The following is a 72,089-nucleotide window of genomic DNA, read 5'->3' on the forward strand; positions in this document are numbered from 1 at the left end:
ATGTTACCTTAGAATTAAAGAATGATGAGATAATGGAAAAAAGAAAATTTGTCTTGCTGTTAGAATTAGACCATATTTCATTTTTTATTCGGATGTATTTTTTTATCAATATTCCTTTCCAAAAATTGAGCATAATTGTTTTTCATACTTTATTTTAGTGAAATGCAAATTAGAAGTGTTATAGCTAATCAATGCCACTAAAATAGTTCTTTTAAATAACCAGGACATGAACTCTTTAACAAGATTCAGTCAGTTCTATTTATAGTTCCCCCAAGCTATGAACTATTTGTACACCCATGTTTCTGCATAATGACTTTTCAATGTGGTTTCAGTAATCATTCCAGAAGGCACAATCTCAAAATATCTATATGCATAAAGAATATATTTAAAATAAAGGCTAAATTGGCTGGCCATGCATTAAACCGTTTGCCTGTGAAATCATTTTGTGAAATATCTCCAAACAGGAGATGTTCCAGCTGAGTGTAGGACATAGCAAACATTTTTTTGCTTACCATATTATATCACCATAACTTCTTTTGGAAACACTTCTTATTCTAAGTGTCCTCTTAAACACTTCTTTCTTTAAGATGGCAAGCCATTTTGAGAATTTGGACTTTATTTAGCCCACACAGGATTAGGAGAAGAGACAGATTCATTCTCAAATGACTTGCCTTTAAATACTTAATAGCTGAAATAAAGGCACTGGTGCTTTTGTGATGAAAGTATGTTAGCACCAGACTCCCCCAATTTAGGAGACGAAGGGAGCAAGGAATGAATAATATAGGCTTCCTTGGAAGAGTACTTGTCTTCTCTGTTTCTGAATGAGAAGCTGTTCTCTTTTTTCTTAAGGCTTTGGAAAGACATTTATGAGAGCCATATTTTTTAGTTTCAAAACAAAAATAATTCATTTCTTTTGAGTTTTCCTTTAATCAAGTACATGCACAAAATATCTTCACGAAAATGAAGTTTTTGTAGTTAACCTTGTCATTTAGAAGACAATGTCAAAATAATTACATTATATTGCTAACTCCTATGTTTCTATCTTAATGTCTGAAGAGAAACATCAGATATGGACTTCACTCATGATTCCAGACCTCAAATAACAGAAAAATATTTCTGCATTAAGTCCTTAATTTTATTTTATTTATTTATTTATTTATTTTTGTGTGTGTTTTTTTTGGCCGGGGCTGGGTTTGAACCCACCACCTCCAGCATATGGGACCGGCGCCCTACTCCTTGAGCCACAGGTGCCACCCTAAGTCCTTAATTTTAAATTTGCTCTTTTCTTTATAGCCAAGTAATGACACTTTCTCAGATTGTTACAGTCAGATCTACTGTGCTTATTGCATTATACTTTTTCTAAATATTAGGGCAAAGAGCTTTCTAGTTAACTTCTAGTCAATGTTTACCAATGGAAATGATGATTTAGTAAATTACTTATAATTACTTCTCAAGGTAATTTTTATTTACTAATTTCTGCTGTTAATGTGGCTTTAGTAAATAGAAATGTAATTCTATAAACTTGGCTGTTTTCTGAGGTCATTGTTTTTTAAACCATGGACTGAGGATCTTAGTCATCTATAGAACGGGAATCTTAATTCAAATACGGAGTACCAGAATGTAAGTGAATATACATTCACAATTTTGTGTTTGGTAATGTCTCTTGCTGCCATGAAATAATTTTTGTATGTCTGTTCCTACCTCTTTTATCTATACGGACTTACATATTTTTAAGTAGTATCTGAGGATAAAAATTTTAAGGGTGTTGAAAAACATAATTTATTTTTGGATGTGGCATATTTACAGCCTTTAAAGGAAGATACCTGCACGCTGTCTCCCCTAGATAAAAAGTGTTATATATATATACTCTGCCATCCAATAAGTACACCTATTTTCCTTATATAAGTACATGACATCATCGTTTAAACCTAACTGATTTCTAAGCACCACAGCTGTTACTAGTTATTTAGAAGTCTAATTTGAGCAGAATGTGTCACGCCAACTTTGCACACACGCGCTCGCACAGGCAGTGTTCACATTAAAACTTTCACCTCTATTAAATAGCAACAGTTCTTCAAAAATTCCAACACTCCACTCTTAACAACTAAATAAAATATGTGTCTTTGAGGAGTAATGTGCCTATTTTATTTTTATTCCTTGAGGCAAATCTTGTATTGAGTGGTGCGGTTTTGTTACCCTGCTGTTACTTTAATCGGTTCTCAAAGATACATGTGACACTGGGTGGGTTTAGCCCTCCAAACTCATTGTTTTACTCCTCTTGAATAAAGACAAAAAATCTCTGTGACTTTGTTTTCAATGGAGGTCACAAAGATATAGCCATCAATATTGAAATAGCATTTTCTCTTGCAAACAGAAGGTTTAATAGCCTCTACAAGGGTTTGTTCCTTAGGGAGACTAAATTCAAAATGGCACAAGCCATCTGTTGTGGTGGGATTTTTTAAGTTTCTATATGAAGTATCTCTCTTTAGAAATCAATCTCTTTCTCTCTCTCTTTCTCATTTTTTGGTTGTTTATGTGACAGCTTTATAATCCATTCTTAAATTTCAGGTTGACTAACTCATAAAAATATAACAGGTTCACAAACATTTGTAGCCAGGCACACTGAATGACCATAGCAACTGAAAAAATTAAATTTGCAATATTGAATCCAATAGTCAATTCAGCATCTACCGAGGAAACTCCTTATGGCTCCAGCCATTGAGCGCTTTGGGTGATGGAGAAAGCTGTGGGTGGGCCCAGGCAGGTGACTCTCCTAGGTACACACCTGTACATGCTAATTTCAGAAGTCTTTTTGTTGAGTTGGAATTGATATTAATATTTTTTTTTAAATAAAGAAGAATGTTCTTTGGGTTAAATTTGGATATTTTCCAGAAATTTGGGGGGCAGAATTTGTAAATGAGATGTTTAAATACTCAAATCCAGATTGCACTATTACCCTTACAAAAGTTAAAAAAAATATAATTTAGCACCTCGTGTCATTAACAGATTGTAAGCTTAATGCAAGCAGGCACTAGCTCATTCATTCTACAGTTGTAGTCTCAAGCAGGTACCTGGAACATACTAAGTGCTTAGTCAATATTTGTGAAAGGAAGAAATGAAAGAAGGAAGGAAGAAATAAAAGGAGGAAGGAAAGAATTATAAAAATAAAATTTACAGGCTGGGCATGGTGGCTCATGCCTATAATCCCAGCAAGTCTGGGAGGCTGAGGTGGGCAGATTGCTTGAGCTTAGGAGTTCAAGACCAGCCCAAGCCAGAATAAGACCCCATCTCTAAAAATAGCTGGAACTTGTGGTGGGCACCTGTAGTCTCAGATGCTTGGGGGGCTGAGGCAAAAGACTTTGAGTCCAAGAGTTTGAGGTTGCTGTGAGCTATGACATCATGGCAATCTACTCAGGGTGATAAAGTGAGACTCTATCTCCCATCTCCGCCCCCGCAAAATTTACAATGAATAGTGAAAATCTCCAAGCTCTTTGAAAGCATTGAAACTTATACATTACCAACTCTAAATCTAAACAAAAACACTGAAAAAACGGTATACAAATAAAATCTGAAAATTATGGAAATGTTTATAAAAGCTCAATATCAACACTACAATAAATTATACTAGGTAACATACAGATTTGACATTCTTATTGTAAGTCTAGAATTGGTTTCATTTTTAAATAATTTATAACCTCAGCTGGTCTATGAAGATCATGCCCACAATAGGACTGGAGATGATCGTGTTCTGGACAATAGTATAATTCTTTTTATTTTAAGAACTTTTACACCAGGATAAGAGATCCTCGGGTTACCTATAGCTCTTAAACTTTTCTCAAGAATGGATGATGGACTATGTCCAATTAATTTTCTAGACTTTGGTGTCTTATTCAAATTAACTTGTAGTGCTAAGATTTGTAGGATCATAGCAAAGTATGTTAAGTAAGACCATTTGGACAATGGTATGTGTTTTTGTGCAAAGGCAGAATTTCCTCTGGGATACATGCCTTAATTTCCTCTGTTTTGTTTTTCTAGGTGGACATGTAACCTAGAAATCATGGAATATCAGCAATACAGGATGTAAAAAAGGAGCTTTTCAAGGTAACCATTAAAAGACAGGCAAAGGCCAATATGCAGGTGTTTCTCTTTGTGGCTCCTTAATCAGTATTCTGCAGTCTATTTTATTTTCATTTTGTTTAAGTTGGACTAGCAATCAAGACTCATCCTACCCCTTCTCATGTTACTCCATTTCTCTGGACTAAAATATTATTCATCTTGAAAGAATGAGAGAAAACAATAGGGAATAGTAGTAGAGCCTAGAACTTAGACCTCCAGACTCCCAGGCCGGTAATCTTAGACATAGGGATACCGTTTCTTGTCACACCGTCATCTTTAACTCTAATTTTCTCATAAGGAAAATAGAATGTAGGACCAAAAGAAAGTGTAGGACCAAACTGCACCCACTGTCACTTTATGCTTTCTAGAGCTAGAATAAGAAATAAAATTGATGGATGTGTTTTCTAGTAGAAACAACAGTTTTCACTCAATATTGACTAGAAAATAATTACACAGTAATTCCTGGAGATACTAATATTACATGGGGCTATTTAATGGAAATATGCAGGCATTGCTTACATGGAACACTCCCATTCATTATTTGAACTCCATTCACAAAAAGTTAGGTGGATCCACTTGACTTTTTGTTTCAAATTATTTCCCTCTAGGTATCCCAACTCATCCACCAAAGCTATTCTCATCCCCCTTCTTTTCTTAACATATTTGACTGGGCATATGACTTCCCTACCATAAACTATATTTCTTAACGTTTATTGTAGCAAGATAGAGAGCCAAGGGAATGTTAACTAAAGTTATGTGTATTACTACCACATCACTTATTTAAAAGGAAACTGCTTGCATTCATTTCATTTTTTTATTCCATCTTATGGGCTGGAATAAAGATTTGACCAGGATCTAGTCTCAGCAGGTGACCACACCACCCTGGAACATCCACACCACCCTGGAGCCGAGTTCTGAATAATCTCCCACAGCAGCACTGTGCCACCAGTCAGAACTTTCCATCTCCTTCTAGACTGATACTTGAGAGAGAAATAAAATTCCATCTTTCTCAATTCACTATTTGGGATTCATTTGTTGCAGAGGCTTAGCCTGTAACCTGGCTAATGGTGTATGCCTCCTGCAGGAGCAGGATGCTCTCACTGTAGCTACACACAGAACATTGATGTCTGAGAGAGGCAGTGACTCCACCACCCGCCCGTAGCTGGTGTGCCCAAAGCAGCACTCCTAATCAAAAACCCAGTTCCTAAAAACCATGCATTGGTCATTGGAATGCCTCCTAAAGACTATGCATTTTGGGCATTGATGAAGCCCAAAAGAAAGGTATAGGGTAGGTCCTGAATTAAACAGAACAAAACCAAATAAACAAATTAAAAAATCCAGGCATTATAGGGCAGTCAGCTGTGTGGAATTAAAGCAATGAGAATTATGCCAAGATATAAATGGTGCATAAAATATCCCTTAGTCACACTAGTTTAGGGTTATTATCTATTTCTTGATGAGGAGAAACCTGAGAAGCCCAAACTTCTGCATATCCAGTTCCTTAGATATGGATATACAGATAAACTGTATGTATTTGCATTACCAATTGAATTGACTCATTCTTAATAATTTCTTTGTTAATATTTAAAGATTCAATTCTTTAAAGAACTCATTAAAAAATAGCAATATATAGATACCAATCCAACTGGACTCCATCTGATTTGAAGACTTGATAGCCCACAATCCAGATTGGGTAAAACTAATTAGCATGTGGTTTTTTTTCCCTAGGAGTGCTAGGCTCAAATTTTATGGGAGGTGGTAACCACACACTCACTCTAGTGGGAGAATTAAATCAATATTCACTAATTTATTTACACAAAGAATGCTTTTTTATTGAATGCCTATCATTTATCCTGCCAGCAGTGTCATGGATAGTAAGGATTCAGTCATAGTCCTCACGGTTTAGGAAAGGAGCTGGTAACATTCTTTGATTTGCCATAATATATCTGTACTCTTTTTATGCTAGTTATTTCTTTTCCTTTACCTGTTTTATTCCATTCACTTCAGCAGTGTCCTTTCCAAGTACTTAATAAGTATTATGTTAAAAGTGATGATCATTCTTGACTCATTATCCAAGTGTTCTTATTTTTTGTATGTAAAGTAGATTGATGTTATAGCAGTATTGTGTTGACACACAGCAGTAGAGTACAATGATATCAGTTACATATTGATATTACACGTATTTGTTTTGTTGTGTTTATATTGATAGTATGGATTTAAGTAGGATCTCCATTGGCATCCCCATATATTAGTAGCTGATTGTGAGCAGTGGTCATCTTGGGAAATATTTACATTTTTCAAATATTACGGTTTACGTATATGTGTATATAATATTCATGTCATATTTTAATGATTAAATAAAGAATGCAAGGGTAAATATAGAAAATCACATTGTCTTTGTAATGCCTCAAGCTAATATGTTACATTCCACTTTCTGGATTGCACAGAGAAGGTAAATTAGGTACACTAGAATTCAGGTCATTTGGCTATACGCTATCACTAGCTGGTAGTTTGGGGAAAGTAGGGTAATTTCTCAAGGTAGGTTTTCCTTAACAGCATGTTGTGGGTGCCCCACATGCAATTGTTAGTTAATACCTAACAATTTATATTGGCTGAGTTCCTTCTTCCATGTGATAGCTCAACTGAAGCTTGATGTTTATGGTGGAAATTGTCTTGATTTCTTTAGATGAGATGAGCATCCAAGGAGTTTGAAAATGTGTTTTAATTAAGATTCTGCTAAATTTTACCAGACACCTACTCGGAAAACAAAGCAACTGAATAATTAACTGTGATGAGAGCAGATGCTGGTCTAATGACAACCTGTTACTGCTCAAGTGCGCCATTAGTTGCTTTACTGTGCTCCTTTAATATGTCCAGAGCTCTCCTCTGTTAATGAATGCATTGGTAGCTGTGTACTTAAAATAGTTCTTCATTCTGGACTGTTATGAAAGATATTTGTAGCATCTACAAATTCCTTCATTTAAATAATTTGGTCCCCGCCCACAACCCTCCTCCCTTCATCTATAATATTTGGCATTTGCTTGGAACCAAACACTTCCTTAGTTCTCCTTGTGGGATTATTTTAGCCATACATCAAGTGGAGCTCACAAATTGATGAGAATCTAATGATGCATTTATTTACAGATGTGCATTTCATTTCCCTGTTATTTGGTTGAAGGGTAGAAAGAGTGTAAAGACTTCCCCTCCCCGTCTCAGCCCCATCAACATTCTGTTTACTAGCCATGCATTTGACAAAATAAGAAATAGGAATAGTCTTGTATTTGATTTTATGTATAGTTGTCAAATATGAATTGGTACAAATTCTGTTTAAGTGCATGGTTAAGCTTACAAAGTAGCAAAGAAGCAAGTTATTTCCCTTTAATGATGCCGTAACATTCTACTGTGGTTTTTCTACAAGGGCATGTATTATTTGTGTGTTAAAATCTCAGACTTACAGTTTAAACCTTAGGCACAGCACCAAACAACCTGACCCAAAACATCAGCTTTAAAATAAATGCCAACTAAGCGAATATGGAATCTAATCTAGATTCCTAGATTCCATATTCAGAACCACAACATGTATATCCTCATCTAGAAAAATTTAAATGTAAATTTATGAACAGGTGAAAGATGAGCATGAGAAGAGTATCTTTTTGATGACTTGAAATCATTCTAATTAAACCAAAGGCAAGAGCCACAGAAATATTTGTGAAGGGGGAAAACAACAATCACCACATAGTGTACTATGCATCCTTTAAGTTTGTCATATCCAGTTCAGGGCTTCCACGATAATACATTAGGGCCTTTGGACTTTCTCCACATCCTCATTCCTACTTCCAAAATCCAACTTCCTTCATCCAATAGAAATTCATTTTAATGTTCTTGAAATATTTATTTTCTTAAATAAATAAAACTATACATAAAATGGTTAAAATGCTATACTTCCTAAGAAAATGCCAGAAAGGCTATGTTAACCAGTGTGATGAAAAGGAATCAAATGGTCTACAAAACCAGTGTATGGTGCCCCATGATGGGATTAATGTACACAGATATGATTTAATAAAAAAAACTTATAAAAAATGCTGTACTTCATCAAATTATATATAAAATATGGCTATCTTACTGCAGTGAGTAAGGTTTCAAAATAATTTCTTCTGTGTCTATTGTGAAGGGCAGAAGGTATGAAGCATGACAGTAATTCATTTTGTGAAGCATCTTTCAGGATGGTTTTACCAACTCACAGTGATATACGACTCCATTTTACTCATTAAAAATTCTGGTTGATAGCCAAAAACATTTTAATATAGATGGTATAGAGAAAACGTGTTTCTGTTTTTGCCTTTAATCTATCCCAAACCCATCCGTGTTCAGAATCCAACATTAACGTGGTCTCAGAAAAGCTGTGCTTCCTTCTTGTCAAACAGTAGTCACTTCACTGCTAGAAATGGACACAGCATGGAACAGAGGCCTGCTGTTCACTTCTCCTCACAGTAGAGAGGAACGTGATGCATCGCAAGCTCCAATTTCATCCTTTTATACTTTGGGTTCCATTGTTAACTTTTTTCTAATAAGATCTTCCAACAGGTACCTGGACTATGTACAGTGCTTATAGCTTTACATAAGCAATCAGAGATCCAGGGAATGCTATAGAACTGGTAATAATTCCTTAGCCTCAGATAAGGATGCAAATATAGAGGAAAGCATAAGACACCGAAGGAATTCCCTTATAGATTTAAAAGAAACACAACACAGAACATTGTGACGCTTATATGAATAAATCGTTGTCCTTCCCCTTGACAAATATTCCTGTGCCCTTGGTGCCCCTCGCCTATTGTTTGGTTAGAATGTTATTTGAGGTAATCTAAGATACCCTTCGCATCTGTCATTCCCTCATGAATGAATAAATGTGAACTTCTGTGTTTGCTTTTAGATTAGTTATTCAAATCCATTATTTGGGTGGGGGACTTTACTCCTTTTTCTCCTACTCTCACCCTCTACACACCCAGGAAGTTGGGTTCTTAGCAACAAAATGCAGTTGTAGCTCATAAAACATCAGCTTACTTACTGTCTAGGTTCTAGCAGACTGAATAATCTCAGGCAGTTTTCCTGATCTGCTCAGAGCTTTCCTCGTACAATGTTCTCTGCAGAAAGAACTCATGAAATACTCCCTTGAAACTGAGGTGGAATGCAAAACAAGGAAGACCCAGGTTTGAATCTTAATCCTGTGACCTTGCTCTCTTGCTCACACTCTCCCTGTCTGTACATTAGAGCATTAACCCTACCTGCTAGTGTGAGCAGAAGGGGCTGTGTGCAGACGTCACTCTGCCAGGGGTCTTCATACAATGGCACTAGGGAGTTACTTTTGTCTTCCAACTTTTCAAAGAATGAATGATGTGTTCACTGCCACAGTTACCTAACTTCCATTCTATTCTATGTGGTTTAGTTTGCACTTCATCCTGTTTCAGAAAGTTTTTACTCTTTCCCCTTTTGGGATATGGGGGTATTATATAAGGACTGGAAGCTAAAATCTTTCAGATTGCAGAAATTCTGTGTCTTTGGGGTATTTTGAGGCATCAGTGTGATCCCATGAAGCACCAAGCACAGAGAAGGTGCCTATGGATGTACTTCAGCCACCCAGCCTGCCGCTTGGTGTATGGGCTCCTCTAATTCTTGAAAGTTCAGAAGGTGAAGGGGAGCACACATCTAGCACTCAGAGGCATCGGATCTTTTTAACAGCCAATCTCTTGGAAAATCATGGAGTGAGAACTCACTCATTACTGCCAGGATGGTACCAAACCATTCACGAAGGCTCTGCCCCCATGATGCAAACAATTGCCATTTGGCCCTCACCTCTAATATTTGGGATCAAATTTCAACACAGGATTTGAAGGGGTCAAAGAGGCCATATCCAAACGATAGCACTAAAAGTATTCTTATATCAGTCACATAAATTTCAGATTTGTTGCATCTGGCATTTTTCAACTGTGTATAGATGTCTTAGTGAAAGGACTCTTTTAGGATAAATTTTGCTAAGGCAATACCCCAAAAGGCATTTCTGAGAGCCACTGGCCTGCCTTATGATCTTATCTCAGTGGGGAAGCCTCAAAGAAGATTTAGAAACAGGGGTGTCCAACTTTTTCATTTTCTACTGCACATTGGAAGAATAAGAGTTGTCTTGGGCCACACATTAAACAAAAAACACTGATGAAAACTGATGAGCATAAACAAAGATCTGTGCATACTTTTCACGATATCTACCATCACAGATGTCATGTGCAAAACAGTCTTCTAATCATCTGCATGTGGCCCACGGGCCACAGGTTGGACATCCCTAGAAGATGAGTGAAGAGGGACAGGAGTGATAAATGAAAGAATGCAATTTGCTGCCCCATAGAAGTCATCCCATAGTATGCTTAATGGCAATTAAATCAAATTTCTTCTTTAGTACGTTCTTCTCTACTCATTCGCATGCAATCTGGTGGACAGTCTTGGATGACACTCAGTAGGGCAGGCCTACGGGTATGTGACCAGTACGGTAACAAAGGACTCTTGCTTAGGAGGGCCCACTACTTGGGGTTTAATGTTATGTGGGTCTATCTTGAAATTCTTAATAATTTTATCTTGGAATTTGTGTTTTATAAGTGAAGTCAAATAGGACAATGGAGTCTTGCTGGGGTTGGGACCCTGAGCCAAGGTGTGATCCAGTCTTGACTCTCAGTCCATACACACTCCCTGTCCCATCCTAAACAGGTTCTCAGCTGCCTGCTCCCTGCCCCTGGGGCTTAAGGCCCTGCCAGACAACCCTTCATACCTGTGCCCTACAACCTCTGCAACCCTCCAGAAGGGATGGGTGTGGGTTGCATGAGATTTGAGTAGGATGGAGGAATCTGCATTCTGCCTCCACTCCCTGTCCTGAGGGATCCTGGACATGAGAGAGGCTGGGGTGCCCTGTGGTATCCTGGCCATCATGATGCATTTGGTGGGACACCTAGGGAGGCCCCTTGCTTACTCTGAATCTAGGTGCCAAGTGTAATCCAGCACAGAGACTGCAGTTCCTCAGGGTCTCCATCCACTGTAGATGGGGGCAGTGGCCTGTGGGAAGTGGAGATTGACTTTCCAGTTGGCTGGGGCACAGTTTTAGTTTGCATTGGGTACAGGTAATTATGTAGCTGGCTTGGCCATTTAGCAGTTTCTGAGACAAGATCTAAACTCCTCAAAAACAGTCAGTTATGAAATGGTCACATTGTATATGAGTTGCCAACTAAGTATATATAAACCCTAAGTGCATAATGGTTCCTACACATTCAAGAGAGCTTATGCCGGAAAGATCACACTGGAATTTCTTAACTACCCTTTCCATTTTCTGGTAAATGTTGCTTGGTCTGAATTGAATACACTAAGGAGACCTGGGAGTGGGGAAGTATAGAAGTCCTTTTTTCTTTTTGTAGAAGAATCACCATTGGCAACAACAATAAAACAGAAAAAATACATTAAAAACATCCACTTTTGCCTGACAGTGTTTGCTCTGCTTTGGAGGGCAAGACCATAGTGCCAGGATTATAAACAAGTAAGCACTTTCTTACTTTCACACTGGTTTGGGATGGGGAAAGGTTAGTGGAGCATTGTTTAACATCTCATAACTCAATTTTCTACGTGAAAACGGGGAGATAAAAACCTAATGGGAGTTGTGAGGATAAAAAAAGGATGTACAGAAGGTACTTAATCCTGTGCTCAGCACAGGGTAAACACTTAATACGAAAGTTAATTATTGGTGAAATATATCACCATCACTCTCTTCATTCATATCTTTTTACTGAAAAGAAAGCCATCAAGAGAAAGGCCAAGTGTCCACTTAGACTCTGGCTAAATTTTAAGTGATCTAGAGTTCGTATGCCTCCTGTATGTACTAAGAAAATAAACACAATTACTAGCAATTCAATCAAAAATTATTAAATACTGTTGATAATTTTTAATATACATATCTCCCAGTGGATTTGCAATAGATTGGAACTTTTGGGAACCTTAAAGATCGGTTCAGTATGTGCAATTTATAGAGAAGGAGAGAGGAGAGGGTCTTACGTCTGATCACATAGCCCCTTAATTGCAGAGAAGTACTAAACACGTCAGGTGCCTAATGTTGCGAGGCCTCCTTTAGTCAGTGTGCAATGTGCATGTAGGACCTGAAGCGTTAGTGAACTGTTTTAAATTTTTCAGTGACTCATGATTGTTGTATTTTTACTGTATAGCCTATTTTTTGCACAGCTATGATTTACTCAATGTGATCTTTGCTTATTGCTCCTTTCCTCTGCAAAATCATCATCTACTTTATGATATTTGTTTTATGACAGCTCCCAGAAATCCCTTAGAAGCAAAAACGGGGACAGCGTGTATCATCAAATCACAGAGAAAATAGTTACCATTTCTGCAATTGATTGTTCTCCTAGTACACATAGGAGGCTACTAATATGCCTGCCTGTAAGTCTGATGCTGTGTGTTAGGGTGGCCCTTAAGGAACAATGTGTGATTAATGCAACATGACTCAAATCATTCTAGCTTTCATTTGGCCAGCTATACATCAAGAATCTGAAATCAGCAGTCTGATTCTCATTTCACTCCTTCCCCTTACAGATCTCTAGGTCCAGAGCTGCCATTTACTTCAAAGGGAATTTTCTACATAGAGGAGGCATCCAGGAAAGGAAGAAAAATCAGAATTAAACTCATTATTTTAAAGATGGTTAAAATAAACAAGTCAGCAATGCATGTTTTCTTTTAGACTTGTACTGCAGTTGGAATCCTTTTTGTCAAAACAGGGCTGTTTGTAAGGCTTCTATTATTTGATCCCCATGTGAAGGGGGATCAAATATATCTTTCATTTGATGAGGTTGGGTAGAAGTTGGACTGAACTGAATTACACTGATTGCTATTCCCCATAATTCCCAACAAACTCTTAAAATACATTTACCTATTATACTCCTTCATTTTCTATAGACACTAGCTGCAGAAGAAAAAAGACTTATACAGATATAAGGACTCAAAAAAAGCAAGCTAGTCACTTGTTTTTATACAGAAACCAGCAGACTGACATTTTAATGATGCTGGGATACTGCCATAGTGTGAAATTTTGTATTCAGAACATTTAGAAAAGGAGTCGGGAAAGATAAGTAGGCATCCAGTGAAATGTATTCATGAGCTTGTGTATAAGACAGGTACCACAGAACGGTGTGACTCCCTAGGTCACCTTTCCTCCTTAAAAAATAGAGGCCTTTAAAATGATGGGATGCACAGCTGAACACCGTGCCTTTTATGGAGACCTGTTTGGGTCTGATTAATTAGTAATTGGGGCGAGAGCTATGCACTTCAGTGACTCTTGCTGCCTTGATTGTAAATCGCAATCTGGTGTTAAATCTCAGCAGGTCACATTGCTGTTTTTGCTGTACCCCAGTGACACAACTGATTAAATCTGTGTAAACATTGCCATTATGAAAATATTTTTGTTATAGCATGAGGAATTAACACATTTTTATTTTGGATGAAAATTAAAATTATTTGTGGGAGCTTGGTATGTTTTCATCAATTGTCAGTCATCCCAATAGAGCTTGTAGCGAAGTAACTGTTTAAATTTTCACAATGGAAAAAAAAAGCTCTGAGACAGAGAGGGCTTTTAACACTGAGCATGATGATAATTATGTCATTCATAATACAGATAGCTACATTACAGGCAAATATCATGTCACTTAATAGTTAGTTACACAAGTAAACAGAAATAGGGGAATTAGCCCACATATTCCGCTTCAATGGAGCACTAATAGATGTCAATGCACATGTACACGCGCGCGCGCACACACACACACACACACATACTCCCAAATGCTTCCATGTCTTTGTATTCTATTAATAAATATTTCCTAAGTTAACTTTAACAGAACTTTAATTGAGTTAGTTTTCTTCTGGACAGGAGTAAGGGGCACTGAGGTCTACCTAAAGAATTTACAGACACAGGAGGGTGACTAAGGGGACCCAGGGACCAGACCAGAGTTTCAGTGGAGGGATAAAGGTGGGCCATTAAACAGCCTTGAACAGTTTGTGTAACATCGCTTATGCTTGATTTTGAAGCACACAAGTTTGATTTTTACACTGTACCTACTTTTAAGTCTATCCACTGGTACCACTGAGAAATTTCTTTTGGAAGCATAGGAAGGTTAAGCCAATGTATGATTCTCCAGGATTGTACGTTACATAAATCATAACGTTTCTTTCTTTTCATGAATGACTACTACGTCATTCTAAGCGGGCCTGACAATTGTCTTTGGTAACGCCTAACAAGGCCCGATTTCACCTCTGTTTGCTGAGGCTGGTTAAGTCAGCCCCATCAAACAGATGCTGTCCTGTTTGCTCCCTTTCACAGAGCAGTTCCTGGAAAAGGCTTAAATGAACTTTAATCAAATGTGCCTGTTAAGTTCCTGAGATAGGAGTTACTGATCAGTTACCTGCTAGTGGCTAAAGCTCAGATAAAAGAAAGGCAAGTGATTTTCTTTCTTTTTGTGAGCTCACAAAAATCACTATTGAAATATCAAGGTGAAAAAGAGGGAGGGAACAAATCGGCAAATTTGCCCTGTGCCAACTTTTAAACAAAGGATTGGCTGTACGCATTTCAAATGATTGCCTTCATGTTATCTAGGCTGATAAAAGAAAAAACAAAACTGCCTTTGAAGAGAAGAGGAAGCATTTACTCTACCCTTTAATGCTATACAGATGTTCCCCACGCTGTTGCCAAGGTGGGAGGAGCTATGTACGCAAAGAACTGGCTTCAAAATATTGACCATCAGTGGAGTATTTGGAATGATGAAATTACGTGGTATTATTTGCTTGCCTGATAAGTGAATTTGGTTAGTGTTCCCGAAGATCTTTGGGCATAGGTCACTCCAGAGAAATCTGATAAGTCCTAAGGATTCTTTACTTTTGTTTATCCCTCATTTGCCATCACAATATTTGTCCTAACTGGGGACCTTGAGGATCGGTTGGTTAAATGATTTTAGGAATCCTTTCTGTGCATCAGATATTACAGCTATCTTCCCACACACCAAAGACCAAAGGTGTTTAAAAGAATAAAAACAGAAGAGAGTGACTAGGAAAGATAAAACATTGTTGTTTTTAATTGACTTTTTAATGATTTTTTTTATCTTAGTGCAAGTGTACAGTCAAAAGTTAGAAAGAAGAGATTCAGGAGTTACAAAGTGCAAACTTGAGTTTTTCAAATGGAAGGAGGGGTAGGAAAACGTAATGAGAATTTGTTATTGAATATAAACAAAGTCAGAGTTATTACATTTTCTTGTATTTTTGCTAATTTCAACACTAGACCTTGTATGGAGTATAATTTAAGCAATGTAAATAAAATTTAACCCGTTTAAGTCTTTTGGAAATAGGATGTTGTAAAATGTGTAATGCAACTCTTAAGCAGCACCATATGCAAGGTAATTTTTACTGGTTTATTAATAAATCAGTAGTAATCTTGATTTAGAAAAGTAAAGAAAATCATCACTCTTCCCTAGTAAATATTTGCAAAGTTGTTCTTAGAATATAATACCCGCAAAAGTGAGGACACATGCTTACACATGCAGAGCTAAATGCACAGACACTATACACTGTGTATTTTCTTCTCCAGAAAAACAGCCCCGTGCCAGGGAAAAAGAAAAAGTAGTTCATTGTATTTCTTTCTAAAAGTACTATTTTCTGTAATAAGGATAATACATGTTTGCTATACAAGTATTAGGGAAAAAAGTGAAGTATAAACTAATACCACATCAATCACCCAGGGCTCCAACTCTCATGTCTATCCACTGTTAACTTCAGCTGTTTTCCGTGCATTGTGTGTGGATATGTTGGTCACATTCTATAAAAATCTTGGCACTTCTGTGCGGAACTCTCTAGTACTCAAAGTCCCTTTCATTATGGATGGATGAACTTCTTCTGACATTTCCAGATAATCCTTTACGCTTCCTCGTTTCACGAAAGACAATGTAAATAGGCAGAAATATGATCATCTTCTCAAAAGTGTTTCACGCTTCTAAATGACAAAACTGCTGTTGAAACAGAAGTTGTATGTAGGAGATTGATGTCAAGGAATAAGGAGGAACCCCTCTTGTTTATGCCCCCACTTTGCTGCAACTTCTCCCATTATTCACACAGTTCCACTCCTATCCTGACTAAAGACAACCCAGGAGGCAACTCTAAGGCTCTAATGAACACAAAGAAAATTCTGAAGCCTCTGAAATCAATTATCCACTTTGTGTTTGTGGAACTCCCAGAAATATGGATATTTACATATAACAAAATTTAGAAGTGAAGAATGAATTAGTGATTTGGGTCTAAGGTCAGGAGAGGGAAGGATATGGGAGTGAAGTGGGCATAAAAGGGTAACATGAGGGACCCTTGTGGTGGTGGGAGTTTCTGTGTCTTATCAACATTTATTAATAAATAAATCTCCCATTTTCTGTATTACAGCATAGTTTTGCTAAATGTTATGGTTGGCTAAAACTCAGTAAAAAATGAGATCCCTTTTATTTTTTATAACTACATGAGAATCTATAATGATCTCAAAATTAAATGTTTAATAAATAGTAAAATTAGAAGGAATAAAATCTAGGGTTCACTAAGTAGCAACTACAGTGCAACTAAAGCTAACAATAGTTTATTGTGCATTTCAAAATAACTAGAAGAATGGAATTAGAATGTTCCTACCACAAAGCAGTAATAAATGTGTAAAATGATGAATATCCAGAACACCCTGACTTGATCATAATGTGTTGTATGCTTGTATCAAAATATCATTACCCTTGGCTCAGTGCCTCTAGCACAGTAGTTACAACACCAGCCATATACACTGAGGCTGGCGGATTTGAACCCGGCCCAGACCAGCTAAACAATGACAACTGCAACAAAAAAAATAGCTGGGTGTTGTGGCAGGTGCCTATAGTCCCAGCTACTTGGGAGGCTGAGACAAGAAAATCACTTAAGCCCAAGAGTTTGAGGTTGCTATGAGCTGTGACGCCATGGCACACTACCAAGGGTGAGATAGTGAGCCTCTGTCTCAAAAAAAAACATATGTATTTATATCACTAACCCATAAATATGTACAACTATTATGTATCCATAAAAACTAAAAATACAAAATTTAAAAATATAGATTTTCTAGAAAACCCTGAAATACACACATATTTGCTTTTTAGGATTATACATTTTGATTTCAGCCATACTTGCTTGTGTAGAGATTGTTTATGCTTAATTTGATTTGATATTTCACTTAATTTTTAATAATATTGTATTTTTTTTAATATAGCAGTGAGAATGGTTGTTTTTGAAAGCTTGGTGGAGTGGAGACGTTAATACATTGGCATGGGAGTCAGATTGCCTGGTTTGAATCACCTCTATCATTTATAAACACTGTGAATTTGGTAAAGTTATTTAATCATTTCATGGCTCAGTTTGTTCATCTCTTACAATGATGATAACACTAGGTGTATTATAGCATTGTTGTAAAAATCAGACACATGAAAACAGATGGGGTGTCCATAAAGTTTGTGTGCAATTTTCATAAGGCGTATGACATATAAGACACATTCTGTTCATAGAATACACAGAGTAAGAACTATGTATGTATTGTCTGTGTTATGATGACCGTGATTGACAATGATGACAATACCTTATACGCTCATATGAAATTCACAAAACCCGTCATTGTACCCTGTTAGCCTCATTATGGATGGTTAAGAGGCTTAAGTGCCTTGTCCAGGGTCGCAAAGCTTATAATGTTTTAAATCACCTTTTTTTATTAGATAGTCCAGAATTTTGTTTTGTTATAATAAAGTGTTATATTTTATTTGGCACATCAACAGCTGATTTTCTAGTTAAACAATAGTGATTTAGAAATGACACTAGAAATAAACAATACCCAGATTTTCTTCCTAGATGTCCCCTATTTCTCAACTCTACGGGCCTCAAATGGCATACTTCCTTTGGTATTTTGGTCATTTAGTTGTTCTTTCTGGACAAACCCCAAGAGTGAAGAGGTGTATAAAAACAAAAGAGAGGAAGCCAACCCAAAGTTCACTTTCAAAGTTTCAGAAATGTTGAGGTTTGGGTTCAGTCCAATAAAGTGTGAAGATTCAGGTCAAATCTTATTTTATATAAAATGAGTACCTTTGTTTTGAAACAATATAGTAGTTAAAATTGTGGCAGGTTCTGGTTTTAGTTAGTCTTTGAGTAAAAATGCTGAAATTAATCTTCTGAATGAGGAAGGGACACAGCAATTTACCAAAGCTACTAAAACCAGAAACTTCCTGGGGGGAATAATTGACTGTATGTTAAACTGATTGTCACATAAAGGAAAGAGATTTTTTTTGGGGGGGCGGGGTTGTATTGTATATATGGGAGTGGATATATGTGTTTGCATGCTTGCCAATTATATGTGTATGTGAAAAATCATTGCAGATTTGGAAAATTAAAATTATTCATCATATGAAAGGTAGTATAGCATAGTTATTAAAAGTTAAAACCTTTAGTTCTTCAGTTAAAATCTTAGCTTTGCCTCCTGAAGATTCATGGCCTTGTGCCTTTGTTTCCTCATCTGTGAGAATGGTAACATAATAGTCGTCGTCTTATAAAGTGGTTTTGGAATTTAAATAATGAATATCCATTTCCTATACATACAAAGGATGCCAAAAATGTATATGCATTTTAGGAAGGGAAAAATCTGTATTATTAATATATAGTATACGCCAGGAACAAAAGATGAATACAAGTCACACTTGACTTCTGCAATTATAAGAAGTGTTCAAAGTGGTTACCGTCCGTGTCCGGAGTCTTCTAACTATGGCAAACTTCTGCTTGAGCAATATTCACAGCCTCTCAGATCTTCCCCTGTGCACCTCACACACGGTACCAGGCGTTTCAAACTTACCACAAACACGTGCTGTTGTTACGTGAGTTGGGGGTTCTGTTGCATACTCACACCTCTATCGTCACTGTACTTCTACAGTATTCTCGAATTTCAAATACCATTTCAAAACGGTCTTGCATTCCTTAAAAAAACAACCATGCTTTCACCAATTTCTTTGTCCTGCCTGATGCATGATGCTGCTAGCATTCATTTAATTAATGCCATCTTTTGAGCAAACTCCATGCTACACATTGCTACCATCATTTAATTTCATCTTTGAAAGGTAATACCTGGATAACCTTACTTATAATGTGTATATGTTTTTTGGCACCCCATGTGTTTGCGTGTGTGTGTGTGTGTCTGTGTGTATAGTGAATCAGGAATGCATTTGGCTGCAAATAAAGCAGCCTATGATTATTTCTTTCTAAGTAGGGGTATACATTTCTTATGTAGAGTTTTGGGCTAAAATGTTGCTAGTGTTAAATTACTGACTAGCACTAATATTTCTGCATCTCTCACATCATTTTTCTAATAGTTGCAAACCATCACAGTTTCCTTCAAGTCAGGAAGAAATTAGAAAGGCAGTGAGTGTATCTCTTCAGGGAAGTTTAAAGCTTTCTCAGAAGCCACACACTCTAATGCTTTTCAAGATCCATAAGATAAAAATCTAAGTAATATTTTTATTTATCTGAGTGATGTTACCACCCTTACCTGAAAGGTAATTTGGAATAGTCCGAATAGCCTGTCCCAGAATTGACATAATTGGCCTAACTCAATCATTATTTTGGGGCTGGGTATATAGTCATCATAAACAAAATCATAATTCTTTCAGAAATTATGGGAAAACCACTACTGAGTAGATGATGAATGCTGTTTCTCATTCCTGGCCTCAGGGAACACAAAAGAGAGAGTTCAAGTCACTTAGGTGAAAGGGTCAAAGAAAGAAAGTTTTAAACAAAGTGATGATTGTGGATTAGCAAACACTTCAAAGACAAGACAGAGTCAGGGAAGACCTCAAGCAAAGCCAGATAGGAAAAAGGAAGATGTGTAAAGGAAGTCAGAAGAGGAGAGAAAAAGCCCTAACAATTGAGAATGGATAAATTTGGAGACGTGTGGAGAAGTCAGTTGATGGAGAGAATAACTTATTAGTCTCCTCATTTTACCTACCTAATTGACCAACCAATAAACTGCCAAGACTTAAAAATTTCAACAGATTGGGAATATATATCATTTTTTTCAGTCATTCACAGAATATTTGCAAAAATGAAAAACCTCAATACATTTGAACAGTAAGCCATACTGTTTAACCACAATAAAAGTAAATATTAGTAATATGTATAAATATACTCCACCTTAACTATCAAACGCATACATTTACATAAATATCTTACATATAAGTAGATATAAGTATGTTAAAATGTATATGTATATAACAATTGAGTCAAAAGCAAATCAGACCTGCAATTATAGATTGTTTAGAAAATTAAAAATGATTTAGAGGCCTATATATCCAACCTCAAGAGATATAGCTAGAAATTATTTTTTAGAGGATGATTTTTTACTTTAAGGGCTCTCATTATTAATAATGACAATTAATGAATAAACCAAAAGGAATTATTATTAAACAAGAAACCAAAGGGAATAAATGGAATTAACTGAGCCAACCTGGAGAAGTTGGGAGGAAAAAAGCAAGCAAACAAAAAAGCTGATGAAGTGAAAACAGAAATGTTCCAAATTCAACCTAAGAAGTTTATATAATTACAAAGAAAGAAGAAAGAGTAATTGAAATACTACTAAACTACTAAACAACTACTAAAGGTAGTTGATTTTTAAGAGAACATTTAACAAAATTTGATAAATGTTAACGAATTTAACCAGCATAAAAATACATGACTACATATTACTAAAAATTATAGTAAAACCTAAATAGATTAGTAACTATAGAGGACACTAAGAAAATTCTCAAAGGAATTTCCCTTTGTAAAGTTGTGAGGCTCATAGAGTTTCTAGGAGAACTTCTTTCAAAAAAAACCTCAAGAAACATAAATTCTTAAATCATTTACTATCTTTTATAGAATAAAAGAAAAAAAAAAGTCTAGAATTTCTGCTATTTCCAGAAAAAAAGGATGAATAAAAGACATAAGAAAAAAGAGAAAAAATTAAGGAAACTATAATTTAGCTCACAAATACAGTAAAAAATACTTTTAGTAAACGATCAGCAATAGAATTCAACTATCCATTCAAAGCATGTCCATTATTAGGAAATTTATTAGTATAAATTATTATGCATCCAGAACAAAACAGAAAAATACCCCGAATTAGCACAAATATCTCCTTTGTTGCTTTCAATACATTTGGTGATATTAAAAATTATATTTTAGTTAAAAAATACTTTTGTATACTGAAAATATGAGCATATTTTCCAACAGGGTAAAGAAATTTTATAGAAAGCCAACAATCATCATCATGTTTGTGTAACATTAGAAGACTTGCCTTATAAGTCAACTTAACATCAAGAAAAAGACTAGCATGCTTACGTATTCATATTACTATGCTAAGAAAGAGCTAACTGTAAAATCAATGAAAATTTAAGAAATGATACAAATATGGGAATGGAAACATTGAATTATTTGATGATCCATTTGGAATACCAAGAGAATAAACGTAAAACAGTTTTAATAGACAACATATAGAATATTATACATAGGAAAAAGAATTAAATGTCTGGTAGAAAGTTAATTAAGAAGTGTCCAAGTTTTATCCAAAGGAAACAATTTAATTTCCTAAAGGGATTTTCAAATAGATGACATGGCCAAAGCCAAATATACCCTTTACGTAGCTGTATACTTTTAATGTTATAAATATTGAGGTCTTCCTGAATTCAATTACACATTTAATTCTACCCTGATTGAAAGGTAGTTAGTATTTATTTAAAAATTGAAAATATATCTGACATTTTATGGAATATATATAGTCAAGAAAATTCTGGAAGAAAACATGAATTGGGAAAAATGAAGCCTCTGTGCATGCCACAGAGTTACCGTGTACTGTCATGGTACACGACAGTACCAGGACTCGTCACATTTTGCATGTATAGAGATTGTTATTATTCTTTACCTTCCCCATTGACGTGTAAGCCTCAACATGGCAACAGCCATGTCTCTCTTTTGCTAATTCTGTCAAATATAAAGTCTTTAAAGTAATAGATTGCAATATATTTGTTGACCAGATAAATGTATAAATGTTTTTAAAATATTGAACTATAATAAGAAATTATAATAGCAAATAATTTAAAAAATATTTAAGATTTTTATTTTATTTAAATAAATAAATAGATTTTATTTATTTAAAATCTAATAATGCCATGATTATAGATCAGGCAAACGTATGGACCAGAACAAAATGTATAGAAACTCACATAAATACAATTATTCAGTAAGTGATGTTAGAATACATGACTAATTATCAATAAACCAAATAAAGTTAGATCTTCTCACATTACAGGAAAATCAATTCAAGTGGACTTAGTTTTAAAAATGTGAAAATAAATTAAAACTTTCAAGAACTGTGGAAAAAATATAGACATAGAAAAAGTCTCACTTAATCTTGTTTTGCCTTATATTAACGCCCCTGAGCAGCACTAACTGGTATAAATAATATGCCACATATTCAAATACTCTCTCAAGATAACTTTCTGGAAGGAGGACTGCAAGTTTAGAATCTGCCTGGGTTAGGAACCTGCAAATTTTCTTCCTTAAAAGCAATAACTATCCACATTCACCAGAGGCTCGTTCACATCACTTGTTTAAGGTGCTTCAACTTAAGGGTTTTTACCTCTCCTTAGATTGTTTTCTCTCTCACAATTTTTTAAATCCAGCCTCCAAAAAGCTTTTCATGGATTGAGCCAATTTCCATTCAAATGACCAATAGTCAAATGGCTAACAATGAACAGTTAGTTTAAGTGGGGGAGGCATATTTATACAACTGAATACTACGCAATCCTCAAAATGGCATGCCTCTATATTAAGTGACATGAAATATCATCTATAATGTTTCAAACTATAAAGTAAGTTGTTCTAGTCTAAATTTAAATAAAATATGTATATATGTGAACACATTTTCATTGAAAAATAATAAGCAGCAAAATAGTAATAAAGACTATCTTTGGTTGATAGGGTTTCAAGTGATTTTAATACTAATTCCTTTACTTTGATATTTCTATTTTTAAATTTCTTCTTCAAATGATTACACATTACTTGTGTAATGCAAAATTTTCTTTAAAGGTGCAAAGGAATCTGTTCCCAATATTTTGATTTATTTATGTAACGAAATCTATTTACCTTATCCTAATCAATGCTACGTTATTTTGTCCTGTCATAGAATATAAACAAATATGTAATATGTCAACCCAAGCCATATATGTTGAGGGCTACAATTTTATTGATAAATCGTGTATCTCCTACATTAATAAATTTGATATGGCTTCTACTAAAATCTCAAGTATAGCAGTTAATATCTGAAAGAAAGTATTTATTAATAGATTAAAGTATATGCTGGTGAGAAATAAGTATTTGTCAACCATCTACTATGTACCAATTACTTACCAGGTTCTTCACTAGCTATCTTTATATAATGATGGGAAAATCATGCTGGGAAAAGGTGGGAAACCATTCCACAAATTTTATTAACTTTAATTATAAATTTATTATAAGTGGCTACAAAATTTAACCATGAGATCCTTGGAAGCCACAACAAAATGTTATAATCACTGATAAAAAATAAAAAGTAAGCTCACAAATATGTTTTCAGGGTAACTTTTTGTACTATGAGCCTTTAAGAGAAATTTGTATGTTGTATCTTGCATAGAGATGATTAAATAACATAATGAGGGATGTATCTAATAGTAGTTTCCTCCCAATGCTGAATACTTTTCATATGTCTTTTATGGACTTGGAAGTAAAACAAGTTAGCCAAAGTACTTTCACAGAAAGCTAACTGGCTTAATCCTTTTATCATTAATGAATGACTAGAACTGAGAACACGTTGGGGAATGAGTGGGCAATCTGTATGTTTTGTTTCTCAAATGTATTTTTCCAACTTAATATTGGCATGAATTATATGGTTCTCTGTTCAAGTTTGAGCCTTTTGACTTGGGACACCACAATTTTGTATAATTGATTAAAACAGGACTCAAAACCCACATGCCAGATTTTAGGTCCCACAGTTGAGAGTCTCTGATGACAAAGGTTTTGACTTGCATTCTTTTCCCACAGAACAAATGGTCCCTTATCCACAGGGAGGAATTATTTTTCTCTCAGTGGAGGTTTTCAATGTGATCAGAAACCAAATGGAGACCAAATAGTAGAACACTTATTTTTAATTCAGAATATTCACATAGTAATAAGCTACATCTATTAATAATAACCAACATTTATTGCATTAACATGCCAGGAAACATGCTAAGTACTTTATATATATTGTCTCATTTACTGCTCACATCCATCAGTGAAGTGGGATATTTCCCTCATTACTTCACAGATTGGAAAGTAAGACAAGTACTTGAATTGTATAGTTAGCAAGGGTTGGCGCTGAAATGGAACCCAGGTTGTCTGTCGACAGCACTCAAGGCCTGACAATTTTGCTATGCCGCCTCTTGTAACCATTTATCTCCAATCTCCTGCCACCACCTTAGTTCAAGTCCTCATCACCTCTTGCCAGAGTTCTGAGCCAGAGACACCCTTCATAGGTGTACTGCCAAAATTTGAAATGCAAATCAGTTTCACAAACATTATATTTAGTTAGACGATATCTTTTTTTTTTTTTATTTTTGGGTCCACAGAATGTTCTTACAAATTTATCAGAGTTTCACATTTAAAAAATGTCATGATTTTTATGTTTTTGTTTAACTGCGAAGGAAAGGCCAGAAAGAAGAAAATTCACATTTATTGAGCCCCTAATGTATACTAGAAAATATTGATTTGAATATGAACTCTCAAAACATCCCTGGTAAGAGACACTGAGACAGTTACCTATTGATTGCCTCTTCTGAGACTCAGGCTATGCTTGGTACTTTGTGTGTATGCTAATTTATACACAAAATGTGGGAGTATGTCCTAGCGTCTAAGAGTGCTTCGGAGTTTAGGCTGTAAGGTGAGGGAAAATAAGGTGAGGGAAAAGTGTAGTTGGTTATTGTTCCCCACTGTCAGGGATTGAACAAGTAAAACATTGGCGAGCCTAGGTTCTCAACCGATTGACTTTTACATTTATGTATTCTTCATCTTAAAATTTTTCATAGTGAACCCTTGAGAGTCAAAACTTGATATTCTTTTTCTGAGAAAAGATTGTGTTTTACTTTGTCCATGTTTTGTGAACATTGGGTTTGCTTGTCTTTTGTCAAGGAGACTTTTGTCATTCTTCCTTTTATTATTTTCCCCATAGCCTTGGTGAGCTCAGGGTGGTGTTTGATGAAGAACTTTGCTCTTGAGTGCAAATGTTTATTTAAAATAAAGTTCCATTCATCCCGTGTGAAAAAAAAAGGAGAAGAAGAAGAACTTTGCCGTTTCAGGATTCACAAAACAATTCAGAGATCTTCCAACCAGATCTTTATTACAACAGTGTCTTTTTGGGTCAAAAATAGCTCCTTATCTATTCTTGTTATGGCTTCTTCCTCTGAAATTGCCAGTTTTGGGTAATCAGGTTCGAGGATGGGTAAAGGGTGTACAGTAATCATAGAGAGATGATGAAGGCATATTAGAGAATGCTGTCATTAATTTCAGTCTTATGGATTTAGGGTTCATTACTACCTCTATAAAGTGGCTATTGATTTATCCCAGGATTAAGTTCTAAGCATATGGTTTTATTTTCACCATTTTCCACTAGGTAAGACAACCCATGACCTAGTCGAGTTTATTTTGTTATAGTAGCAGTCATTTCCATGACCATATTTAAAAATACAAGGAGAAAATTATAAGCAGAAGGTTCCTGACTATGGAAACTTCTACCTTTTGCTGAATTACAAGATTACAATAAATACCATCTCATTGTCCGACATTTAACGGGGGCTTCTTAAAAGTCTTTCTCTCAGTCATACGTAGAATCTAGAATTAGTTTGTCTCATAGAAATCAAGAGTAAAATGATGTGTACCAGAGGTTGTGGGGAGTGGGTTGCAGTGATATTGGTCAAAAGGTATGAGGCCCTAACCTAGAAAAAAGTGCTACATACCTCACTGCTGAATATCACTATGGTCACCTTCCACCTTTGAAGAACTCCCTTCAGGAAGCTATAAACTGATGCCTACACTTAGTTCACCCTTCAAAACAATATTGGAACTCTTTTTGGAAAGACTATCGGAGTTGTCATTATATAAAGCCTGACAATTAAGTTCATGAACTTGCCACCATGTGCTTATGTCAGTACCAGTGTATAAAAAACTCAATAAGGTTGCACAACCTTGGTATATCAGTGTCTCACAGCTTTGTTTATATCAATGTGTGGCAGTGTCCTGTTGAGTGGTGTTCATCATTGTTGTGTATTTTTGTGTGCTATATGCCATAAAAAATGTTCCAAATTGCTTTGAAGGGTGGGGGAGGCACTGGCATTGGTGAATAGTTTCTCAAGGGAGTATTTCATAGGTGACTGTAGTGCTATTCAGCAATGAGATATGTAGCACTTTTTCTAGGATGAGTTTATAAACTTAATTGTTGGTCAGGTGCAGTGGCTTACTCCTATAATTCTAGCACTCTAGGAGGCTGAGACAGGTGGATTGCTTGAGTTCAGGAGGTCAAGAGCAGCCTAAGCAACAGTGAGACCCTGTCTCTTAAAAAAATAAGGGATGTGGTAGGCACCTGTAGTCTCAGCCACTCAGGAAGCTAAGGCAAGAGAATCTCTTGAACCCAAGAATTTGAGGTTGCCGTGAGCTATGATGATGCCACAGCATTCTGTTGATGGTGAGAAAGTGAGACTTTGTCTCAAAAACAAACAAACAAAAAAACGCAATTAATTGTTAGGCCTTGTACATATTTAGTTAGACAGAGGAATAAGTTCAAGAGATTTATTGTGCAACATAGTGACTTTTAGTTAAAGACACTATATCGTGTTCTATATATCTGCTAAGAGAGTGGGATATCGTGTTCTCACCACCAAATGATAACCATGTGAGGTAATGCATCTGATAATTATCTAGACTTAACCATTCCACAATGTATATATATTTCAAAACATCATGCTGTACATGATCAATACATACAATTTTATATGTCAATTTAAAAAATAATTTTTTAAGTGTTCTCTTTCTTTCTCCCCACACACATACACAGGGAGGGTAATTTTCTTTTGGTGCTGTGACATTTTTTCCCACTACATGGGATGCTCATGGCCCCACATAAGGCTACTGCCAGGCAATACAGAGTGGGGGCCAGAAGTTGGTGGGAAGTGAGGGGCCAGAGGTGTAAGGGATGTCAAACTAATTATTGATCAATTTACTGTGTCTATTTAGTAAGTCAGTCAGCCTCCAGATACTTTTGTAGTCTTTAAGGAAGACAAATGTTCACAGTTTAAATATCCCTAAATATATAACAGATGAACAAGCATGCTTTGGTGTGTAAATGCTGCATAGATTCAGAACCATCAAAAAGCCCCTCAAAAATGCTTTTCCATCTGCTGCTTCTAACTACATATCGCACATCCTGGCAGTGCACTTCACAGTGGTGTGAAAGATAGGTTCAAAGCCAACCTGGCAAAATCTAGTTATCTTTTTTTTCCTCCCCAAAATGTGTTTCTTTGTGCGGTAAAACTAGCAAACATATATAGGAATAAGGTGCCAGGGCTAGGAGGAGGCACTTGTCAGGCCTTAATCATTCAGGAGAAAACCTGCTTTCTATTATACCCTGAAATATTGACATCAAATTGCATCTACTTAGTAAGAGTGAGTTGGAGAAAGCTTGGATTCTGAGTCCTCAGACTTAGTTTTGAGTAATGCCCCAGTGTCCGGGGGAATCTTGTAGGTCACCCATACAACCCCATAAATAGAGCGGCCAGAAGAGCCCCCTGCAGGAAGTATATTATAGCTTCCCTCACAAATTCTTATCTAGTTTTCACGGAAATAATTACATGGAAATAAAAACTCAGAAAGTGAATTTGTGAGAGAAATGCTCTGTTTTTTTTATGTAAGACGGTTCTGAAGTATAATATTTTTCATGCCCTGCTCAGAAGCATAAAGTTTTATCAACAGTGTGACAATCCATGCGAACACAGTGGTGGGAGTCAGCAACCTAGAAATAAAGTCTTTATTTGTCTAGGTAATGAATATTCTTACTTCCTGGAGTAAAAAAGTCTCCCGTAAAGTAATATTTATAACTACCTTTCATATTATGATATGTTGTCAGATTATGTTCGTGCATCATACAGATGACCCATTTCTCTTCCCTGATATCTTTTTATAGATATCAGTTCAGTATAGGATAGAAACATTAGTATTAGAGGGTATTAGAAGCTCACCCTAGTCACATTTTTCTTAATGAAATGAGTGTGCATACGTAGGTTCTAATATTTATTATTACAAGGATAATTTTCAAATTTAGTTTTAACCATGCATTGTGTACTTAACCAATAGTTATTTGCAAATATATTTTAAAGGAACAGATTGGACAGGGGAGATGCCATAGGAAAGATGAGGGGTAGCGAAGTCCTAGCATCTGCTGTTCCCAGTTGCTATTACTCCCAGCCACATAAGCACTTCTCAGGATTTTAGGAAGTATGGTTGGAAAAGTATTGCAAGCTAAAAGACTTATAGGAGACATCTGAGTATAATAAATAGGGAGGAAGACTAAGTATGTTTTATTAAATATATGGGCAGGATTTTCATTTTTACATAGAAATACACAGGACCATAGAAATGTGTATGGACTGTATGTATTAAATATAAAACCATAATATGTGGATAATATACATAATATATATTATATAGAGAATGTATAAAATTCTCTAATACAGAGAATACCAAGTCACATAGAAAACACAACCTTCCTACTGCATTTCTTATTTTATAACTTTTGGTGGTGACCTGCCAACAGCAAGCATAGTGTATATATTACTTTGAAAAGCAATCTACAGGCTCAGTATAGGGGAGGCATCAAGAAAGGATGAGAATTATGGCAAACAGAGCATAGGCCCCACCTAATGGGGACAGTTGCTCCATAGCTCCAGCTGAGTGTTGGTCTGCGAGAATGTGAGCACAGTTCTGCTAGAGCCTTCTGATGTTTAAAAGGAGTTTCAACTCTTGATTTTTCTATGAAAATTTTTCTGATTTTTAAATATTGGCTCAATGTTTTAAAATATTTTGCTAGATGAATTAAAAAATACATGTGTGTGATGAATTAAAATATATATATATATATGTAAAATTTAGCCTAGTCTGTGGGTTACTAGTTTGTGAATTTGCTTTGAGGAAATCTGTATTTATCAGAAGGGCATGAGAAATCCACTTAGAAAATGCAATATTTGGTTTATTTGAGCTGAGTTCTTAATATAAAATGTAGGAAATTCTGGGTAATAGTTTTGCTTTATAAATCGTGTAATGAAAACCATATAAGAAAAGAAAAGTAACTATTTCAGAAAGATGAGTTTTGTGCCTAACCCATCACTCAAGCCTAACGAAGCATTTTGGGGTAGTTTGAGCCCATATGAAAAATCTCTTGTGAAAAATACAAGGGTTCATTAGAGACTATTCTGAGCAACTGTATCCCAACAAATTGAAAAACATAGAAGAATTGGATAAATTCCTAGAGACATAAAATACTAATGTTGAACCCTGAAGAAATAAAAAACCTGAACAGACTGATAATGGGTAACAAGCTTCAATCAGTAATGAAAATTCTGCTAAAAAAGAAAAGCCCAGGACCACATGGCTTTAGTTCTAAATTCTAAATTCTACAAAAATTTAAAGAAGAACTAATACCAATTCTTCTCAAACTCTTCTAAAAAACATAAAGGGGAGGAAATTCTTCTCACTTCATCCTACAAGGCTAGTATTACCCTATACTAACACCAGACAAGGACATAACCAAAAAGGAAAGTGGTAGGCCAGTATACCTCATGGACCTAGATGCAAAACTCTTCAAGAAAATAAAATCCAACAGCACATCAAAAAGGTATTACATCATGATCAAGTGTGATTTATCCCAGAGATGCAAGGATGATTCAACATATGCACATCAATAAATGTATGTATCATGTATATTCACTTCAATAGACATTCAAAAACATTTGACAAAATTCAACCCCCCTTAATGATAAAAACTCTCAACAAACTAAGCAGAGATGAAATATTTAGCAAAATAATAAGGCCATATATGACAAACTCACAGCTAATATCTTACTGAATAGGGAAAAATTTAAAGCTTTTCACCTGTAAACTAGAACAAGACAAGGATGCCCACTTTTACCACTCCTATTCAATGTAGTACTGGAAATTCTCTCCAGAGCAGTTAGGCAAGAAAACAAATTGGAAAAGTGAAACTCGATTTATCCCTTTTTTCAGATGACATGTCTTATATATAGAAAACTCTAAAGACTCCACCAAAAACTTCTTAGAAGTGATAAATGAATTCAGTAAAGCTGCAGGATACAAAGTCAACATACAAACATTGGTAGCAATTCTATAGTTCAAAAATGAACCAGCTGAAAAAGAATCTAGAAAGCAATCCCATTTATAATTGCTATGAAAAATAAAATACTTAGGAATCATTTAACCAAGAAGGTGAAATATCTCTAGAAAGAAAACTACAAAATGAATGTAATAAACTGAAGAGGACACACAAATGAATAGACTTCTCATATTTAATGATTGAAAGAATTAATATTGTTAAAGTGACCATATTACTCAAAATAATCTATACATGTGATACAATCTCTATGAAAATGCCAATGACATTCTTCACAGAAATAGAAAAACAAACAAACAAACAAACTAGGATTTATATGGAGCCAAAAAAAGATCTTGGATAGCTAAAGGAATACTGAACAACAACAACAATAAGAATAAAGCTAAAGCTTCATACTGCCTGATTTCAAAATATACAATAAAGCTATAGTAACCCAAACAGCATGGTGTCAGTATAAAAAAAACACAGAGACCATGGAGCAGAACAGATAACCCAGAAATAAATCTATATAAGGGCTTACTTTGTTTTATTGTGATTCAAAGATATCGAGTCTTTTACAAATGTTTGTGGCAACCATGTTTTGAGGAAGTCCATCTGTGAAATTTTTCCAACAGCATATACTCACTTTGTGTTTGTATGTCACATTTTGTAATTATCATAGTATTTTAAACTTTTTCATTATTATTACATCTGTTACCATGATCTGTGATTAGTGATCTTTTATGTTACTATTGTAATCACTTTGAGGTTTCATGAACATGCCCATATAAGATAGCAAAATTAATTGATAAATGTTCTATGTTCTGATTCCTTCATCAACCAGCCATTTTCCCATCTCTCTTCCTCTTCTTGGGACTTTCTATTTTCCTGAGACACACTATTGAAATTAGGCCACTTAATAAACTGCATTGGCCTCCCAGTGTTTAAGTGACAGGAAGGGTCACATACCTTTCACTGTAAATTGAAAGCTAGAAATGATAAAGCTTCATGCAGAAGGCAAGTCTAAAGCTGAGAGTGTTAGTCCATTTTACATGACTATATAAGGAATACCTTAGACTAGGTAATTTATAAAGAAAAACATTTACTTGACTCCCAGTTCTGCAGATTGCATAAGGACCATAGTGCCAACATCTACTTCTGGTAAGGGCTTAAAAATGCTTCCAATTAAGGTGGAAGGTGAAGGGTAGCAGACATATCATATGGCGAGAGTGGAGAAGCAGGGCAGGATCCTTTAACAACCAGTTTTTCCAGGTAATAATAGAGAGAACTTATTACTCCCACAATGCCCCACCTCCAACACTGGGAATAAAATTTCAACATGAGATTTGAAAGGGCCAAATATCTCAACTGTATCACTGAGCTAGGCCAGAAGTTAAGCCTCTTGTGCCAAACAAGTAGCCAAGTTGTGAATGTAATGGAAGAGTTCTTGAAGAAAATTAGAAGTGTTACTCCAGTGAGCATATAAATGATAAGAAAATGAAACAGCTTATTGCTGATATGGAGAAATTTTTAGTGATTTAGATATAAGAAAAAAACAGTCGCAGCAGGGGTCCTCAAACTTTTTAAACAGGGAGCCAGTTCACTGTTCCTCAGACCGTGGGAGGGCCAGACTATAGTTTAAAAAAGAAAAAAAAAACTATAAACAAATTCCTATGCACACTGCACATATCTTATTTTGAAATAAAAAAAACAAAACGGAACAAATACAATCACACGGCCACATGTGGCCCGTGCGCCATACTTTGAGGACCCCTGCAAGGTCAGCTGTAACTCTCTTTGCTTCTATGAAGGCTGATAGAGGTGAAGAAGCATCATAAAAAAAGTTGGAAGCTAGCAGAGGTTGGTTCATGAAGTTTAAGGAAGTCATCTCTATAATAACAACAACAACAGCAACAAAATGCAATGTGAAGCAGCAAGTCCTGGTTGGTATAGAAGCTGCAGGTTATCTAGACGATGTAGCTAAGATAATTGATGAAGGCAGCTAGACTCAATGACAGATTTTCAACAGAGATGAAACAGCTCTCTTTTGGAAGAAGAGGGCATCTAGGAATTTCACAGCTAGAGAGAAGTCAGTGCCTGGCTTCAGTGCTTCAAAGGATAGGCTACTCTCATTAGGAGAGTCAACTAACTGGTAACTTTAAGTTGAAGCCAAGGATCATTTACCATCTAAAATCCTCAGGCCCTTAAGAATTATGCTAAATCTATCCTGCCTATCCTCTATAAATGGAACAACAAAGCTGGAAGGCAGTGCATCTCTTTAGAGCATCGTTTAATACTTCAAGCCCACTGTTCAGATATACTGCTCAGAAAAAAGATTCCTTTCAAAAACGTTATTGCTCACTGACAGTGCATCCAGTTACCTGAGAGCTCTTAGGGATATGTACAAGAAGATTAATGTTTTCATGCCTCTAGTCTATGTCCTATGGATGAAGGAGTAATTTTGACTTTCAAGTCTTATTCCATTAGAAACACATTTCATAAGCACATGCTGCCGCAGAGATTTCTCTGATAAATCTGGCTAATGTAAATTGAAATCCTTCTAGAAAGGACTCACCATTCTAAATGCCATTAAGAACATTTGTGGCAGGAGGTAAAAATACCAGTAATTACAGGAGATTGGAAGAAGTTGATTCCAACCTCATGGATGACTTTGAGGGGTTCAAGATTTCTGTGGAGGGAGAAATTGTACATGTGATGGAAAAAGCAAGAGAACTAGAATCAGAAGTGGAGCCTGAAGATGTGACTGAACTGGTGCAATCTCATGATAAAACCAGACTGAACGAATTTGGAGTTGCTTCTTATGGATGAGCAGATCAAGTGGTTTTTTGAAATGAAATATACTCCTGGTGAAGATGCTGTGAACGTTGCTGGAATGATAACAAAGGCTTTAGAGTATTACAGAAACTTAGTAGATAAAGGAGTGTCAGAGTTTGAGAGGATTGACTCCAATTTTGAGAGTTCTACTGTAGGTAAAATGCTGTCCAACAGCATGATAGGCCACAGAGAAATATTTTGTGAAAGGAAGAGTCAATCCATGTGGCAAACTTCATTGTTGTCTTATTTAGGAAACTGTCACAGCTTTTAGCAACCACCATCCCGATCAGTTAAAATACATCAACGTGACTCTCTACCAGCAAAAAGACTATGACTTGCTGAAGGCTCAGATGTTCATTAGAATTTTAGAGCAATAAAGTGCTTTAAAGTTGAGGTAATGTACTTCTTTTAGACATAATACTGTTGCACACTTAATAGACTACAATATGGTGAAATATAACTTTTAAATGCATGGGGAAACTGTAAATTTGTGTGATTCACTTTGTTGTGATATTTGCTTTATTTCAGTGGTTTGGAACTGAATTCACAATGTCTCTGAGATTTACCTCTATTTACAGCCAACTTATTTTTGATAAAAGCACCAAAAACATACATTGGAAAAAGGACGGCCTCTTTAATAAGTGGCACTGGGAAAACTGTATATTCAAATGCAGAAGAATGAAACCAGACCTGTGTCTCTCATCATGTACAAAAATCAACTCAAAATGGATTATAGACATCAGGTATTAGTCCCCAAATTATAAAACGACCAGAGGAAAGCATAGGGGAAATGTTTCAGCAAGTCTCCTGGGTAAGACTTCAAAAACACAGATAACAAAAATGAAAATAGGCAAGTGGGACTCTATAGAACTAAAAAGCTTCTGCACAGCAAAGGAAATAACAAACACAGGAAAGAGACAACCTGCTGAAGGGGAGAAAATGATTGCAAACTATACATCTGACAAAGGACTAATATCCAGAATACACAAGGAACTCAACAGCAAAAATCCTAATAATTCAATTTTAAAACCTAGGCAAAGGATCTGAATAGACATTGCTCCCCTCTCCAAAAGAAGGCACGTACGAATGACCAGCAAGTATATGAAAAAAAATGCTCATCATCACTTGTCCCCAAAGATCTGCAAATCAAATCCACAATGGAGGATCATCACACTCCGGTTAGAATGGCTATGATAAAGAAGACAAATGATAACAAATGATCGTAAGAAAGTAGAGAAAAGGTAGCTCTTATACACAGTTGGTAGAAACGTAAATTACAGCCATTATGGGAAACAGTATGAAGATTTCCTCAAAAAACTAAAAATAAAACTACCATATGATCCAGAAATCCCACTACTATTTATCCAAAGGAAAGGAAATGAGCATATTGAAGAGATACCTGCACCCCACATTTGTTGCAGCACTATTCACAATAGCCAAGATATGAAATCAATGTAAATGTTCAATGGATGAACGAATAAAGAAACTGTGGTGTACGTAGTATACACCCAAGAGAATATTATTCAGCCATAAAAAAGGTGAAATCCTGTCCTTCATTATAACATGATAGAGCCTGGACAACATTGTTAAATAAAATAAATCAGGCACAGAAAGATAAATATTCCAGATATGCACCCATATGTAAGAACTAAAAAAAAGCTGAGTTCATAGAGGGAGAGAGTGGAATTGTGGTTATTAGGAGCTGGGAAAGATAGTGGGAGGGGTGGATAAAAAGAGGCTGGTTAGTGGATGCAAAATAATGTCTAGATTGGAGGAAAGAATTCTAGTGTTTTATACCACTGTCCAGTGAATATAGTTCACAATAATTTATTATATATTTTCAGAAAGCAGAGATAATTTTGAATTTTTTCAACACAAATTATAAATGTTTGAGGTGATGGCTATATTAATTACCCTGATTTGATCATTATATAATTGTATACAAATATCAAAATATTGCTCTATAGCTCATAAACATGTACAATTATTATGTCAACTGAAAATAAGAGAAAAAAAATCCCTGTGAAAACAGAAAACCCAATGACTTTTGTATATTTGTAAAGAACAGTTATTTTGGTAATGAATACACATTTTAATCTACTTAACCTTAACCTCAACTGTAAACATAATGATAATTATACCCCCACCCCATTTTCTTTTTTGAGAAAGATTTTCACTCTGTTGACTAGGCTAGAGTGCCATGGCATCAGCCTAGCTCACAGCAGCTTCAAACTCCTGGGTTCAAGTGATCCTTCTGCCTCAGCCTTCCAAACAGGTGGGATTATAGGCACCTATCACAATGCCTGGCTTATTTTTTCTATTTTTAGTACAGATGGGGTCTCATTCTTGCTCAGGGTGGTCTTAACCTCCTGACCTCAAGGAATCCACCTGCCTCTGCCTCCTAGAGTGCTGGGATTACAGGTGTGAGCCACCACTCCTGGCCTGATAATTATACCTTACTAATGAGAATATAAAGATAGGTAATACACGTTAATATCTGGCATTTAATAAATGGCCAATAAATGGTAAATAATTGTCACAGATTATATCTTATATGCATTGATTTCTACAACCTAACTGGTTCACAACATTTTTCTAAAGATTATTAAATTACTAATCTATGTGAAAGTCAAATACGATGCCTTCTCAACTTTTAATCACTGTTTATAATCATTATTTTATAAAACAAGAGTTGCATATTGCCCAAAGGTGTGCAGTGAATCATATTATACAAGGCACAGTATTCCAGTTCTGATCAGTGGAGTTGTGTTTCTGATTACCCTTAAAGGTCTCAGTGGCTGCAGTCTTACAATTTGGAGAATAGTAATCATGCACTTTTTCTAAAATCATGGATGATTTAAATCAGGGATGATTTAATAGTTTTCTTGTTTTGTTTCTTGTTCAATATAGTTCTCCAAGGATGGATTTGCTAAAAGATTTCAGGAGGCTCAGATTTCACAGGAGTATTCACTGTATTGAGTGCTATTTTGGAATCATTCAAAATACTCCAGAAACAATGGAAAATAATTCTTTTAGAAGTTTCCACACGGAATGACCAAATGTGTCATTTTGTCGCTCATTTTACAACCATTATAAGACATGCTGAAAAGGCTCCTTTCCATTCTGTCTAGACACCTTTTCCTAGACAACATCCTGAGACAGAGGAATAAGCACAAAAATGAACATATTACATCAAACACACCCCTGAGAGGAATGAAAAGTTTAAGTTCCCCATGTGGGAGGTGTGTTGAGGGCAATTATCTTTCCTCCTACTTCACTCAGCTCTCCCGGCTCCTTTGTGGGGGCTGGGAGGGTCTGGTCAAGCTTCACCACACACTTGAAGTGTGTTTTAATTGTCTGGACGAATACTGTGGCTTGAAGGTAGAAAGAATTAATGGAACTATTTTTTTTCTTTTTTCATCCTTTTTCTGTGGGTGGGGTCTATGTGCTCATTGCTGATGCTCATGGGAAATTTATTCTCACAAGGACCTGGTGACTGATCAGCATCTTTAAAATAGTATTATCAATTAGCAAGTTTTTTTGCAATAATATGAGTATTTTCTCAGGGACATATAACTACCTGGGAAGTTACTTATTCTGCATGGCAGGTTATTTATTTCCAGAGACAGATTACAATTTTCACTTAGCAGAATTCTTGCTGACATGGAAATCCTCTCCTCTGTGAATTCTTTCTTTGGATGACAGACACGAGATGTTAGCTGTCTAGGAAGACCTTCACATCGACATCTTCTTAACAGAGAGAACAGTCCTCGAGTGGAAGCTGAAGTCTTTCTCAATGCTGTGTGCAGGAAAACAAGAGACAGTTTACATGACCATGTGACATCTCCTCTTCAAAGCAAATCCTTGCTTTCAAGGATTGGCGCTCACACATTTAAGCAGATTAGATACTTTATATACACCACACCTAATGCTAAATTCTGCAAAAACATTTCAAATTCTTCCAAATTTTAATGATTACTACTGCACATAGTTTCCTGTACATTTATAGGGACACGTACGTACACAAACTAGCATTAGGAAAAAGAACACCATCGTTACTTTAATTTTTTTTGCTTTTATGTCTCTGAGAGAAAAGCTAAGATCACTTAAAAAGTTAACCCTGACACTCCATTTGTTTTTAGGAAAAGATATATCCTCACTTGGAGACTTTCATATGTTGTAATGTTCATAAACAACTCTTCTTTAAACTTAGCACTATTCTGAAGTCCTTTTCCTTTTACTTTCTGTCAGGTACTTATGCATTAATATACGATTCCCATGCATATATAGACCTAGACATTTATATTGAGCAGGTATAATCTATTACATGTAAAGCTAAATATATATCACATTATATATGATATATATATTCAACTCTTAGCATATTAGTCATATATTAGGCATTCAGTAAAAATAGTGGCTGTTTATGTATTATATATAGCACACTAGTAAAAAAAAACAAACAAAACAAAATAAAACCTGCCTCTATGTGACTTATCTTCGATTATAAAATAATGATTAAGAAATGTAACCAGGATGGGTGGCACAGGTCTAATTTCCGACCTTTGCTGGCATCACGTGGTCAGGTTTTCCATGCACACGGTTTTCTGCCACCTCCTCACTCCCTCTACAAGTTGAAATACAATATTAAATTGCTTGCTACAGATGCCACACCTCATGATTATGGCTTTATGGAAATAATTCTCTTAAAATAAACCGGGAAATATATTTTTAGGGTCGTATTTTCTTTAGATTGGGAAATGCTCCATCTTATCTCATTGCTTTATTTCATCCAGGGGATTTTTGCCGAGGATGGATCTGACTGCACTCACTACCTGAATCCGGTTCTGACGAGTCATTTCATCTTCCCTGAAAATGTCAAATCCTTAAACTAAGTGGGAAGTTACTAAGGGCTAGCCTTAGTGAATCGAGGTTCTCATCAGCTCTCTTGAATTTGATTCTAGCAGAGAGAGAAAATCACATCTGCTCATTTTATGCCTGGAATTTGATTTCAGGGCAGATTCCTTAACTTTTCCCAAAGAAATACATCAACTTTAAAATATGGCATTTCTTTCGAAAATTAGATTTTGATTTCCTGTATCTGGTCTTCTTAAAGTCAAATGAAACACTTTTTACACCTCTCTCTCTCGCTCTCTTTTTAAGCAGGTGAAATTTCTAAGTCATTTTTATTTTGAGCTATCAATGTCTCTCATATACAAAAGCAATTGTAGCTTTGCTTGCCAAACAAAATATAAAAGAGTTACAGAATTAATAGTGGCCATATAATTCAATAGTAATGTAGCCTCTGAGTTGATGTTTCAATTAAAACTTAATAAGCATGCATGAGATGTATTTACAGTGTATGCTGAGCAGTGATAAAAAAAACTTGTTTTGCCCACTTCTGCAAACTGGTAGATAGAACATATTTGTTTACTTGTAACATGATAATTCCACGAGGTGTGAACACTGGGGTATGGAAGAGGTGAAGAGACAAACATTATAACAGGTATTCTGCGGAAGTGTCAAGAGATGCAGAATGTTGCAACACAAACAAAAGATGGTGAATTGAAAATGATCTGTCCAGGGGTTGAACTAACATTCTAAAAATGGCAAATAATCATATTATGTGGCTTGATTCATACATCTTAAGAAAAATTCAAGATGGAACATGAATTATAATTTTCAAATAGATATTATTTCATAATTAATGATAAGTGTGTATTAAGGGAAAACCAAAAATAATGTATTTGTCCTGTTACATAAAGTAAAACACAATACCATTATTCCATTGCCTTAATTTATTTACACTGTAGGTAAGATGATCACCTATTTAATCAAAGTTATCAAAACAGACTTTTATGTTGTACCCTTTAAAAAAGTTAAATGATCATAAATTTGAGCATATATAATATTTGTAAAATATTATATCCAGTATTTTTATTTCTGATTTCCACTATTTTAGAGTGAACTATTTTATTTATCTTCACTAAATTATCATGCACTGTATTTTTTCATTTTGAAATGTTATGGCTAGTATCGGTTATTTTTAACATGTTTAATAAAATGATAGAATCATGACAAACGGCTTGCTGTTATTCAAACTTTCCTCTCCTTTGGTCCTTTCAGCACCCTCAAGTCAATTCAAACATCAGTCTACTAATTTTGTAAAGTTATTATTTTCTTCAATAATTGCTCGTAAATTTTGTTTTATTTTCTTCTTGATTAGTATAAGACATTTAATTAAGAAAAAAGAACGTATGCTTATGAAAAAGGACAAAGACCATTAAATAAGCATGTTTCAAAGAGAAAAATGATGTCAATAAGCCATGGAAGTATCTGATTTAGAAAGCAACTACCATTGTTTTCTTCCACTAATCTAGTCTTTTAACCACATTTTGGAAAAGTCTTGATTCTTTAAATTAAAAAAAAAAATCCATAAAATTAAGTAATGTGAGCTCTTAATCTCTTCAATCTATAATGTTGATATTTTTCTCCACAATGCCAAAACATTTTAGTGAAAGAGTGAAACTAGCAACATGGAGCAAAAGCAACTGGGCAAGTTAATGATTTTTTTTTTTCTCTCTCTCTCTACCAGGTTGGTTTGGCACTTTGTAGACATTGCTAAGCCAGCTTATGTTAGTGCTTGAAGTAAAGTGTTTTAGAGTTTTGCTTAGTTGTTTCTTATCCTTTTGATATAACTTTTGTTTTTTGGAAATCTTCAAGAAATTTGTTATCCAACACTACTAAAACAACCTGTTGCATGTAAAAAAAATTTAAATATCATAACAAAAAAGAATAAATCAAATGTGAAAACAGCTAAGTTATTTTTGGAACATTACAATTTTTTGCTGCAATATGATATCCATTCCATTGATAATGACCATAAGAGCAGAAAACATTTTGTAAATTCTGACATAAGAAAAAATTGTCTCTACAAATTAAGACACAACTTCATGTGAAATAAAAGATTATTTGCTGTAATAATAAAGGCATAATACATTTACTCATGTAAATTATTTATTAATTTATAATCAATTTTAAATAAAAAATCACTTGTAACTTTTTTTAAATAAATAAGTTTTAAACATAAAGTAATGGGTCCTTTATGTTTTCACTTAAAGTCAGGATCCATTATTGAAATATTTGTCTTGATAACTATTTGCTTTTAACCCCTTAGTAATTTTATTTGATTTTCTTGGGTCTCTTAAGAACATGAACATTCACCCACATTCACACACACACACACACACACACACACACACACACATACACACACACACTTGCATTCTGACACCTGCACACAACCTTGTGTACATTGTCAAATGGCAGACTCAGACATGCACTCATCACATTTGCACACACACTCATATATGCATAGAGGGGTGGTGAACCAATTAAAATGAGATCAAGGGAAATACTGACAAGAATAGGCATAAACTTGTTGGTGATGATATACTACTTAATCTTATGTCCAAAATAGAATAAATGTATTTGGGAAAAAAATACAACTCACTTTCATGTAGCTGAATTAAGAGTTTTAAAAAATAATTGCAAGTCAAAACCACCCTGAGATATCATCAAACCCTAGTGAGAATGGCCCACATCATACAGTTTTTGGCTGAACAGCCAACTTTTTTGCCACTATGCAGCTGGAGCCCAGAGATTTTTTGTATCACTTATCACCAATACAGCAGTCACTTTATCTATCTAAGCCTGAAACGTTTCAGCTTAAAATAAAATAAATAATAAATACCCTTGTGATGGTTTACTATTTTAGATGTGGACTTGATTGGGTTCAGGGATATCCACATAGCTAGTAAAGGATAATTTCTGAGTTTGTCCATGAGGGTGTTTCTGCAAAAGATTGGCACTTGCATCAGTGGACTTAGAACGAAAGTTCTGTTGTCAGTGTGGGTGGGTGGCATCTACTATTCTGAGGGCCTGGATAGAGCAAAAAGATAAAAGAAAAGTAAATTCACTCTCTCTTCTGGTGCTGGGACACCCATCTTCTCCTACCCTTGCACTACTAGAACTCCAGGTTCCTAAGCCTGACGATCCCAGGGCTTACACAAGTGGACCCACAAGTTCTCAGGTCTTCAGCCTCAGACTGAGCTGTATCACCAGCCCCCTGGTGCTCCAGCTTGCAGCTCGCTTAATGTGGGACATATAATGGCATAAGCTAATTCCCATAATAAATCTTCTCATCTATTTCTGTGTCTAGTTACATCTATAGCTAGGTTCTTTTGGTTCTGTTTCTCTGGAGAATTCTGACTAATACAGTTCGAAATGACTAATATATGATTAAATGATGGAATAATTTGTAATACACATGTCACTAGATATTTGCATAGTGTTTTTCTGATCTGTTAAAATAAATTCTATGTATGACTTTAATAAACAGTTCTTTATATTGAATATAACTAGTTCAATTTATAACTGACATATAACTAGCTATATTCAATATATAACTGACATAACTATTAGTGATACATTTCCAGTTAGTACAAATACCTCTTTGGGAATGTTTTGCCATAGTTTAGTATGACAGAATGGGAATTATTTTGCCACATTACTTATTTTTAGAAAGACAAATAGAAAATCTTAAAAAGACTGGAATCTCATCTGTGCAGGGAAAGCAAAACAATAGAATTTATCATAGAATTTATGAAAGGAATCTTGAACAAGGAAATATACTCATTTATGACCTTGAGAAACCCCTAGGCTTGTGCATAACCCACAAATAATTGTTGTGCTTTCTTAAAGATAATTAATAGGACTAAATCTGTTTCATTACCTTGTTGAAAACAAAGGAACCAAATATATTCTACTTTATGAAAACCTTCCTTCCAGGCGTGGAACACCTGCTCTGAACTATGGGAAGAAAGAGCTTTTCAGGAATGTTAGATGCTGTCTTCCTCTGAGATACATTTTAATTATATCAGGAAATCTTGAGACACATGAATTGACTAACATCACTTTGCATTTATTTATTTGGTGGATAATGGGAACCACTAACTCAAGTTTATCTTAGAATGTTATAGGTATGGAGGCAGAATGAACTCTTAATTTCAAAGTCATCACAAAAGGCCACTTAAAATAAGAAAAAATACACTGAGGAAGTAAGAGAGTTTAAAAATTCAATAGAAAAACACCCACTGGGGCAGTGCTTGTGGCTCAGGGGGTAGGGCACTGGCCCCATACACCAAGGATGGCGGGCTCAAACCTGGCCCCAGACAAACTGCAACAAAAAATGGCTAGGCGTTGTGGCAGGTGCCTGTAGTCCCAGCTACTCAGGAGGCTGAGGCAAGAGAATCACCTAAGCCCAGGAGTTGGAGCTTGCTGTGACTATTATGCCACATCACTCTACTGAGGGCAATAAAAGTGAGACTGTCTCAAAAAAAGGAAAGAAAAGAAAGAAAGAAACTCACTGATCTGGCTGTTGTGTCCAGCAGACAACCTTAGAAATTTGGGGTGATGGGTAGCCTTTAAAACAATAACAAACATCACAGTGACAATTGATATTGAGTGTCTCTTATTTTCAAAATATTTCTATGTGATATTCTCATGTTTTCTTCTAAGAGTTTTACAGTTTTTTTGATATTTCTAGTAGTTGGGTCTTTGATCCATTTGGAGTTATTATTTGGTGTATGGGAAGGCTTGACTTCATTCTTTTGCATGTGGAGTACAAACTCTCAGTCACCCAGACAGTGGTTGTACTGCTTTCCTTGGGTCAGGTTTCCTAGAGCAGACCCTGAGGTGAGGATTTGTGTCCAAGCATGTCACTATGGTGCTCCAAGAGAAGCCAGAAAGGGGGAGGGGGAAGCAGGGCAATAGAAGGGAAAAAGCCAAGCAGAGTATAATTTCCAGTGAAAATGCAGTCAGAGCTTTGTTCTCCAGGAGAACTTCAGTGGAGCCATTTCAGCCCAGAGCTTGTCCTTAAAGGTAAAGCCTTCTGCACATCTACATGTAAGGGTTACTCTGGGAGTGACACAAGTCCCAACCTTAGGCTTTGAAGAGTTATTGGTCATGTGTCAAGAACATGGTGGATGGAATGTGGCAGAAATGAGCAGGTTAAATGGGGTAGGCACATACTGAAGATGAGGACATCATTAAGAGTCCTTTCTCTTACACCACCACCCCCAAAAGCTTGATGTGAAGTGTCATAAAGAAACGGCATGAGATTTGAAGGGAGTGGTAATTTTTAAAATGTCCATGGTCTTTCAAAATGGTGTTGAGACAACTGGATATCTACATGCAAAAAATACATAAATAAATAAAGTTGGATTCACTACCTCACATTTAATTCAAAATTAATTCAAAACATTTAAAAATGTAAGCACTAAAATTACAAAACTCTTAGCAAAAAACATAGGGGTAAATATTTGTGTCTTTGAATTTGGCAATGGATTCTTTTTTTTTTTTGTGGTTTTTGGCCGGGGCTGGGTTTGAACCCACCACCTCTGGCATATGGGACCAGTGCCCTACTCCTTGAGCCACAGGTGCCACCCTGGCAATGGATTCTTAAGTATGGCATCAATAGTACAAGCAGAAAAAGAAAAAAATAGATAAACTTCACTTCATCAAAATAAAATTTCTGTGCTTACTAATGCTGAAAGAGCGTTAGTAAGAAATTATAAAGAAATATCAAAGAATGGGGGGAAATATCTTGTATCCAGAATATACACATATGCACACATATTTTATTTATATATGCATACATATCTTACGTATAATTCTTGCAACTCAATAATGAAAAGACAGATAATAACAATAAAAGGATCTGAAAAGACATTTCCTTCAAGAAGAAACAAGAAAATGACTAATAAGCCCATGAAAAGATGCTCAATATCATTAGCTAAGAAGGAATGCAAATCAAAACCATAGCATGGCATTCATAACAATAACAAAAGATAGATAATAACAAGTATTTGAAGGGATGCGGAAAATCAGAGCCCTTATCCTCCGCTGAGGTCGAATGGAGCAGCTGCAGACTGGCAGTTCCTCAACACACTGAACATGGAGCTGCCTTCTGACCCAGCCATTCCACTCCTAGGTATATACTCAAGAGAATGAAAACACAGGCCAACACACAACACTACATGAATGTTCATAGCAACGTTATTCACAGTGATCAAAGGATAGAGACACGTCCCATCCATTGATGGACAAGCAGATAAATGAAATATTACTCAGCCACAAAGGGGGATGAAGTACTGACACAGGCTGCAACAAGGACGAACCCTGGAAACATGCCTAGTGAAAGAAGACAGTCACAAAAAACACATACAGTAAGATTCCGGGCATATTAAATATCCAGAACTGGTGAATCTGCAGAGAAAGAGAATTGAGCTTTCCTTGTCAGGGGGGAAGGGAGGATTGGCCAGGGTAGCTAAGAGTATTGTTTGGGGGGCAGGCTATGGGTAGCAGGGCCCCCACAACCTGGAGTGGCATGCAGGAAATGACCACCAGCTGCCTTTCCTCCTTTAACATTTTTTCCACCTGCCAAAAGTCAGGCAGCCCGTGCATACTTGTTATGACAAGAACACAGTTTTTCCTCTTTAAGGTTGATCTCTAACCCAGGTGCTAAGATTTATGCACCCTTGTTAAGATATTGTATAAATAAAGCTGTTTCCATGGTTCAGGTGCTGGCTGCAGCCATCAGCTGCATCAGTTCTCCCGACGCCATCCTATCTCTCATCTCCTGTCTCTGTGTCTTTCCTTGTCTTTCTCTGTATTTCTCAATTTCCCCACATTTCCACTCAGGTCAACTCTCCCTCCTCACACTGGGTCATGAGAGGTCTCTCTCACGCATGATAGTACACAACAGTATTGGTCTTTTTTTTCTTTTTTTTTTGGAGTGATAAAAGATGTTCTAAAATCAATTATGATTGCTGCACAACATTGTGACTATACTAAAAATACTTGAATTCTATACTTTAAACGAATGAATTGTATGTGAATTGTATCTCAATAAAATTGCAGAATAGTAAAAAAGTTCATTAGTATTAATTGAAATACTTCTTGTGTATAAACATCCAGGTTGACAACCTGGAATTTGCAAAGTGAAGTATTCACACAGAGTCATGCTGGCAGGTGTTTTAATGGTCTTTAAAGACTACCTTACAGCTCCAAGTGTGAACTTTCTAAACAGAGCTGATGTTGGGTTGTGGAATGTCTCATTGAGAGCAGTCACTGAACAACAGCAATTTCAACACATCCCCTACATCACCCATAATGATTGCATGTGCCACCCACGCCATGGGACCAAGAGAATACTGGAAAAGTGTTTGCAAGAGCCCTCCACGCTCTTACACCCTGTGCGTGGGTTGGAGGCAGCAGGGGGCCTTGACTGAGCCACTCCCAGAGTTGTGAGACACACACACACACACACACACATACATCACTCCCGCAGCGCCCTCCAGATTGAAGGTGATTTCTTGTGAAATCAGCAGGGTGGGCAGCTGAAGAGCATGCAAATATTGTGCATTTGTAAATATTTGAGCACATCTGCTTAGCTCCCTCCCAGAAAACCACTGGGAAAACTCACCTCACATCGTGCCATGCAATGCCGTTACCCTGCTCTAATTGTCAAATCTGTTGAGTGTTTTTCTCATGCACACAAAAATTAAACATTGCTCTCCTCATTCATGATTAATTCAGTTGCAGTGCTGCACTGTGTCACACTGCATTTTTTAAAGTAATTGTTAAATTCTACCTCATAATCAGAGCAGTTTTAATTAACTTTTTGTCAGTTAATCTTTTTACCTCATACATTTTCCATAGCTAGTGTGTATATGGTGAGTCTCTGCCCAGGGCTTTGTGGCCTCTTGGTATGAATGCTTCCGCTCTGTTTGTGCCGATGAGTGTGCCACGTGCTGGTGCAGAGCGGAGGCCTCCCAGGAATCTTCTGCTCGGCTTTCCTGGGCCTTGCTGGTCATGTCATTGGCATTAACTAGCTTCTCCACAGTAAGCTCATTTATAAGCTTCAAATTCAGACTTTCTTTTCTCCTTCTCCTACATTGTGTTTCCTGTGTCTCATAGAGAGATGGCACATAATAAAAGTGGAAAAGGTAAATATATAGGGCAAGGGTGCTGAGACCAAATTGGATTGTAGAACAAATCCATGGCAAGGTCAACTTAGAGTCATCTCTGGGTGACTCCTTCCTGCAGAGCTAGCCACACTTTCTTCAGCATTTCTGATCTTGACAATATCACAAAGGTCCTATTTCACCCCCTTTTTGTTGTTGTATAGTTCATTCACCAACCCTCTATAACTTATCAACTTACAGTTCTACTCAACCCCATCTTTTACTCCTCAAATAATAGTTTTCATGTGTACATAACAAAGAAAATCCAATTTCCTATTTAACCATTATTTTCTTTCTCACAAGGTGCCTATGTTTCAAAGCAAGAGCATCTATCTTTTCTAAAAATTTTAAAGTGGTCACATCTGTCTAATGGTGCCACTACTCCTGCTACTTTTAGCAAAAGCACACACTTTTGGGTATTTATAGCATACATTTTTCAGGATATCTCATCAGTTTTCCAGTGTTAAAAGCATAAGATTGAGGAAGTAGGAACTGATAATTCCCTATTTTAGAATCTGATGCTAAAATGCTGAGAGATTAAATAAACACACCAGATGCTCAAATTACCAGTTAAGTTATTTAAACACAGTGTGGCCAAACCCTAGAAAAGGGAATACATTCACTCCATGAACATTTGTGCTGAGGTGTCACCATATTGAATTTGTTAATTAACCTGTTCTGTCCAGAGTTTATTTTAAGGACTGAATGCTATTCAGATAAAAATTGTGCCAAAGAGATACTTACTGAAGAGGTACATTAGAGAGTACTTCTAAAACAGACTGTTTTTCTATTATTATTTTCTTTTATTTCAGAATATTAGGGGATACAATATTTTTGTGCAGATTGAGTCAAAGTTATAATGTGTCCTTTACCCAGATAGTGTGCACTGTACCAAATAGGTGTGAATTTACCCATCCTCTTCTCCTCTTTCTCCCCAGCTTGATTTTCATTGATATTTACTTTCATATATGCACTTAAGTGTTGATTGATCAATTCCAACCTGATATCGAATACATGTATTTATTTCTCCACTCCTGTGATGTTTTTCACTTAGAAGAATGATCTCCCGTTCCATCCAGGTTGTCACAAAAGATACGACATCACCATTTTTCTTCATGGCTGAGTAGTACTCCATAGTATACATATACCAGAGTTCATTAATCCATTCGTGTATTTTTGGGCACTTGGGTTGTTTCCTTTGCGGTTGTGAATTTTTCTGCTATGAACATGTAAGTGTAGGTGTCATTTTCATAAAATGACCTTTTTTCCTTTGGGTATGTACCTACCAGGTAATTTTTTGAAATGTTTTGACCTCAGAACGATTAAGAGAGTGAGATTCAGAGTCTGTATTCTAATCTTGAATGTGTCCTTTACACAAGATAAGAGGACAAGAAGCTAACCCCCTTTAAGTTCTCTTCTCCTATCTGTAAAATGGGGATAATAAAATGTCCTACATAGTTTTCTGATGATGAAAATAAACAAATTTCATGCGTGTAAGTTCCCTCCAGGTGATGACATGTTGTCTTGTACTTTTCCCTACAACTGATGTAAGAACATTTACATCACTCTGCAGGTAGATCAGAGTGGGCCCACGTACCTGCTGCAGCACTCATCATGATCTGTCCTGCCTCTGTTTCCCAGGAGAAAGCTCCTATTCTGTGAGCTCCTGGAGGACTGGTCTTGGTTAATTTGTGCCTTCTAGAGCTCTAAAACACGTCTGTGTCATGTGAGTATTCAAAAGATCATTGCTGGATCATAATTAGATGTTTGTTTTTGTTCTTTTACTCGTTCAACAATATTTAAAATACCATACTACTGAAATATTGGTGATGTATGGTTTCTGTCCCCAAAGTATTCAAAATTAAGAGAGGAATGATCTGTGCTATAGACAGATAATTATCAAACCGAGGGAAAATGGCCCCTACAGGTGGGAAATGCTTTAAAGAGAAAGCAGTGTATATCTGGGACTTGAATCAGAGGAGTTTTCCCCAGATCGAGTTTTAGGGAAGGTCCATCAAGATAAACCAGAGTAGAGTAGGCATGCTAAGGGAGAGAGTCATGAATCAAACCACGTCAGGAGATTGTGAGAGTACCTCGTGGTTGAATTCTAGCACACAGGAGGGTCTGTGGTGGAAGTTTTTCTTTCTTTCTTTCTTTTTTTTTTTTATTAAATAATAGCTGTGTACATTAATGCAATCATGGAGTACCATGATCTGGTTTTATATAAAATTGGAAATATTTTCATCACACTGGTTAACATAGTCTTCCTGGCATTTTCTTAGTTACTGTGTTAAGACATTTATATTCTACAGTTAGTAAGTTTCACATGTACCCTTGTAAGATGCACCGTAGGTGTGGTCCCACGAATTACCCTCCCTCCGCCCATCCTCCTTCTCCCCTCCTTTTCCTCTTTCCCCATATTCTTAGGCTATAATTGGGTTATATGAAAGCTACAAATTAGTTTCATAGTAGGGCTGAGTACATTGGATACTTCTTCCATTCTTGAGATACTTTGCTAAGAAAAATATGTTTCAGCTCCATCCATGTAGACATGAATGAGATAATGTCTCCATCTTTCTTTAAGGCTGCATAATATTCCATGGTGTACATATACTGCAATTTATTAATCCATTTGTGGGTTGATGGGCACTTGGGCTTCTTCCATGATTTAGCAATTATGAATTGGGCTGCAATAAACATTCTGGTACAAATATCTTTGTTATAATGTGATTTTTAGTCTTCTGGGTATATACCTAGTAGAAGAATTGTAGGATTGAATGGCAGGTCTATTTTTAGAACTCTAAGTGATCTCCGAACATCTTTCCAAAAGGAACGTTATTAGTGTGCATTCCCACCAGCAGTGCAGCAGTGTTCCCTTTTCTCCACATCCACATGTGGCAGAAGTTTTTGCCAAATATCACACTCTAGTTCTATCACCTGATTCCTATCATCTATGTACTAAAAATCTGCAGAATCCTTGGACTTGGGTAGTGTTTGTTACTTTGTCAGCAGTGGTGACTGCACAAGGTAGGAAAGAGGGAAAAACACAAAGTAGGTGCAGAAGCTCTTGGGGAATGCCTCAGAAGTGAGTGGAGTAGGAAGTAGTGAGGAGAGAAATGGGGGAATTCAGAGTCGGGGTAACCAAGACAGGCCATGGAGTAGCCCAGAGATAACTTTGTCATTTGTTACCCATAAAAACTAATTTATAGTTCCTTATTTAATTCTTCAGTTGTGTGTATGTGGGTGAAATGAACCTTAATTCTGCTCCCACATATGACTGGGAAATTCAGCTGCCTGTTTGTTCCTTTCCGGGATTCTCTTATTTTCCTCTTTATATTCAAATTACAAGGTAGAACGGCTCTAGTATGTTTTGGATTTGGAAATCAAGTATTACGGGAATGTAGGTGTCACAGCATTCAGCATGGTAGCCAAATTTAGTTTAGAAAGGTCATGAGTACTCTGTTTAGAATTATTCACCAGTGGCATTCATTTTTCTATATAGAAGTATTTTATCATTCCTTTCCTTTTTCTGCTTACAATTAGAATTTTCCTAATTCGTGAGTCATCACATAAAAAGTCATTGGATCTGTACACTTTAATTTAGAAATATTTCTAAATTTGTAATTTAAAATAAATATTAAAAGAGACTGCATAAAACCATGAAAGACATTATAAGAATATTTGAATTTCGCAAATACCCCTGTAAGATACACCACAGGTATGATCCCACCGATTGGTAAATGTAGAATGTAATTTGGCACAGTAACTGAGATAATGCCGGAAAGGCTATGTTAACCATTGTGATAAAAATGTGTCAAGTGGTCTATGAAGTGAGTGTAAGATGCCCCATGATCATATCAATGTGTACAGTTATGATTCAATAAAAAAAAAAGAATATTTGAATTTCTAGAAATTCCTCAGGGTATGAAGAACATTTATTTCCTGTTAATAGAGATAGGGAAAATATGTTAAAGGCTTACTTTTCATTAAAAATTACAATATTTGGCTCGGAGCCTGTGGCTCAAGCGGCTAAGGCGCCAGCCACATACACCCAAGTTGGCGGGTCGAATCCAGCCTGGGCCCGCCAAACAACAATGACTGCTGAAACCAAAAAATAGCCAGGTGTTGTGGCGGGTGCCTGTAGTCCCAGCTACTTGGGAGGCAGAGGCAGGAGACTCGCTTGAGCCCAGGAGCTGGAAGTTGCTGTGAGCTGTGATGTGACAGCACTCTACCCTGGGCGACAGCTTGAGGCTCTGTTTCAAAAAAAAAAAAAAAAAAATTACAATATTTAATTTCACATAACTGTGGCTCTGAGAAGTTGGATTTGTCACCAATAATAAATGACCAGTAACCTTTAGATTCTAAATTGACAAAGTATTTAGGCATGAAAAAAGACAAACACAGATAAAATAGAATTAATTGCTATTTATGTTTGCAAGCATTTATATTGAGCCCATTTAAAATCTATTTTTCAATGTTAGAACTTTATGACCTGTCTTAATTTCAATTTTCTCAGCTTATTGAATAAGTCATTTTAGTTATAATTAAAAAATGAATAAAAGGCTGCTAGGTTTGTGGACGACTTTAGATCACAGACATATGCAATTTGACCACAAACTCAATAAAATTACTATTTAATAATTACTAAGAAAGGATCCTTAATGACTGCCTATTAGAATTGAAAGCCCATGGTGTTAAAATGTATTTAGTAATTGGGTATCTCTAAGCCAGTTTCAATAGCAAGTCTTTAATTAGTGTGCATAAAATTGAAATTTACTTACAGAGAATAAAACTAGAATTTGAAATTCTCATAGTCCAAACCAATATGAAGCTGAGAAATTCAATTTCACAGCCCTTTTTCTTTTGTAACATATAATGACTCTTGTTTTTCATTGTTATTTCACTAACCAAATCTTTTTAATGCAAAGTTTATGAAGAATCCTGTGTAACCATCTTTCAAATGAACATGTTTTGGAGTGAAGTGATCTCAGTTTAGAATTTGGCAGAATTTGGGCTAATAAATAGCTTTTCAAATATTTCTTAACCTTCTGACTCTGAACTCTATTTACTCTGTAGATATGGCAATTGTAGATATAGCAATGAAAAAGACGCCAGAATTTCGAAGAACTCTGTTCTAGTATTGATTAAAAGTGTCTGCGCCATTACTATCTAAGTGTCAGCTGAGATTAGAACAAACAGACCACAAAAATAAGGCAGTTATTGTAAGGATAAAAATGGACTTCAGAATCAAGAGTAAATAAATAAATAAGTAAACAAATAAATAAAATGTGCTGCCTTAGTTTATACTGCACTGGAAATGCAGTTTGCAGAATTTTTATTGGCACTCTGCCATACTTATTTTCATTTATCTGCCTCAAAGCACCATTTCAAAAAGTGCAAAACCATGTTGTTGATAAAGTAGATTGTTTATAGCTGAATTGAAAATTTCAGAACAACATGTATTGTAATAAAGTGGAGGAGGACAGTCCAGGAAGACTGCAGCTGCAGCTCTTTGAAACCTATGTCAACATCATTGTTCGAAATGGGAAGATGTGTTATTTTGCCCTACAAAATTTAATAAGCAAATTTTTATAAACTGTATTAAGCGACAAGTATTACCAAAAGCCATAAAATCTATAGAGTCTTTATTTACGGAAACGCTTTCCCAGCACATTGCTCCCATATTGCAGGCTCCTTTATGGTGTTGTGTTTTGTAATGCCCTCAGCTCCTCAGGGGTGATTTCAGTGATAGTAAATCCTGGGCCTGTTGAGTCCCCATGTGCACCATAGTAATTTTAATACTTCTACAGTTAAGTCGCATCAGGTAAATTTCAGCACCAACTTTAGTTGCTTTACTGTGTTTTCTTTCTTGTGACTGGTTTTGCAAAAGCACAGCCAGTAACTATGAAATAAGAAAAATGTTTAAACAAATGACAAAAAGAAGAGAGATGGTACGTTTTCTTTATTTACATGTCATTGTTGAAAGAGTTAATACATTTCACTCAGTGAGAAATTTATAAATCATTTTTTAAATTGAAAACAATGGCATTCTCAAACAGACTACACTAGATTACTGGGTTCATAGAAGTGTTACTTGTTATTCTTGAAAAAAAGAAAAAATCATTCTGTGATCAATGGTGTTTAATTAAAAGTACTGGTTAAAGAAAGTTGAATTTCCTTTTAGGTGTTTTAGTCTTTTATCTGGAACATGCAATGTTAATCTCTAAGAAGATATGATGTGTCATTTCCCAACATAAGTGATCTATTTTTTCTTTTAACAAACTTATTCCACACTTGTGAGGCACCAGTGTTCTTTAAAACACAGGGCAGGAATGGGTTTAGAAGGATGCAATTCCTTTAATACACTGGGATTTAACCAAAGTGCTTGCATCTAAACTTTAAGGATTAAAGGAGATCCATGCCTATCATGGAACACTTTGTAAAACTTTACTAAATATTTGTTAAATAAATTAATGAATTATTATTATTATTTTTTTTATTTGAGACAGAGTCTCAATCTGTTGCCCTGGGTAGAGTGCCGTGGCGTCACATCTCACAGTGACCTCAAACTCTTGGGCTTAAGTGATTCTCTTACTTTAGCCTCTCAAGTAGCTGGAACCTGTTACTGGCGCCCGCCACAATGCTCGGCTATTTTTTTTGTTGTTGTTGTCATTGTTGTTTAGCTAGCCAGGGCTGGGTTTGAACCTACCAGCCTCAGTGTATGTGGCCAGCACCCTACCCACTGAGCTACAGATGTCCCTAATTTATGAATTCTTGAATGAAGGCTATCTTGCTAATAAACGAGTATCTGGCAAACTATGTGGGGGTGCTACCTGCTGCTGAAACCAGTGGCTTTTTTATCAAGCATAAGGATTATGTTGAAATTACCTTCTTATCCCAATTGTCTATTAGAATTCTGATTCGTTTGCATTTGTAAATGTTTTATTTTTTCCTCCTCTATTCTAGGACTTCTTAGAATTTATTTTAGAATTTTTCCTAGAATTTACTTTTAGAATTAGATATTAACTATTATCTTTGCTGTTCTTCAATGTTACTATTATGTGCCCTTAATAATCTATGATCTTTTGTCTTTCTGAAGTCTTTCTTTTCTGTTTAATTATGTGGTTTTTCAGCATCATTCATGCATTTTTCTCTTTTTCTGTTGTTATCTTTGAGTGCTTTGGCATCTGTTCTTTGACAATATTACTTCTACACTCCTTTATCATTTAAGTTTTTTAATATGTCTTCTTTTTTTATTTTTTCAGCATCTTCTAATTCAACCTTTTTCAGTAAAATAACTTGTGCTTTGATTATATCCATTCTGATTAGTTTCCAGGTAAAATATAGAACACCAAGTGAACTTTGAATTTCAAATAAATAATGAAAAAATGTGTAGTATAAGTGTGTCCTACTTTACCTCTTATATTACCTTGGACATACTTATACTAAAAAATGTAGTTGTTCATCTGAAAGTCAAATTTAACTGTGAATTTTCTATTTTTTATTTGCAAAGCCCCCCCCACCTTCCTTTATGATCTTAAAACCAGTTTCTTGATTTTTTTGCTTCCACGATTAATAAACTTATCACTAGAAACTCTGTTTCTTGGTGGCAATATACCTTTCTGTCCAAGAAATGAACAGATATAAGTCATTAATATGAACTTTAAAGGAAAACCGTAATAGAAATTCCTGATATGTTGAAAATAAATGGAGAATATCCTGAATCAATTAAGCATTATGCTATTCAATAATATAGCAGTTAGACTTTCAAACTTTTCAGGATCAGTATCAGTATTATATAGGATAACACCAACTTCTATATAATAAATTCTCATTTCTACAATGACTCAAAACAATCTATTTTTCTTATTAACATGAAAACCTTGGGTACGTAAAAAGTGTAGTATCTTCAGCAGCCAAACGATTGGCTTTACACTTATGTTTCATGGTCACCACGGTCTCTTTAATGTGGGCAGCCAGAAAAGGAGCAATGAATGGAAGAACATGCAAGGAAGTTTCTAATGGATGAAAGCTGGAAGTGCTACCCATCATGTCTGCTCACATTCCACTGGTTAAAATTCAGTCCCACAGCCATGCCTAACTGCAAAGGAATCTGCAAAATGTAATTCCGCTCTTCCCAGGGAGAAGAGATGGTAGATTTCAGTGAGTAGCTACAATTTGCTATCAACAGACATTGCTTAAAATGAGGCATATTTATACTGAAGAAGTATGAAAGAAACTTCTTGGATAATGATTGAAGGATATTTTATTTTCCTGGAACTCCCGATTGCATTTTTTGTTTCATTTGTAATTATTTGTTGAAGTGATTAAATAGCACAGGTGCTTCCAGAAGAAAAATAAAATAAAATAAAATATTTTGACATTAAATTTACTATCCTGTGATTCAGGTAATGAACAAATTACTCTCCTTGTACTTTTATACATAACAGATTCATCATTGGGGCAGCTATCTAAGATGGTTTGTGAAAGACAAGGTAGTTATATGTGGAATATGGGTAAACCATTCAACAAAGCAGAGTGAGGAAGCTTGCCAAGGTATGTAAGTACCTCTTTAGCAGATGAATCGGAAATTTCTGTTTGCAGAGCTGTCAACATAGCCCCTCTCCTAAATACTAATTGCTTAACAAACAAGATATTAAGATCTTTAAAATAAGTGTTTCTTTGTCATATATGTGTATTTATAAACATAGAATGGAAATCTCTACACACAAAATATTTAGAGTTAGATGCTGTTGTAGGTAATTAGTGAGAAAGGCTGTATGTTTTCTCATCCACCTGCTGGTAGAAGCAGATGGTAGTTTATTTCTGCCCATGTGACCTACAGATTCTTCAGGTTTACCACAATACTCTGACTGTGGTAATATCATTGTTTCCTTCCCAGGTATGGGTAGGGTGCATATAGTTTGCTTTTCCTTCTTTGCCTCACCAACTTTTGGGGAAGAAATACAAGGGTATGGGTCTTGCCACATGCATTTTTTTAAAATAAAACTTAACTTTTCAAGATAATTATTTTGGAGGAATATTTTTCTCCCACAATAATACTATTATTTTCAATCTTACAATGAGTGGGAACACTTTGGAGTTTATATCTTGTTTGATTTTAGCAAAACAAAAACAAAAAATGTAGTGAAGTGCAAGGTCTCCCTGTCAACCCAAAGCTACTATCTATAGGCCACGCTTAGATACACCAGAGCTATATCTAAGCTCTGTCATGTGCTTAGATATTTAGTTTTCATTCTTTTACTACAAACCCTCGAATACTTTATAATTTTATTAGCTTCTTACAGAGTAAATTTTTACTTTTTCTTTTAATTATTCTCACATAATTCCAAACATGTGCACCAAAAGATAAAATGGAATAAAAAGGAAAAAAGGACATTCTCATGGGCTGCATCTGCTTAATATTAGAACAAAAATGTGTCTATTAAACTAATAAGACAAAAATAATTCATGAAAATATGCTAGACTATAGTTGTACAATCAGTACCTGATAGTCTTTTTATTTGGCAAACCCATTACAATAGGAAATACAATCATTTGACATCCCTCCGTAGCTCAGATAATTGTCTAGTTGTTATTAGAGAATCTTATCATTTCCTAAAAGACTATTCTAGGTGGTTTTTCTTGTTAACATCCAGCATCACTTAATGTTAGTTTGTTTTAAGCTTTGCCAAGGCGTTTGTTGTCTTTAATTTTAATAGAATTAGGGCACACGTTTACTTCTACTTAGTGGTGGAGTCTAAGCTGTTGTACCCCTCACCTGCATTGTGTACGTGGTAGCACATAGGTAACTTTTTATCCCTCGCCTTCTCTCACTGCCAAGGCTCTTGAATGAAGTCTTCTAAAGAGTTTTTTACATATGCTTGGCAGAACCTGAAATGTTTTTTCACCAACCTCTCTCCAATGCCTAGAAATGTGGTTATTTCAAAATCAGACTAGCTGGACACTTTAAACAAACTTCAGTTTTTTATAAGGCTTTTGGTTCTCTTCCTTTTGTCAAATTAAGCATTGCATAGTCTTCTGAAAAGGTGAATAAATAAAATAATTCTAGTCAGGTGTGTTGAAGACCCAGTGAACTATTCGGCAGGTGTCCCCTCTGTTTGAGACCATGGACACATCTATTAAGCATGACACATCTGTCTTCCTATTGGGATGGCATGGCTGCACCTCTTTTTTTTCCACAGGGCTATTTAGTAAGCCTAAAAACAGTAATGTAGAAATGTTGTAGAAAAACTAGTATAATGTATTAGAGTATGTATTAGTTATTATTATTAACATTTAGTGGTAGTTTAGTTAATTGTATAGCAACTGCATTGAGAATTCAAAACCTCACACTTGCGTTGTGTTCCTGGGACCAGAAAAACAGACATCACCTGGGAACTTGCTAGAATCTGAGAACTGGAACCCTACTCCAGACTTATAAAATAGGATTTTCATTTTATTAAGATTCACCATGTGCTTTACATGCACATTGAACTTTAAGAAGCACTAAAGACCAACCTTGAGAAGCGTGTGTGGGGTGATCTCAATACTACAGATAAGAAATCTGAACATCAGAGAGGCTAACATGTGCAACTGGAGGATTTAAGCTCAGGTCTGTTTGACGCTCACATTCACACATTCCCAGCACACTTCACTGCTTTCCGTGCACTGTAGCCAGTTTTTAAAGACAAGTGCAAAATTGTCACCTATTTTTTTTTTCTATTTTTACTGGCTTTTGACTATGTTGGCAACATTTTCCAAAAGGACTAACACAAATTCTGATGACAGTGAAGTCATGCATTGCTGAAGAAGAACAAGTTTGGTGGGAAGTTCAATAGCATGGATTTTTGTGGCTTTGCACAGTTCTATTTTTAAGTGCTTGGAGGATCTTATTTATTAGAGTGTGTTTGCAGAAACTGTCAGTAAACATCTTTTCTTTGTTAATATTTAACCCACCAACTCTTTCAAGCTTCCATTTTTTTCCAGCCTCATGGCCCCACATGCTTTTTAATCCACTAATAGCACCAAACTGTCTCCATGGTGCAATAAAAGTCTTCTATTTTATGACTTCCTTGAATTACTACCCTAACTTATAATTTGCCAGATTTGTTTTTGCCTTCAAATCCCTTACTTCATTGTAACCACATGAAAAATGTTATACCCTGTGCATTTTCCTCCCCAAACTCTAATGCTTATTTTTAATATACTAATAGTTCTTGCCCTGAATAATTTAGTCTTTCTGCCATCCAGACTGTTTTATTCATCATTCAAAACAACTTTTAGAAAGTTTCTCTATAAAATGTTGGGAAATACTTGAAATAACTCTAATGATTATTGGAATCTAATAAATTCTAATTAGACTGCATGATTGGCAAAATTTTCACCCAAACTTTAGGGAAACAAAAAAATTAAAAAGGAAAAATATTAAATTGGCCATCTAGATGCTTTCCAGACTTACTTTTTAATATTACAGTATTTCCAGAGGAAATGTGTGCTGTGTTTTTAGAAGCCGAGGAAATTTCTTTTTGAGTGGCAGCCATAAATATCTTGATTTTATCTGAAACAAGTGAAAGAGTATGATTTAAGTTGGAGATAATTTTTATTGTATTTATTTAAGAGCCATAAGGTAGAGATGGGGTTACTTTATAGCTTCCTGTCCTAAGGAAGGGGATATAAACTAGTAAATATGAAAAGTCACTAATCATCAATCTGTTTTATTTTATCACAGCTCCAAGAATTTGATAACCATTTGTGTGTATGTGAGAAAGAGAGAGAAAAAGAGGAGAAAAAGAGAAAGACATAAAAAAACAAGCAGGAGGGACGGTGTGGAAGTGCCAGTGATGGGTCACCCCTTTATTTACCATAAAGACTGTAATGTATACATAATTGCTGCACTTCGCAGTGGGTCCTTGTCTAGAATGCCTTGGTCTCTGAATCAGAATTTGATTAATACCTTTGTATCTTTTTTTTTTTTTTTTTTGCAGTTTTTGGCCGGGGCTGGGTTTGAACCCACTACCTCTGGTACATGGGGCCGGCGACCCACTCCTTTGAGCCACAGGCACTGCCCTATCTTTCTTCTTTTTAAAAAATTTACTTCGGATTAGTATGAGGGAACAAATGATTAGGTTACATCGTTCGTATTTGTTAGGTAAAGTTCAAGTTATAGTTGAGCCCTTCACCCAGAGGGTAAGCTGTGTACACTTACAGTGTGTCAATTTGGTCAGAGCTTCCCAATCCCCCTCTTCCACCACCTACACGTCACTTGAATTTAATTTTGTTTTTCTCTCGTGTGGGCATGTAGCTATTCATCTATTGGTTTCATATTAGTATTGAGTACTTGGATACTTGATTTTCCATTCTTGTGATACTTTACTAAGAAGAATGTTCTTCAACTCCATCCAGGTTAATACAAAAGCTGTAAAGTCTCCATCTTTTTTTTATGGCTGTATCCTTGCTATACATAAACCACAATTTATTAATCCATTCATGGGTTGATGGGCACTTGGGTTGATTCCACATCTTGGAGATGGTGAATTGAGCTGCACTGAACATTCTAGTGCAAATTTCCTTATGGTAAAATGATTTTTGTTTTCTTCTGGTTAGACACCTAGTAATAGGATTGTGGGATCAAATGGAAGGTTTGCCTATGTCTTTACTCACTTGCATCACCAACAATGCAGATTCTTCCAAAGTGGAATAGCTGGGCAGGTAGTGAGTTGATTTCAAGTTATGTATCTCTCAACTATAACTTTTGCCCAGGATACTAGGGGACTATCCCGTGTTATACACACCTGAACCAAATACAAATGCTTTCTGGAGTTCTAACTCAGTAGTGTCAGAACATGTAAGGCAGTGAAAAGATGGGGCAGGGTCAAATACTCTTCACCACATATAAAGCAGCTGAGTTATGGCATTTAATGTAACAATGTGCAGACTGAATTACTACAGAAAATCTGTAGCCTCCTAGCTGGGTATACCAATCAAGAAATAACAGAGGAAAGGTGTATTTTCTCTAACCCATTTTACTTCCGAAATAGTAAAAGAAGGCATGAAACATACTGATTTGAGAACATCATTCTGGTGACTTGCCACAGATATAACCTAAAAAAATTTTAGTCAATTTTACTAAGTACTGATCATACAGCATACATAGTTCCTGCTATGTAGCAAACCCTCAGTAAATATTAACTATTATATTTTAAGACGTGGTAGTAATAAAAACATTAGTACCAATGTAGGGTTTTTCAACATAAAAGTAATACCTATTATTGGGGGAAATATTGCCATAATCTTTTAACTAATTTTCTATCTCCTGAGCCTGGTAAAACACAACTCTTCACTGAAAAACACAGTGTGTTTTTAAATGAAAAAATGTTACAATGCTTAAAGATATTTTTGCTTATATTGTAACATTTGAGGTCACTGCAACTTTTCTTAGTTGAATTTAGCATTATAATATTTTTTCTTTCCAGATAAAAATAAAAATGTAAAACGAAACATAAACATCAGCTTCCAGATATGAGTTAGTAGACTGTATTAGAGCATCTATTCCACTGGAGACAAGTAGAAAAATTTCTTTGAAGAAGAGATTATGATGCATCAGGAACTTGACAAAGGAGCAGAGAGAAAGGAAGGACGAGGAGATGATCTTCACCTTCACCTCTGCTTTCACACTGGAGGTATTTGTTGGTTATCAAGTAATGGCAAATAGTTTGAAGAGAGAAATGGTGCTTTCAACATTTTCACTGTAGTGAAAAAATAATGATTGGTGCTCAGGGCTCACCAAACCTTTTTAGTGAGACCCTTAAAGGGTGATACCTTAGCTGTGAGAGAAAAAACTAAAATAGACAAATCCTTGCAGTGACTGAAACTAGGGTTAAAAGCTCAGCTTAATCCCAGATTGAATTAAAGTGATATGCTTGCCTGAAGCAAAGGTAATTGCACTTTGGAGATAGATTGTATCACCCAGACCCTCTAATAATCTCTGTTATTTCTTATATAGACCATTCTGTGGTTAGAAAAAATTAGAACAGTATGAGAGACATGATTAAATGAGCAGAAATTAAAATAAAATGAACAATAAAAATGATCTGGTAGAAGTCTATATATTGAAGTCACTACATAGGAATATTAAAGTAACAATAATCAAAATATTAAAACAGCAGAAACTAAGATAAACATCTTATGGAACAATTTTTATGTTAAGAAGGAATAAAATGAGTATACCATGTTCCAAACATTAGCTAACTCTAAAATTTGAAACACCACAGATGCTTTTAACAGTAGAAGAGATAAGCTGGGGAAAGAAGGGTCCCTGGAAGGCAGGTCAGTAAAACATATTCGGACTGAAGCGCTGCGTGTCTATTAAGCATGATATGTCTGTGCTTCCTTTTGGGATGGCGTTGCCTCACCTCTCTCTGAATAATCAAAAATTAATCAATGTAATCCCTCATATTATTAATCTCAAGGAGCAAAAACATAATCTTACTAATACAGAAAAAATGGTAATTTATTTTTAGTAACAATGAATAGGGAATTTAATGGCAAAATGATAGACTTTTTAAAAGGCATTATTTTAAAAAATGGACATGTATATTAAAAATATAATCCTTTGACTTAAACTTCATGACTTCTATAAAAATTAACACAAAGTAGATCAAGACCTAAAGTACAATATAAAAATATAGAATTTTAGAAAATAAATATAGGAGAAAATCTTTTTGAGTTGAAGTTAGGAAAAGCATTCTTAGATAAGATACCTAAAGCATGATAAATAAAGAAAAAAATAGAAAATTGGACTTTATTAGAATTATTTAAAGTTGCTCCATTGAGGATACTATTAAGTGAATGGAAAACAAAAATACTACAGACTGAGAGAAAATATTTTCAAAATACATATCCAACACAGAATCTGTAACCAGAATATCTAATGAACTCCCAACTCAATAATAAGAAATGATCCCTAATAAAAAACAAGCAAAATGTGCAGATAAGTATTAATTGATTGGTTCCAATTTAGTATTGAGTACATGTGACATTTGAAGCAAATTATGTAACCAAACTTGTATAGCCCCATAATATTCCTAAAAAAAAAAGAAAAGCAAAATATTGAACAGTTTAACAGACTCTGAATGAAAAATAAATGAAAAAATGTTAAACATCATTAGCAATTAGAATATTCAAATTAAAACCATAATGAGAAACCAGTACACATCTATTAGAATGATTAAATAAAAAGTCTTCCACATCAAGTGCTTTCAAGGATTAAAAGAAGTGAAATTCTCATACATAACTGGCAGAAAGACAAAATGATATAGCCACTGTGAAAAATGTGTTGGCAGTTTTTTCTAAAGTTAAATATATTCTTATCTATACAAACCAGCAATTGCATTCTTAGGAATTAACAATCTATGTTCACACAAAAATATATACACAAATGTTTATATGGCTCAATTCATAATCACCCCAAACTGGAAATAATCTAATTGTAGTTCAATGGGTGAATAGATTAAAAAGGAGAACCCCCCAAAAAACTGCGTGTGTATATTGGACTACCACTTAGAAATATAAAAGAATAAACCCCTGATGCACCTGGCAACTTGCATTGATCTCAAAGACATTATCCTGTATAAAAAGAACCACTCTCAAAAGGGAACATACAGTATGATTCCAATTAAATATTCTCAAAAAGGTAAGTCTATAGAGATGGAGAATAGATCAGTGGTAAAAGCTAGAAATCTCACATACTACTGACTGAAATGTAAACCAATCTGGAAAACTCTACCATTACTCAAGTTAGTCCCATGATGCAACAATTCTGCTCCTAAATATATACCCACAGAAATGCACACATTTAGGACTGCACATAGCAGCACTGTTCCAAAGAGCCAAACACTAGAAGAAAATGAAATAGCAATAAATAGAAGAGCTATGTGCTGACAGTCATTTCATTTGGAAAGGAATGACTCATTTTCAAACAGTTGTCAATTTCTTCACAGTGTGAATCAAAAGAATTTTTCAGATTACAAACTGTGGCATATGTATACCCTGGAATACTATTTAGCCATAAAAAGGTGGAGACTTTACATCTTTTGTATTTACCTGGATGGAGTTGAAACACATTCTTCTTAGAAAAGTATCACAAGAATGGAGATGCAAGTATCCAATGTACTCAATGCTAACATGAAACCAATAGAAAGACAACTACATGCCTATATGAGAGAAAAACACAAGTATATTCTAGTGGGGGGAGATGGAAAGAGGAAAAGGGAGGAGGTAGGGGGATTGGTAAGCTCTGATCTTAATGTGCACAATGTAAGGGTACACAGCACACCCCTTGGGTGAAGGGCTCACCTACAACTTAAATTTTGCCTTAGAAACATGAACAATGGAACCTAATCATTTATACCCTCATATTAATCTAAAATGAAAAAACAAAAAAAGTTTTCAGGAAGGGGCAGAATGATAAAGAAGGCAGATAAGAACTAATATTTACTGGGACTCTACTATGTGTTGGCATCATGCCAGATCGTTTGTATCATCAAAGACAAAATGTAACCATTCACAAAGGATAGCAGACTTAAACCTAAGGCACAAAACAATAAGAATGCTAAAAAAAAGTCTTGGAAAAACTCTTATCCGCCTAGGCGAAGAGTTTATGAAGAAGGCCCCCAAAGCAATCGCAGCAACAACAAAATAAATAAATGGGAGCTATCAAATTAAAAAGCTTCTGCAAAGCCAAAGAAACAATGGATAGAGCCAATACACAATTTACAGAATGGGAGAAAATATTTGCATGCCATACATCCAATGAAGGGCTGATAAGCAGAATCTGCAAAGAACTCAAGCAAATCAGCAAGAAAAAAAATCAACCAACTCTGTTAAAAAGTAGGCAATGAACATGAACAGAAATTTGTTAGAAGCTGATAAGCTAAGGGCCAACAAACATGAAAAAAAGCTCATTATTGCTAATCATCAGAGAAAGGCAAATCAAATCCGCAACGAGATATTACCTAACTCCAGTGAAAATGGAGTTATATTACCTAAAGCCAGTGAAAATGGCTTTTATCAAAAAGCCCCCAAACATCTGCTGCTGGTATGGATGCAGAGAGAAATGAACACTTACATAGGACTGCAAACCAGTACAACCTCTAGGGAAAGTAGAGATTCCTTAAAGAACTAAAAATAGCATTTGATTCAGCAATCCTACCACTGGGTATTTACCCAAAGGGAGGAAAATAAAAAGATGTTTTATTAAAAAGACACCTGCACTTGAATGGTTATAGCAGTACAATTGACAATGGCAAAGATGTGGAAATAACCCAAGTGCCTAGCAATATATAAGAGGATTAATCAAAGGTGGTATTGTAGACCATGGAGTACTACTCAGCCATAAAAAGTGAACTAATACCTTTTATAACCTGAATGGAATTGGAGACCATTCTTCTAAGTGAAGTATCATGAGAATGGAAAAACAAACACCACATTTATTCACTATTAAATTGGAACTCACCGAGCAGCATTCATGTGCACATATGGAAATAACACTCATCGGCAATCAAGCAGATGAGGAGGTACAGTCACACCTGAGATGTATAATGCACACTATGTGGGTGATGGGCCTACTTGTAACTTTAACTCAAAGTATACAAAAACAATTTATGTAACCAAAACATCTGTACCCCTGTAATACTCTGAAATAAAAAAAAATTCTCATTTAAACATAAGAAAAATTTAAAAAGACAAAATACACTGGACAACAAAGGAGAGGATTTTATTTAGGCTGTTGCAAGAGGGAGAACATTCATTTTTTTTTTCATTAAATCATAGCTGTATACATTAATGTGATCATAGGGCACCATACACTGGTTTTCTATACCATTTGATGTATTTTCATCACACTGGAGCCTTCCTGGCATTTTCTTAGTTATTGTGTTAAGACATTTATATTCTGCATTTACTAAGTTTCACACGTACCCTTGTAACATGCACTGTAGGTGTAATCCCACCAATCACCCTCCCTCTGCCCATTCTCCCCCCTCCGTCTTCTCCCTCTCCCCCTTCCCCATATTCTTAGGTTATAACTGGGTTATAGCTTTCATATGAAAGCCATAAATTAGTTTCATGGTAGGGTTGAGTACATTGGCTACTTTTTCTTCCATTCTTGAGATAACTTTACTAAGAAGAATATGTTCCAGCTCTATCTATGTAAACATGAAAGAGGTAAAGTCTCCATCTTTCTTTAAGGCTGCATAATATTCCATGGTGTACATATACCACAATTTATTAATCCATTCGTGGATCGATGGGCACTTGGGCTTTTTTCATGACTTAGCAATTACGAATTTGGCTGCAATAAACATTCTGGTACAAATATCTTTGTTATAATGTGATTTTTGGTCTTCTGGGTATATACCTAGTAGAGGATTTATAGGATTGAATGGCAGGTCTATTTTTAGGTCTCTAAGTGTTCTCCAAACATCTTTCCAAAAAGAATGTATTAATTTGCATTCCCACCAGCAGTGTAGAAGTGTTCCCTTTCTTCCATATTCATGCCAACATCTCTGGTCTTGGGATTTTGTGATATGGGCTAATCTTACTGGAGTTAGATGATATTTCAAAGTAGTTTTGATTTGCATTTCTCTGATGATTAAGGATTATGAGGATTTTTTCATATGTCTGTAGGCCGTGTGCCTGTCTTCTTCAGAGAAGTTTCTCTTCAAGTCCTTGCCCAACCTGTGATGGGATCACTTGTTCTTTTCTTGCTTATACGTTTGAGTTCTCTGTGGATTCTGGTTATTAAACCTTTGTTGGGGACATAACCTGCAAATATCTTCTCCCATTCTCTCTGTCTTCTTGCTTTGCTTACTGTGTTCTTGGCTGTGCAGAAGCTTTTTAGTTTGATCAGGTCCCAGTAGTATATTTTTGAAGCTGCTTCAATTGCCTGGGGGGTCCTCCTCATAAAATATTCACCCAGACCGATTCCTTCAAGAGTTTTCCCTGCACTTTCTTCTAGTATTTTTATAGTTCATGTCTTAAGTTTAAATCTTTAATCCAGTGAGAGTCTATCTTAGTTAACGGTGAAAGGTGTGGGTCCAGTTTCAGTCTTCTACAGGTTGCCAGTCAGTTCACCCAGTACCATTGTTAGATAGGGAATCTTTTCCCCACTGAATGTTTTTAATTGGCTTGTCAAAGATCAAATAACGGTAAGTAGTTGGGTTCATCTCTTTGTTCTCTATTCTGGTCCATACATCTACCTCTCTGTTTTTGTGCCAGTACCATGCTGTTTTGATCACTATCAATTTATACTATAGTCTGAGGTCTGGTAGTGTGATTCCTCCTGCTTTGTTTTTATTTCTGGGTAATGTCTTGGCTATTCTAGGTTTTTTCTGATTCCATATAAAATGAAGTATTATTTTTTCAAGATCATTAAAGTATGACAGTGGAGCTTTAGGGAGAACATTCATTAATGAGAAAAGAAAAGGAAGGGGATTTGGGGGAAGACATCCTTGAGTCTTATGGGACTCTTGAGGGGAGAGAGAGATCTCCATCAAGTCAGTGAAGAAAGGTGGAAGGAGGTGTTCTCCCCAACCACACAAAAGCACTGCAGTCTTCTAAGGTTACTATTTCCTGGAACTCAGAAGGTACTGGTTGGGTGTTTTTTACCCCTGCTTATTTTCTGGGAAGAAAGGGCTCAAGTAAAGTTCAAAATTGTTACTATACTACCTTTAGTTGAATCTTTATATAAATCCAAACATAAAAATATGAAACATTTTATTACCCCATTTTATAAATAAAATAGAAGCTTAGAGAAAAGAGACTCAAAATAACATTTTAAAAAATAAAAATTCTAAAGAGTATATATCTCTTTAATAATACAAAGTCACTGCAGTTTAAGGAATGTAGATGGATGACCTTTAAGGACCAAATCTTAATTTGAAATAAGAAATCTGAAGCAGTGTTACACAGACCATGTGGAGCTCGGGAGGGGAAGTCTTTCAGCAACTAAGATAGTTCACGAGAGGCTGCCTAGTGAAATATCATGGGTCTTGTTTTTTAAATTTCAAAGCTGTTGTGAGAAGTTGACCTCTGTGAAAAAAATATTGAGCAAATGAATATACATGGCCAATTAAATCCAATTCTGAGTTGCTTCGAGGCTGCGTTAGCACCGATAATGAATACAAAACATTAGTTAGTTGTTCTGGAGGTAAAGATGGCCCACTCAAAGACCATCATGCAACCCTCTGTGGGAGCAAAAAATAAATTTATCAAATACTTCTTCAAACTGTGCTATATATAAGATGTTTTATTAGATTGTGGAATCAAAGCTTTAAAAGTCATATCCCAGGGCGGCGCCTGTGGCTCAAAGGGGTAGGGCGCTGACCCCAAATGCCGGAGGTGGTGGGTTCAAACCCAGCCCCAGCCAAAAAAAAAAAAAAACCACAAAAAAAAAATCATATCCCTGACCCTGAAGATCTTCCAATCTAGTGGTAAAAGTGAATATATGAAAATAACAGTAATATAGTGGGACTAATACAATAGGAGAAGTACAGATATTTTGGTCTGACACACCAGTGGCAGACCAGTGGTACTTCCTCCAAGTCATCTTTTAGGGACCTCAGTATTAGGCTGTCTTTTCATGCCTCATAACAGTATTTTAGAGCCTCCCCATGTACGGTCAAGCTTCTTATACTATATTCTTCTCCCTCATTGAGACTATATTGCCTCAGTGGCAAAACCAAAATTCTTTAATAATCTTTTAAGTAAAGCATAGTGGACAATTCTCTAGAAGCAATTGTGTCACTAAAGTTTGAGAACTGCATTTTTCTTGATATGATGAAGACAAAAGAGGGAAAGAGACATGATATGCATATTACAATTCCAGTAAAGCATTTGACACCACATTTATCAAAACTTGAATGAATTAAGATAAATTTCTGGTTGATTAGTCAGCCTTATAAATTTAAAACTCCATCTTTCCAAAAATATTACTACTACTAGTAAAAACATGACAGTGGTGGATGAAGAAGGAATTTACAAATTTCCTTTGGACTTGGCGTTACATTCCATTACGTTTTGCAATGATTTTGAAACTTAATATTGCTAGGTAAAATTCAATAGACTCTATCAACACATGCTTAGAATTAATTAGAGAATTCAAGCCCTGTGCTGTGGTTCATGTCTGTAGTCCCAGCTGCTTAGGAGGCTGAAGTTAGAGGATCACCAGAGGCCATGAGTTCAATATCAGAAGACCAGCCTGGACAGCATAGTGAAAACATGCCTCTGAATTAATTAATTAAAAAAGAATAAGAGAATTTAGGACTATTGTAAATGCATTTGTTTATAAAACTAAGGGCATTCTTCTACAACAAAAGCCAAAGTTGATGAATGTCATTTGGCTACACGTAGAATATTAAAGTAGAATTGTTAAAACTACAATATCTTAGCAGTAAATATAGCAAATATGTGCACCATTTTTAGGAAAAAATATAAAATTCTGTTAAAAGAATTAGCATCAAATATTCTAATTCTCTCAAGTTATCTACAAATTCAGTAACTTTTGATATTCTAATAGAATTCTAAACTTCATAGGAAAGAACAAACAACAAATGAAAAAATACTGCTAGAGGAAAAAGATAATAATTTGTCAGATATCAAGACTTAATATAAAGTTGTTGTAATTCAGACAATATGGTGTTTGCAAAGATATGAAGAATTAGAATAAAGAAACCAAGACCATAATCACACATGTGAAAACAATATAAGGCAAAGATGGCATTGATCAGTGGGAAAATGTGAACTATTGGCTAAAAAGTTCTGAAACAATTAGTCATCCTTGTCTGAAAAAATATAATGGAACCCCTATTTAATATCATGAAACAAGAATAAATTCAGCTGAATTGAAGACCTAAAAATGAAAAAGCAAACTCTAAATGTAAAAAGAATATATTTGTATCCACATGGTACTATTTCCTAAACAACACAAAAAAAGCTCACTCAAAATTAGAAGATTGATAGATTTGAATATATCAAAATGTTTAAAAAATGTTCACTTAAAAATAATGTTAAAAAGTGGGAAAAAAAGAGCCACAATCTGGGGGAAGATACATAACACATATCATTGTAAAGGATACAATATTGATGAAAGACGCCTGGAAACAACATAGTTAACAAAGGAAGGAAGGAATAAAAGAGAAAAAAGGAACAAGCCAATAAAAAAGCTATGAATTTGCACAAAAGGAAACAATAAAGATATGAAAATATTCTTGATTTCATTAGACTCGAAGAAATATAATTAATCCCATAGTAAGAAACTCTTTCCTATCTGTCATATTCACCCATATTAAAATGCATGACAATACCAGACAGGGGTGAGGATGAGGAGTGACAGAATCTTATGTTGTGCTTGTGGGAATGGAAAATTCACTTTGGAGAGAAATTTAGCAATAATTTGAAGATGCATATACCATAAGCTAAGCAATTCTACCCTTAGGCTATAACCTCGAGAAATTTACCCACCCTTGCAAAGGAGAAATGTACAGTCACGTACAAATATGCAATGTTTATATTAGGGAATCATTGGAAACAATTTCAATGTAAATCAATTAGAAATGGACATAAATTTTGATATCATGCAGAGTTCCATAGAGTAGTAAAAGATGAATAAACTGAATCAATCCCCATCTACATGGATGAATATCACAAATAACCCCATCTACATGGATGAAAATCAAGTTACAGAATACACTATAATTCTATCCATTTATATTTGAAAGCATACAAAATAATATATTGTTTAAGAATAAGTCATAAATTAATCCATGGACTGATAAACAAAAAATAATAGTTATCCCCAAGGAAAGCATTCAGGAATGCGATCTGAGAGAGTCTCCATTGGGACTTTACCTAAATTCATAATGATCTATTGAGTAGGCTGGACAGTCAGTAGATGGGAATGTAGATTGATTGTGCCTAATGTTACTGTGCCTTTATTTTATTTATTTATTTATTTATTTGAGACAGAGTCCCATTTTGTCACACTGGGTAGAGTGATATGATGTCATAGCTCACAGCAACCTCAAACTCATGGGCTCAAACAATCCTCTTGCCTCAACCTCCTCAGTAGGGAACTACAGGCGCCAGCCATGATGCCTGGCTGTTTTCTGGAGATGGGGTCTCACTTTTGCTCAGGCTGTTCTCCAGCTCATGAGCTCAAGTAATCCACCTGCCTTGCCTCCCAGAGTGCTAGGATTACAGGTGTGAGCCACTGCACCCAGCCACACCACTGTGCCTTTAATAAGAACATACATATAGTCTCAGATCAAGGAATGTTATAATATAAAAGACAAGTATTTTGAAATATGTGCACTATAGGTACACGTATAAGCTGTAGTACAAATGTATAAACACACACATGTACACACAGAGAAAATTTGGAAAAAGTTGGTAACACCATCTGAAGGGCAAATAAACAGGAAAGAATTTCATTTATGAAATGCCATGATTTGTGTTTCCAGAGAAATTTAGCGAAGAGTTAGATCCATCTTTCTTGTAAATCAGTTGTCTGATGTTCACAGGGAAGATGATGCCATGTCTTTAGCATAACCCGCGTGAGCAGATACAATGGCTAACTAGTTTAAATGTTTCCTTAGGGGTTAGCACTTAGCAGTTTTTAAATGAAAATGTCTAAATAAATAAGCTCCTGTTTCCATACTACAAAATATTCCCAAATCCCTTCCCAATTTTATCACCTCCTTTACTATTATGTCATATCTCATAATAAAGTATAGGACTTATGGGAGGGAATGGGGATGAGATGCTGTTTTTTCTTGTCAGGGATCTCTTCCAGAACTTGGCAGGGTCTGCTTTGGCCTCCCAATCCAAGTTACTGCCAAATGGCATTCCAGGTGTTCTAAACAAGTGTTCGCTAATGTTACGGAGCATCAGAATCCTGCACAGGGCTTGTTAGAACACATGTGGCTGGGCCCAGAGTGTCCTTGTTTTCAGCGTACCTTGAGAACAGTTGTTCTATCATCTAGGACTTTAAATTTTTCACAGTAAAAGGTTTAAAAAAAAAAACCTCACCTTTTTCTTATTCTGTAAGTAATTCTAATGACCTTTTATGTCAAAGGGGATGCTTTCATGGGTGTTTCTCCTTCAACCAGGATATGAGAATGCCAGAAAATTTAGCAATCAGTCCAGAGAAGGAAGAAGAGAGAGGCTCCAACCCAATTAGGTGTGACAGCAGACCTTGCCCTCAGAGGGACGGGTAGTGATGGAGTCAAATGGTTCTACATGACCCTCTGTGCAGCATTTAGCACTGTCAATGCATAATTTCTTCTTAATAGTCTCTCAGACTTTGAATTTCTGAATATCATGCATTCCATGTTTATTCCTTAGTTTCTTTTATGAGCTTCCCTGACTTTCCCTTTAAAAACAATATTCCCTATGTCTCCATAATCAGACACTGTCTCATAATTTTACTGCAAAATGATCTTCTATACTGTTATGTCTACATTTATTATTTATGTAGAAATTACACTTAAATCTATCTTTCGAAACTAGCCTTCTGTATATACATATTTTCAAACATCTACAGGTCTCAAACTCACCATAATTAAACTCATTATTTCTCCAATATTCCTACTACCTTGGTCTACTTCCTATTCTCCCACCCAAATGCTAATTTATATTCCTTGCATCTCTAATCTCCCATATGCTGGAGACAGTGTGTGTAGTGTTTATGTGCATAGATATTGGAATGAAACTGTTGTATGATGTTAGACAAATTAATTAATATCTATCTCTTAAATGTTGATTTTTCTCTTCTATAACATGGAGCTAATAATAAATCCTGCTTCACTGGCTTTTAAATGATGTATCAGCAGCACCAGGGAACTTGTAAATGCAAATTCTAGGGCCGTATTCCAGACCTACTCTATCAGCAACTCGGAAAGGGCCTTGCAATCTGTGTTTTGACAAGCCCCCAGGTGATTCTGCTGCCTGCTAGAGTATGAGAACCACTGATCTAAGGCAATGATCTATTCAGGCACCTAAGCCAGAAATCTGGAAATCTTCTTTTCTTCCCCACATATAGCCAAATGCTATTGGTCATCTTGTCTCCCTAAACTCATTGAAATTTCTCATTTCATCTACTCTCCATTTCCATGTTCATTGTTACTAGCTTTGCCATCATCTAATTCCTCTTTACAAGGCCATGAGAGTAGGATTTAAAGAAAAATCTAATTGTATATTTCTCTCTTTTAAATTTTTTTCCACTCCCCTATCCCTTGCTGGAAAGAACTCAGACTCCGCAGCATAAAGTAAGCATCCTTCATGACTGGCTGGAGGATAAAATTACAGACATCTTCCTCCACTCCTGCCAAGTTCCCTCTGGTTATTCTTTCTTCCCTCCAGACATCCCTTCGTGCAGACCAGGTACTTCCGACGCTCATTACAAAGTGGCAATTGCA

Source organism: Nycticebus coucang, chromosome 7 (assembly GCF_027406575.1).
Source record: "Nycticebus coucang isolate mNycCou1 chromosome 7, mNycCou1.pri, whole genome shotgun sequence".
Taxonomy (NCBI): Eukaryota; Metazoa; Chordata; class Mammalia; order Primates; family Lorisidae; genus Nycticebus; species Nycticebus coucang.